This window comes from Rattus norvegicus, chromosome 14 (assembly GCF_036323735.1).
Source record: "Rattus norvegicus strain BN/NHsdMcwi chromosome 14, GRCr8, whole genome shotgun sequence".
NCBI lineage: Eukaryota > Metazoa > Chordata > Mammalia > Rodentia > Muridae > Rattus > Rattus norvegicus.
In genome coordinates, this window is record NC_086032.1 from 38,866,805 (window position 1) to 38,923,134 (window position 56,330).

Sequence of the window (56,330 nt, forward strand, 5' to 3'; positions counted from 1 at the left end):
CTAAGATCAAAAACTCAGGTGACAGCAGATGCTGGCGAGGATGTGGAGAAAGAGGAACACTCCTCCATTGTTGGTGGGATTGCAGACTGGTAAAACCATTCTGGAAATCAGTCTGGAGGTTCCTCAGAAAATTGGACATTGAACTGCCTGAGGATCCAGCTATACCTCTCTTGGGCATATACCCAAAAGATGCCTCAACATATAAAAGCGACACGTGCTCCACTATGTTCATCGCAGCCTTATTTATAATAGCCAGAAAATGGAAAGAACCCAGATGCCCTTCAACAGAGGAATGGATACAAAAAATGTGGTGCATCTACACAATGGAATATTACTCAGCTATCAAGAACAACGAGTTTATGAAATTCGTAGGCAAATGGTTGGAACTGGAAAATATCATCCTGAGTGAGCTAACCCAATCACAGAAAGACATACATGGTATGCACTCATTGATAAGTGGCTATTAGCCCAAATGCTTGAATTACCCTAGATCCCTAGAACAAACGAAACTCAAGACGGATGATCAAAATGTGAATGCTTCACTCCTTCTTTAAATGAGGAAAAAGAATACCCTTGGCAGGGAAGTGAGAGGCAAAGATTAAAACAGAGACTTAAGGAACACCCATTTAGAGCCTGCCCCACATGTGGCCCATACATATACAGCCACCCAATTAGACAAGATGGATGAAGCAAAGAAGTGCAGACCGACAGGAGCCAGATGTAGATCGCTCCTGAGAGACACAGCCAGAATACAGCAAATACAGAGGCGAATGCCAGCAGCAAACCACTGAACTGAGAATAGGTCCCCTATTGAAGGAATCAGAGAAAGAACTGGAAGAGCTTGAAGGGGCTCGAGACCCCAAAAGTACAACAATGCCAAGCAACCAGAGCTTCCAGGGACTAAGCCACTACCTAAAGACTATACATGGACTGACCCTGGACTCTGACCCCATAGGTAGCAATGAATATCCTAGTAAGAGCACCAGTGGAAGGGGAAGCCCTGGGTCCTGCTAAGACTGAACCCCCAGTGAACTAGTCTATGGGGGGAGGGCGGCAATGGGGGGAGGGTTGGGAGGGGAACACCCATAAGGAAGGGGAGGGGGGGAGGGGGATGTCTGCCCGGAAACCGGGAAAGGGAATAACACTCGAAATGTATATAAGAAATACTCAAGTTAATAAAAAAAAAAAAAAGGAAAAAAAAGTATACTACACAGAGGCCTTACCTCTTAGAAAATATTTTTAAATAGATATTGCTAATTGAAAAAAAAATAGTATTGAGGAGAGGAGAGGAGAACATGCTTCTTAACTAATTCTATCAAGTCAATACCACTAAGATGTACAGCAAGCCAAAAGTAGCACAATTAGAACATGTTAATAATTACAACAAAATTACAAAATATTCTCCATAAATAATAAATTCACTTTCATATTTAAAAAGTTCTTAATGAGCAAACAGGACTTATCCCAAGTATACAATTAATCTAAATTACAATTCATAGAACAGAACAAAGGATCATATAGTTAATTAAGTAGACCTAGGAAAAGCACCCAGCAAATGCCAGACTCCTTCATGAGAGGAGCATATGAAAATCTAAGACTTGAGAGTTAGTTCTCAAGCTGATATAGTTATGTGTGGTTCACAACTAACTCCATACTCATCTGCAAAGGGAACCAAGTAAGGTCTGTCCCTCTCACTATTATATAACATGATCATACATTTCTTGGAACAATAAGTAAGGGAGGAAAAATTAAATACAACTCACATTAAGAAGAAAAGTTACACACACACACACACACACACACACACACACATAGACACACACATCGGGGAGGGGTGGGAGCAGATAGGTGGTAGATAAGACAGATAGAAATTCAAAGATGCCGTCCTCCACACTTGAAAATTTCTAAAAAGAATCTATATCCACATGTACATATGCACAATCATACACAACAAACTAATTCAGTTGCAGGATGCACACTCAATTATCTAAAGAATGCATTTGTATACACTTGCAAATAACAATTGAAATATAAGATTAAAGAAACAATTCCATCCCTTATAATAGCATTAAAATAGAGTCTGGAGTAAATTTGACCATGGAGGTTTAGGACTTCTGCACTGAGAACACATAAGATTGCTAAAATTTTAAGAGAAGTCAAGCGAATGTGTGTGTTGTGTTCATGGTTTGAGGATGTGTTAGCTATCTTTTCAATTGCCATGACCAAAATATCTGAGAGAATAAACAAAACAACAAAAGGTTGTTTTTGGTTCATGATATCTTATATCACGACGGTAGGAAAGTGTGACAAGACTGTTCATTTCATTGTAGACAAGAAGAAGGGCGGGAATGAGAAAGGGAAAAGTACTAAGGAACTACCCCAGTGACATACTTCACCCAATGAAATCCAACTTCCTAAGCTTCCAGAACCTTACAAGACAGTTCCAACAGCTAGACAGCTACTTCATATCTAAGCCATAAACACAGGCTACACACTGAGATGACACTGCTGTCTATATTGATCTGCACATTCAAAGCAATTGCTGTAAATTCTATGATTTTTTTTTTCAGAAAGGCTCACAGCTGCTCCTGAAATACATATGGAAATGCAAGTCATCCTAAAGAGTCTAGTCAAAACAATCTTCAGAAAGAACAAACATGGAAGATTTGCATTTCCATATTTTAATCCTCACTAGGAAGCTATCACAAAGAACATATTGTCATTCTGACATAAAGACAAACACACGCAGCTCAATAAAATAGCATTGTGAGTCCGTGCGTCTATGACCAAGAGATTTTCAAGCAGTGTATCAAGACCATTTAATGGAGAAAGAATCACCTTTTCAACACATGTGTGCAATGAACCATATAACAAGAAGCACACAAAAGGATGAAGCCAGTTGTACCCTTGCCCGATATTTTATTTAGCAATTAGCTCAAAGATTTAAATGTAAATAACTAATACTATCACCTTTAGAATGAAAGGTGATAGTATTAGTCCATTCACATGAATTAGCTAATCTCCCAAAGCAGTACATCAAGATCACCAGGAAAAAAAAGATAAATAAATTTTATTCCATCTAATTTTAAAATGCTTTATGCTGCATAGAACAATGCCAAGAAGGTGAAAAGACACATTGTATAGTGATAAACAACATTTACATATTCAGCATCTGATAAAGATCTAGTACTGATAGTGTATTTTTAAGACAAACAAACAACAGCAACAACAACAATAAAACCCACCTACTGGGTGTGGTGCAGTGTGGTGGCTTGAACTTGCAATCTCAGCACTTGGAAAAAAGAAGCATCTGTGTGAGTTTTAAGCCAGCCTGTTCTATAAAGAGGATTCAAATCTTCTAGGAGTACCTAGTAAGACCCTGTCTCAAAAATCAAAACCCTCTAAGAACTCTCCAAATAAAGAATGTACCATAATTTTTAAAGTCATATGAGATTTGAGCAGATAGTTCTTCAAAGCAGATGTAGAAAAATCTAGTAATGACAGAAAAAGATGCTGAAACATCAGGAGTCTTTAGGGAAACTTGAACCAAAACATCCACATGTCATGATCAGTGGCTGAAGGTTTATTCCTACATGCTGAGTGACAAGAATTATCCTAGGAAGACTCTAAAGAATCTATTCAAGGCAGATAGAAAGCCCATTGAACCAAAGTAAAGATTCCACCAAAGTAAACTTGGGGAACAAATGAGTTATATTGGTGTTAGTTACAGTAATATAGGAGAGGGGTAATTTACAGGCGCAGAAATGACTCAAAGGCATCTTTTTCACCAAGGCCACACAGCATGGATGACAGCTCACAAGTGCTGTGTAGCTGGTGCAGTTTGCATAACCTGCAGGCTGCTCAACAGACTGAAGAATGTCCTTTCCAAGTGACTCTGTCGTTCTAAATAGATTCAAGGCAGCTCGACTGTTTCCTGCCTCTTTCAGGCTTCTGATCTTTTCTCAGAGTCTTTTCAGCTCTGCTCCTCTGAAAGTCTTCTTTGCGTTGGGTTGGTCTGAGAGTGACTCTCAGTGGTCTTTAGCTTTCATTCTTGAGAGGGAGGGGTTTGGTGAATTTAGTCAGTTTCAGGAGCTTCCTAAAGCTGTCAGGGACAAGACAAGGCTGCCCACTCTCCCCATATCTATTCAATATAGGACTCAAAGTTCTAGCTAGAACAAGACAACAAAAAGAAATCAAGGGGATACAAACTGGCAAAGAAGAAGTAAATGTTCACTATTTGCAGATGACATGATAATATACATAACCAACACCCAAAATTCTACCAGAGAACTTACAGTTGATAACTTCAGCAAACCAGCTGGATATAAAATTAACTCAAATAAATCAGTAGCCTTCCTTTATACAAATGATAAATGGGCCGAGAAAGAAATTAGGGAAAAAACACCCTTTACAATGTCACAAATAATATAAAAAAATATCTTGCGGTAACTCTAAACAAACAAGTGAAAGATCTGTATGACAAGAACTTCAAGTCTCTCAAGAAAGAAAACGAAGACCTCAGAAAATGGGGAGATCTCCATGCTCATAGATTGGCAGAATTAACATAGTAAAAATGGCCATCATACCAAAAGCAATCTACAGATTCAATGCAATTCCCATCAAAATCCCAAAACAATTCTTCAGAGTTGTTTCTTAAGGAAATCCCTGAAGAATAGAATGTTTCAATCTTAGAACACTGCCACATAAAACTATAAAAGCACTTAAATAAAGTATCTTCCGATTAACTTAACACTTTTGGTGGTGTACCAGACTACACATTTCTGCAATGTAAGTTCTGTGACCTCTAAATACCTTCTACTAAGGTCATGTTGAATGAGTCAATGCATCTCCTCTGAGATCGTTCTCTTTCCTCTGACATCAGCTATAATGGAATAGGATCTCATTCTGTGTGATTTTTGTTGTTAGTGTGTATTCCTATTGGTATCTGAGTTGGTAGCTTTCAATGTCATGATAAATATTGACTGAAACATACTTTAGGCTCTGCCCCAAGAGGCTTGCCCAGATAACTTCAGGCAGTCTATCCTCTACTGAGGAAGATAAAGAATAGCTCATTTTTGTCCTGCCCATCCATAGACAACTGTACTAGACTATCCCTCTGCTCCTGGAATGTTTTCACTCTCTATGAACATAACCTGTTGAAAATGTTCTACCCAACTCCTTTACCTAAAACTCTATCCTTGGAATAGTTCTTCTTTTATGTCATGTTCTCAAGACTTGATTTGGAGAAGACACATTTTTTTTTATTTAAAGTTTATCTCCAAACACAAAGACATGAAAAATGAAGTGTCTTGACCAGGATCACTTTGAGTATTATGATGTCCTATTATGATGCTGGTAGTGACTTATATCTGTATTTCTGTAAGTCTTTGCCGTCACTGATGACAGGGACTGTATCTCCTCTACCCTTGTTGGTACTCAATCAGTATTTACCAACATTAAAGTGCTCTCAGCCAATATCGAATGAACAGATAATGACTCAACTTTCATTGTCACCTCTGTCTCTGTCTCCGCAGAAAGGAGCGACACCGTGGCGTTCTTCTCAAAGCAGTTTATTCAGGAACCTTTCTTTCTGCATGCATGCACCAATCTCTCTTTTCTTCCCTTCCTCCCGAGCACACTCCCTTATATCCTCCCTCAACTCCGCCTCCTCAGTCCAGACTGAGTAGTCTCAGTTCATAGGTCCACGTCACATGGCCTGATCTTGCGTCATGGTGCGCCTGCGCAGCTCTCACAATGGATGTGGCTAGTTTCAGGTGTGTGAGGAAGTCAGGTGCTAGACATGAGACTTAACTGCAGTCCCGGGCGCCATCTTGGGACTGCCGCCACACCCGCTCCCCACATCCTTTGTGACTGTATAGCTCAGAATGGCTCCCTACATTTCATGCCCTTGTCCTTGCCAAAAAGCAAGTTCTCTCTCTAGTATGAAAAAATTTCCCTTAAACAGCAGAAAAGATTATGGTTGGGTTGCAAATTTGAGACATGAGAAACTAGGATATAGCATTTTACAATCAAGACAGAGACATCCACCATCAGTATTTACAGCATGGATGAAATTAGTTTTATGTTATAATGTTCAAAACACTTAAGTAAAAACAGTGAAGAGAAAAATCTGATTAAAAATGCTATTAATATAACAGTAAAATTGCAATAATATACAATAAAAATTTCTTTTGATTAAAACCAATAGTACTAAGAAAAGCTAACAACTGCTTTTTAAAATTAGCTTAAATCAATAATCATAAGAAACATTGTTCCTTCTCAAAGTATTAACTGTTCCATGAGACTTCATAACTACTATCAGAACCTCTTGATTTGCCTGGAGGGTTACCCAGACTGATATTTGACCCAGTTTAGGTTTACAATGAGAGTACCTAACTTCAGAAGTCCGAATAAATAGCAAGCTGTATTTATCTTAATTTTGTAGTGTTTAGGGAAACGGGATCCTGAATCAATTTGTCACTGAGTACAACAGTTTTGTTGTTGTTTTGGTTTTTATTAATTATTTTATTTACTTATATTCCAAATATCAACTTCTTCCCAGCCCCCATCTAAGAGCCTCCCACCACACCTTAGCCTCTAAGAAGATGGTCCCCCACCACCCACTCTCACCTCACCCCTCTAGCATGCCCCTTCTCTGGGGCATCAAGTCTCCCAAGGACCAGCATCCCCTCCCACTGAGACCAGACAAGGCAGTCTGCTTTGGAGCCAGGGCCACAGACCAGCCCACGTATGCTCTTTGGTTTGTGGCTTTGTGTATGGGAGCTCTGTTGGTCTTCCTATGGGGCTGCAATCCCCTTCAACTCCTCAGTCCTTCCCCTAACTCTTCCATAGGTGTCCTCCACCTCAGTCTAATGGTTGGCGGTAAGTGGCTGCTGCTTACTTTTTCCTTTACTAAGAACTGAGACATATATTCAAACACATTCAAAGTTTATGTCGGCTTTCTCTACCCCCTTAGAATTAGTCAGTACAAGCCACACAGTGCTATAATCGCCTACGTTCTACTCTGTGAAAGGGTTCTGGGTTTCAGTTTTTCCTCTCTGCAAACCTAACTTTGATAGGATTCTTAGAATTTCAAGCACTCACTGTGCTTGCAAAATATGAACTAAGTTCTCAGAAAAGAACCCGGCATCTATTTTAAGCCTTCAGAGATGATCATAAGTTACTCTTTGTGGAACGTTTAAATGCCGTAGGCCCAGAGACAAATTATCTTGTGGTGTCCCAACGCCAGTATGACCACTTACTGCCTACCTTGTGTGTATGTGACCTAATAGGGAAATGCTCTTGGAACAAACTTAGAAGCCAGAGACATTATCAAGCAACAACTGAGGTATATAACAGAGATTTCTCATTTTGTTGGAACTTTCAATCTGATGCTTTCAATGTATTTGAAAAGCATAATGAGTTGTGAGTTTGCTTTTGTTCTGTTACTAAAAATACTGCACAAAACTGTTGCTACCTTGGAAGACAGTAGGCTATCTGGAATCTAATAGCTATCCTTGCTTGACCCCAGAATAAATTCTTTCTTATTCCTTTTAAGTCGAAAACTAGTTTATGATGTTGAGATAAGTATTAAATAATCGAGTAGTTCATATTATCATTCATGGGTATTACAATCCTACAAGGAATCTACCACAATTCAACCTCTGGAGAACTTAACGAAAAAGTAGTGACAAGAGAATGACCAAGAACGGTAGACTCCCCAGCACAGCCCTGTGAAAAAGCCATAGTTAGGAGCGTTCCACTCCCCGACCAACTTGGCAATGCGCATGCGCAGCGTCCTCCCGAGTCCTTTCCTGTGTTTGTGTTTGCATCCGGGTTCTCAGGCTTCCTCAATCCTCACCGGCTGGAGTCGCTGGCGGGTTGCTGGGTGTGTTAGGTCCTGCTGTTCCGTCGTTGGATGAGGCTGGAGGTCCGCCGGTGAGTTTAGGGGGACACAGCTCCGAATCGGGGCATTGACGCGGCTCGTTGTCGCAGATTCCCGGGGCCCGACGCGAAGTCTAGCTTGGGCGCTCCTGCCTAGTGCCCCTGAGCCGGGTGTAGGAGATCGGCCTCTGTTGGGCCACCGGAGGTTTCCAGCGCCTGACAGCTCCCTCTCCTCACGCTGCCGCGGCTGCTTAGGGTAGAGCAGTCCTGGCCCAGCGCTGTCTGCCCAGCCCTGGCAGCCCGCAGGTCTGGGGCATCACTCATCAGATCAGGGGAGGGTGCTACAGAAGCTCAGCACACCCCGCGCGCGCGTGGGTTGTTGGACTGCCCCACTAGTAGAAAAGCTGTGAAAGTTCCGTGGTGTAGAAGTTACCACCCCATGGAGAGTTCAGGGACTTGGCTTCAGTCAGTTTCCTGGGGATGCCCTGCCCTAATGAATCAGCACCTGCTATAAGCCCTTAATGGCAATTTTTAATGCTACCTGGTCACGATGCTGAAGTCAGAAAGCATCGACAGTTTCGGTTTCTGATGACTGCAAAACATGGAAAAGGAGGATATTAAACATCTGAATAAATATAGAGAATTTATATTGAGTGAGGGGGATTCACTGAGAAATTTTGGAGGTGAACTCAGCTCTTTAAAGAGACCAAACAACTTGCCTGACGTTTGGTTGCTACCTTGAAACTTTTCTCGTTTTAGCTCAAGTCCAAGAATCCCCTGTGATACCTAACAGGTTCTTGAACAACTTTTGAGATCTGTTGGAGCTAAGGAGAGGGGCCCTGAGTCTTTTTACAAGTATTATTAGTGGTTTCATATGGATAAAACATTTGAAACATGTTTTAAGTCCAGCTCTCTCCAAAACATAACACCAGGGTTGTAACATCTGCAGAATTTGAATGACAGTTTCTACCTTGAAAGTGGGGAATAATCACAGATTTAGAAATTATTAAGTTAATGGAATACTCTATAACACCAGGGTCCAACTCATCAAATTTGTGTCTGTGGAGGCTAGCGTAGTGTTTAACATGGAGTAAATCGTGGCACGTGTGAAAAGCTGAAATACACCGACTTCTATCGCTCTTCCTCACAATTCCTTTTTCTTCTGGTTGTTTGCTGAAGAATCGTATTAGAAGTCCACATCTGGGAGAGCTAGCAGCAGTTGGGGAGATTTTGGTGTAACTCTGAAGTTATTTTTCATGTTAGATTATTGGTAGACCTAAATGGAGACAGAGTTCCCTTGTGAAGCTGAGTTTTAAAAACTCTGTGCCTTCTTTTCTGTAAATGCTGTTCATCTCTTATTGTCTGAGAATTCTAGATTATAGTGACCATACTTTTCGCTGTTTTGGAATTCCAAGTCCTGTTCCTAAAAATATTCTTTAGTTTCTCTGAATGTGTTAATAGATGTTCTGTTCCTGTTTGAAACGGTTTGATTTAGTGTTCTGTGTAAAGTGCCTACTTCCTGAACAGGAATGCTGAAGCTACCATGTCATTGAAGGGTCGCTATTGGTGATTGACATATTTAAGTGTGAAAATAGAAATTTAAATCTTTGACTTGCGGTTATTGCATATAGAACGTACAGATTTTTTGTAATACTTTTTTTTTAAAGTAAAAGAGTAAACACTTCGATGCTAAATTTGCATTTTTGTGAATTCTCTTTCAAGAGGCCAGTACTTTTAGTCAAGTATGATCTTATTAAAATCCTTTCTCTGCATCGTGTGTGTGTGTGTGTGTGTGTGTGTGTGTGTGTGTGTGCATGCGTGCACGCTTATGCATATCTGATAGGTCAATGGTGTGTAAAGAATGATTCTGAAAGTTATTTCTGGTGGGATTTAAACATGTTTGACAGAACAGAAATTTGATTGTTATGGTATTTTTAGCAGCCATTCTGGATTTTGGTAAGTAATTCAAAGGCACTAAACCCTTAGAGTACTTGACTTGTAGTTAAGGAATGTTGCTTCTTTTTGTTCAAGGATGGACGCTTTGATCAGAGACTATATTATATTTGTATACAGTGCAGTGTGATGACTTCATTTGAATTTAAATTCTGTTGTGTCACTTACCCATGTGACCACATGTGAGTCCAGTTTCTCTGAAACCAATTTACAGGATTTTTTTTTTTTTTTTTTGGTTCTTTTTTTCGGAGCTGGGGACCGAACCCAGGGCCTTGTGCTTCCTAGGTAAGCGCTCTACCACTGAGCTAAATCCCCAGCCCCAATTTACAGGATTGTTATGTGGATTGATGTGTGCATCTAAATGACCTAACCCAGAGCCAAAAGCTCAGTGCCTATTTGGCAAAAGAGAATGCTATTACTATTGTTTGATAAGTATGGATTATATTTTTATACGTGCATGCTTTCCTTAAGTATTGCCCTTTTTAAAAATCAACATATTATACACTGGGTTCTGAAAAATGTCTAAAGTCCTCTGTACTGGAATTTTCATAGGTTTCAACCTCTTGGACTAAGAGCTGTATATCACCAATAATGAGGCTTGTAATTCTTGATAACTATGACTTGGCCAGTGAGTGGGCAGCCAAGTACATCTGCAATCGTATCATCAAATTCAAGCCTGGACAGGACAGATACTTTTCACTGGGCTTACCAACAGGTATCAACCATACTTCTTATTTTTATATACTCACATTCTCTACGGTTGTGGAAGAAATAGGGCTTTTCTTAGTAAAGTACTTTCCATTATTTTCTATAGCTCTGAACATATTAGTACATAAAGCCAGAAGTATATGCAGTCTGTCGCACCCTCCACAGGTGGATTCTACTTGTTAAAATTCTGTTTTACCCACAACCACAAAAATTGCAGTTTCACGAAGTATCCTGACTTTAGTGATGACCGTGATGTTTTTGTGCCTTTTCCTAGTCCTCTGGAGTTTCCAGGACACTGCTCTCATTAGTCATGTGATTTCTCACAGCTGAGCTCTTTTATTGCTAACAGGTGATGACTAAATTGCACACTGCTGCTTTTTGACTCCATACTACCTTTATTATGAGCCCTTATCTTCTTAGGCTTTTCATTTTCGTTCTTCTGTTGATAGAAGTATTTTCAAGGGGAAATTGTAAAAGCTCTTGTTGCTTTATCACAGAAATAACTCACACACCAACTACATGCCTTGGCTTTCTTTTCAGAGTTGCCTTTTTAAAATGACCAGTTGGTACCACGTGACCATTGGGTACTTTTATATTGATAGGTTTTGAGAGACCCAGACTCAGAACTGAATTTTAATGGCTGCAGTTAATTCGTTCTACACACCTCGAGCTTTGGATTCCTTACATCCACAAAAGATAAAGTAGCCCTAATTATTGTAGCTTAAATACTGCTTTGAAGCGCAGCTAAAGCTATGTGTGCTTGCCGATCTTTTGAATGCTGTCAATGCTGTGTCACTTTAAGCTCCCATGCATGTTTTATTTAAATAGACTATTTTCTCCTGATCCCCCCACAGATATTCTAAATATATAAAACCTATCTCCACGATTCATTTCACTTGGGTGATTTTTAGGAATTACGTTTTTCTGGATAATCAGGTTGGCTATGTTGTTTCCTCACTCTTTGTCCAGGACAGAAGGTCCTGGTGAGAGTGGCAAGGGGGTATTTCTGTTACCCAAGCAAACTCAAGGAGCACATTCACATCAGCACCCTCGAGTAGGCCTTGATGGCTCCACAAAGCCATGCATCCATTTGTGCACCACGAATGGCTTATTCTCAGGCTGCCTGTGTCGATGATGTTGTCTCAGTTATGACACAGAAGGAATAGTGTAAGTTGGGGACCGAGAGACTCCCAAGTAGTGCATGTTAGCAGCGAGCGCTAGGCATGTTTCGTATGTATTTAAATGTGTAAGTGTACACCTGCCAAGGGCGAGCTGAGAAACCCTTGCTGGCATTTTATACCACACTCTTTGTTGATTGTCTCTGCTGCTTCCGAAACTGGAGCGTACAGTTTGAGGTTAAAAACAACATCCTGTACATAAGTTAGTCTCCCACCAAGCGCGATTTCTGGGTCACTTTAAGTGACTTTTTTTTAATCTGCATATTGTGACCTGCCTGGGACCCTTACTTTCAGCGCTCGCCTGCCCCAGATTGGGCTGCTTGTGGTTCCGAGGTTAGGCCTGACCTCTCTGGCTTACTGCTTTTGCTTTACCACATTGCTGCCCTGTTACACCTCTGTATGTTTCAGAGCTAACACATCCAGTTTCACATCCTTGGCTCCATTGCCATTTGGTATTTAGCAAATTATTCATCATTTCAACCTGGAACCTGCCAGTTTTCCAGGATTTGGGATTTATATAAGGGATTTCCATAGCATGTAGCCACATGCTGGGCACATAGATGTTATCCTTGAACCCTTTTCTCCATCTTTTGCCTACCGTACAGATCGCTTTATGGTCATCAGAATGCCAGCCCTTCATGACTCAAGTGAAACGATTTCTTACATCATTCTTTTGGCAAAAAGATTGTAGTCTCTTTCATCATTCCCGTACTCTAAAATTCTCTGAGGTCTTCTTTCTTTACATCACATTTTTTTTTTACTTCATATCTGTCTTGTGAGTTCTTCTCAACAGAAAAAGCCCTAACAGTCTTCGAGCCACAGAAAGCACCTGTTAAGCACAGCTTGTGTAGTTAAGAGTTGACCATCACAAAGCCAATAATAAAATGAGATTTCTGGAACAGGTTCACTTTTATCATCTGTTTCATTTGTTTCCTTTAACTACACGGATTAAATGACAGAAGTCGAATGTGTTCTTTGTAACTACCTTTGTGGCTACCTCACACTGAAATAAATTCAGATAATCCTAAATCATGTGACTCCTGGCTGTCTATCAGATGCCTGTGCTTCTAGAAATAAAACAGAAGCATTTTATCCATCTGTTTATCCATAACTTATGAGTAACTTATAAGATAACATGCTACATCACGTTGATCATCTCCTTTCTGCATCTCTGAGGTATTGTTTATAGTCACTTGTTACTCTGTCTACTTAAGTGAGGGGGGACAGTCTACTACTCCTCAAGCCCTCAATCCCCTTTGTTGTTTTGGCCAGCAACTTTTTTTTAAACATCTAACAGATGGCTAAATACTGCCTAAGTCTTAACTACTGCACCAGAAAGTATTTATTTCTCTGATGTTTTTGTTTTGTGGTAACGAGTGGGCTAGAAATCTATTCCATCCAGGACTGAAAAAGTCACAGGCTAGTAAAGGTGCCTTTTTTTCTTGTGGTTATAATGAAAACTATAAAACAAATTTAATAAACAAAAGGGGGAGGCCCTCCATAAGATGATAAACTTATCTTTATTGTGTCATATTATGAAGAGAAAACAAAAGCCTGCTTGCTAAATTAATCAAATAATGTTACAGAGCATGTAAAATGAAATAATGACTGCATAAGCGTGACATGTTCCCTCTGAGGATCTCCTAGCAGTAGTCTCTGTTTTAAAGGAGCAATACTTTTCTTTCTCACCTAAGCCTTTTAAGGGAAACTCGTAGGAGATAAATGAGAAACAAGAACCAGAAGCCTGAGCTGCCAAGATTACCTTACCCTAGCTTCTGTCACTACAGAAGTCGCACTAAAACTCAGGATTTTTCAGCAAGTGTTTAATCTAAAAGATTTTAGTTTTATACTTTGCAAAAGCAATTCAAAATACTGAGAACAGTTCAGAATAGCTTTACCGTCCGTGTATGGTGATGGGCTCCCAGCTTTATTAACCAAATTATGGTTTAATGACATTTCACAGCATCTTGGAAAGAAACCACCTCAGCCTATCATGAACATTGTATTTAAGTTGTTTATTTTGAAATGTAGAATGTTACTCATAAAAAATTTAATTATAAATATATTTAAATAGATGTTCAAGTTATTTAAAAATGGTCACTTTATCTTTTTTAGGGAGCACACCTTTAGGATGTTATAAAAAACTAATAGAATACCACAAGAGTGGAAACCTTTCATTTAAATATGTGAAGACTTTTAACATGGATGAATATGTTGGTAAGATACATTGAATATACTATATATTACATGTTGAATATCATGTATCATTAGAATTTTGAGACCCTTTGTGTACTGCTTTGTGGTGAAATTGATAATAGCACAGTATAATGGATACACGACTTGGAAATGTGCACTCATTTTGCTGCTTACCTATGTTGTTACATGGTGCATTCCATTCATAATTCATTCATAGCCATTCTTTCTCTCCTTTCTTTTTTTTTTTCCCTTCTCTCTCCTTATCTTCCCCTTCTGCTGCTTCGCTCCTTTTTCCTTAAAGGATAATTGTAGAGAATTAAGTGATACATACATATGCAAAGGTAGTTCATATAGCTTTTTTATTTTTTAAATTAAGTGTTGTTCATGTTAGCACCCACAAAGTTGTGTAATCTGTTAACTTGCTTAACTGGAAGGATCTATGATTTGCTTAGAAATTCTTTATTGAAGCATAAATATCAGAATATATTTTCAGCATCTGTATAAGTTACAGTCAGATAACTGTTATGATTCAACATACTTTACATACATGTAGGGTGCATATGAGAGGAATGTGGCCAGCAATTAGTTCTCTAAAACTATAGACATTATGGGTGTGGTTTCCACCCATGAAGTCTCACCCTTGTCTGCCTAAGCATGGCTTTAACAAAGTTGTCGTGAATATACACACTAATATGGAAAGTGAAACCCCAAGGGGCCTCATCGCTACACACACAATTACAGGAACTAAGGAATGCTGAAAGCAGGAGAATTTGTTTTCTACAGGGAAGATCATACCAATTAGTTATTCAATACCAGATCAGATGGTCAGTCCTGAATAAATATATGTACAATTAACATTAAATATGGACAAAGCATGTTGTCGTTGTATATTTAGGAATATATGAATGTACACATACATATGTAACAACAATTAAAAACCATTAAGTCATGAATTTAAAAGAGTGAGGCAGGAAACAGGCAGGGTACATGGAAGGAAAGGGAAAGGGAAATGATGTAATTGTATTGTAACGTCAAAAACAAAAAATAAAAGCTAGTCAAAGGATAACAGTTTGCACATGTTTTAGAAGTATGTAGTGACTGAGTGAGTGAATTAGACTCCCAGTGTTCGAATTGCAGACCCTGCACCAGCTGTATGATTTGGGGGGAGTTCTGTGCTTCCTGTGCTCATCTGTTAAATGGGAATGATACTAGTATTTTCATCTGTGTTTACAAATTAATTGTTAGTGTAGACATTTAAAGTGACACATGTATATATGAAGCATGTTTTAAGCCAAACAGTTTAAAATGTAATGTACTTTAAAGAAGTCTTTTGGGGAAAGTTAGAGTTTTTATTATTAACTTCATATTTAGGACTTCCAAGAAACCATCCCGAAAGCTACCATTCTTATATGTGGAATAACTTCTTTAAGCATATCGACATAGATCCTAATAATGCTCACATCCTCGATGGGAACGCTGCTGATTTGCAGGCAGAGTGTGATGCATTTGAGGAGAAAATAAAAGAAGCCGGAGGAATAGATCTTTTTGTTGGAGGTATGTAAGAACACATTGCCATCAATCATTTGTCTGCTAATATTTGAAGATTGTTTTTAAAAAAAGAACAAAAATGTCACCACTGCATAGTGCAAAAGACACCTGTTAGTGACTGTTAATGTCCAGCTGCAGAAATAGAAGGATGCCAATTTTACTTTATTTTCATTTAAAAAGTACACATAAGGTAAAAATAAACTCAAAATTATAACAGTTAACACGCTGCTTACATTATGCCTTGAGAAGTAGGTCCCCATCCCTGTCATCCCTGTTAAACTATTCTGATTACATCTTAAGGTTGAGAGTTTACCCCAGCCTGAAAATACTCTGCCAGGTCATTGTGTTGAGTGTTTGATTATTTTGTTCTCGCATAGGCTACTTAACAGAGCTAAACACATGAGAAATGGGTGGACTTTTATCAGATAACTCAAATTTCGCTAAGATCATTCAAATCAGTCACAAGCAACGTAAGACTTTTTATCACCAACTCTTAGACCAGTTCATTTCTGTGAGTGCCTTAAATTCCAAAGAGAATGAATGTTTGGTTTACCAAATTCCACTTATAAATTAAAATTATATATTTATGTGTATGTTTGTGTGTGTATAAATGTACCAAAAATAGGTGTCTGTCCCTTTGTAACAGTGTGGCTCCCTATTACCAGGATGAAACAGTTGAAGTTTGTCGCCGTCAGAAAAGTATAAATCAAGTACATTGAAGTCAAAACCATTTTTATCTGTCTTTAGTACTTAACCAGCATACTAGTGCTCTAAACTACCTGTCGGTGGTTTGTATCTGATTTATGAGACAGTTTCCCAGAACTGTGTGCACTAGGGTTGTAGTGAAGTGGATTCATGGTTGAAGTGGCTGAGTGTGATTGAGGTGGTTGGATGCTGGTGGCTTTTACAGTGAGACTTACATTGGCATCTCCAGGTTCTGTGTATGCCGGTTCAGTTTACTAAAGTTCAGTGTAACCAGATCCCGTGTAAGACAGGATTAATTTTCACTTTCCCGACATTGAAAGTTGAGTTTTATGGCATGTTTAAAGTGCCTTAGAATGGTTCATGGCATGCAGCTGGCTCATGGCCCCTTCAATGCTCTTCCATGAGCCGCAGAGATTAATGTCATGGTCCATGGATTCCCTGTAGTTCTTCCCGAACTATTTTTACTTTATTTTTATGACCAAGTGTGACTGAACCCTTCTGAGGGAATTCTTATCTATGTGTAGAGAGCCAGTACTATTCATTTTCTTGTGTAGATAGAGTTGTTATTTGTCTGAGCAAGAACATTTATTATTTTTATTTTAAATAGAATGTCATCCATTTTAAATAAACCTTGCTAATATCACCTTAGTAGTCCTATAGAGCACTTTCATACTCAAGATTTGTAAATATGGTTCCATTTTACCTGCCAGTATTAAGGCTCAGATACCAGATGTTTGGAAATGTATAAACAGACTTTTGTAATTTCCATATCAAAATAAAATTCCTAAACTATACCGTTCCTAAACAGTTTATCTTATTTTTTTCCAAGAAATGTTTTTACCAATTTACTGTTATAGTGAAAACATACACTATAGAGATTAATGATTAAAAAGGCTGGTTGAAAAATGTTTTCATTTATAGACATTTATTTTTCCTGTTAATCTGCTGACTTTATGGAAGGGTCTATGCGACAAAGCCCTTGTAGACTCAGTGCAAGAACAGTTAACTTAGTGGCTAAGAGAATGGCTGATCAAGACTCTTGTGCTCTTATTTAGAAAGCATTCTGAGACTACAACTCTCTTATCCAGTCTTTCTGGTAGAAACTCATCATTTCCCATTGCGTTAAGTCGTGTCTCTCTCTCTCCTCTCTTTTTATTCCATGTTTGTTTTTGGTCTGATTCCTCAAGCACCGTGTCTACCTTCCAGGTAAAGGGAAGTACAGTTAGAATCACCCTTTCATTATAATTACACTTCTCACCGACTCTTACTGATGCTTTGCTTTTTAACCACCTTGATCTTAAGCGTCCTGTAGTTATTTCTTCACTACCCCCAAACCAGGAAACATTTTTAAGAAAATTCTTCACATCTTTCATTGGAGGCTGATGACCCAGGGCCTGACGTTTTATTTGTGTCATCCAGAAAGTAATTCTGTGCGTGGGAAGAGGAGTTCGCCTTCCTGTGTGGGTTGATGGTTGTTGCTCATGTACTTGGTCATGAAAGAATCTTATTTGACTCTTTGCATTTCTAGATATAGGTTATTGTCTTTGGAATTTTTAAGATGAGGCTTGGTATCTGGGTCTTACCACTTACCCTTCTTTTGTTCCAGGGTTTGGTTAATAAAAACACTAAGAACTGTGCCAAATGGGATCAAAATATCAGCTTTATTAAAGGTAAAGTTGGAATAGAGACTGTAGGCTGGGCTTGAAGCAGTATTGGTTCTCCCCTGCACTGTGAATTGGCCTAGGACTAGAAGAGTCTAAGAATATAAATTTGCCACTGTCCACCCAGGGAATTAGAATGTGAGTTCCTTTCTCTTGGTAGGAAAGAGAAAAGAGGAAACGAATCCTCTGAGAGCTTTCATTCTTTCTCTGATGATGACAGAAAGGTAAGGTGTATCCTAAGTGTCTAAGGAGGACCCAGCAGTAAGGTAGAGATAAAGAAACTTAAGTGTAATATCTTAAACTTTGATATTTTATTTATATAAAATTTAAAGAAGACTGGGAAAAACTTTCATATTTTAATTGGTGAAGCTTTTGTTGGCAATAACACTATAACTTGTAGAGGGGGTCTAGTAGTGTGTTCACTGAAATGATTCTGGTATAGTTCACAAAACCTAGAGAGGGGATCAAGCACTGAGTGTTTGGAAAGAACCAAAAAACCTTAGCTCACAGAAGCAATGGCACGTTAAGCAGCAGCTGTCATTAGTCGTGTGTTTGTGTTTGCTTTGTTTCTGTTCGTCAGATAAGGATCAGTTCTAGTGAGGACTCCATTGCTTCAGCTTGCAGTGCTTTGCTCTTGCCACTCTCACTCAGAACGATAGGGACATAAGGAATTGCCTTTGAGATCCTCACCCCCTGACCCCTGCAGCCTGTAGTGAGGAGTGGAGCAGAAGAGGTATAGCAGGAAGAAACTGCTGAGCTGACCAAAGAGAAGTAACGTGCATTAATTCATTCAGCTCTTCATTCATTGAATGTCTCTTGTGTGTCATGTTAACTTCTGAGTAGTAGAGACACACAAAAGCCTTACTCAAAGGAAGTTTACAAACTACCCACAAGACCACAAGAACTATAGGACCAAAAGTCATTCATATATATATATATATAATTTCACCAGTGAGCTCTTGAGAGGATGCTGAGACCCTAATGTAGATGTACGGGCCACAGAGTTAGTGGAGCATAAAGCATTATCCGGAATCAATCAGTCTCTATGCCATTTGTGGCAGAAAGCATATGTAGTGGTGCTCCTCTAACAGGACACTTGACCAAGCTCAGGTCAGCCATGTGCTTTCTGTGGCCCATGTCACCAATGAAAACATTAATAAGACTTACAGGATCTCTGATTTGTTTTCTGAAGGTTTTATGTTTCGAGCTCTAACCTTTCTTTTGTGTGCATCTAAAGACAATTACATGGTGCATTTGTATATCCAAGAGTAAAATGATACATTTGAAAACACATTTAAGTATAATTAAAACGTGCTAGATACCGGTCTGTACTCAGGAATGGAAACAATCCTTGAAAATTAAACATATGTAAGTCCTTATTAAAAGTGTACACCCCACAGTAATCACTGCTAGACTGTTGTGCTTTAGAACATTTGATTCATACTATATTTTTCTTAATTCTTCAAAACTAGATTATAGCTTGCTTATTTTACTATGGCCTAAGAAGCTTAATGATATAGCATGTATCAGTGAAATATACCTGTCGTCTCCTTAAAGTAAACAGGTGGAGTATAGATGTAAAAGATATTTTTATTGCTTAGAGAATTGGGTTTTTGGTTGTTTTTTTTTTTTTTTTTTTGAGAATGCTGACAACTATGATACAGGTGTGTAAACTTTTATTTTTAAAGGTTCTTGATTTTTTTAAGGAAATTACCATTGTCTTCAAATAAGGAATATCATGTTCTTTTCTATATTTTAAAAGCCATCATAAAATATAGCAGGTGTGTATAGGTCACTGTGGTTGATACCTGTATGTCATGAAATCATTGCAACCAGTAACATCCACCATTCTCTTCTTGTACCACTAAGGAAATGAAGTGTAACAGAAAAGACCTTGCATAGATCCCTGTAAAGCCAAGTGTAATTTTATGCATTTTATTTGATTTTATTTTAGATGAGAGAGAGAGAGAGAGAGAGAGAGAGAGAGAGAGTATGTGTGTGTGTGTGTGTGTGTATTACAGTGAAAAATCAGAAAGCTTGTAATATAAAACTGGTATCTTAGGTATTTCTAATGCAATTCTATATTATTTTATGAGGAAATAAAACTAAAAGGGAACCATAGTTAATTGCCTCACCTAAACTGGACTGAAGCAAAGCACGGCGAGGATATCAAACCCTGGAGTCAGTAGTCAGGAGCCTATGATTCGAGTGCATCTCAGTGTTTACTAAACTGTGGTCTTTCACATCAGTTTCTTTTTGTGTTCCTGAAGAGGTGGCCATGAGGGAAGTAGCCACAGAGTTACCAAATACTGTCTGTTGTGAAAATGCCCTCGAAGCCTGTAGTGCTGTGTAAATGTGGTGCTCCCCGCTCTTGGTACATACATGTCATTCCATGCTGTGTACTCAGCAGATATGGGATACTGAATGAAATATACAAATATCTTAATATTATGAATTGAGTTCTAAAATAAGGTAAGTGTGTTTATGGTGATTTCTTTACCTTTATAACTATGTTGAAATTTGAGAAAATATGATATACTATATGTTTGAAACCTTGTTTATATCATGTATATATGAGTGTGCATATCTGTTTTTGAAAGGAATAGGTCCAGATGGTCATATCGCTTTCAATGAGCCAGGATCCAGTTTAGTATCAAGAACAAGATTAAAGACTCTAGCAATGGACACCATTTTAGCAAATGCAAAATATTTTGATGGAGATTTATCAAAAGTACCAACCATGGCTCTAACTGTTGGTGTGGGGACAGTGATGGATGCCAGGGAGGTAAGTAATGTTGTTTTGAATATTTTTCTTTGATGTTGAGTAATTATGGTGCTTAATATTTTAGATTCATCTAGTTTTCAATAAAAATGCTTAAAGGACAACATTTAATTAGAGCTGCCTCACTGGTTCTGAGGTTCAGTCCATTATCATCACAGCCGGAAGCATGGCAACATCCAGGCAGGCATGGGACTGTATGAACTGACAGCTCTACTTCTTGTTCAGAGGCAAACTGGAGCAGAATGGCTCTCACGTGGCTAGGAGGAGGGTCTCCAAGCCCACCACCACAGTGACACACCTCCTCCAACAAGGCCACACTTCCTGATAGTGCCACTCCCTGAGCCAAGCATATACAAACCACAACAGTAACTGTGGTTGTGTTGGCATTTGCGAAAGGGGTATAGAGAGAATGTCCTACATAGTTTTGGAGCCCATGGGATTGATTAATAAAAAGTGCTTTTGACTACACTTAGGAGGATTGGCTATATTGGTTTCCCATAGTTCAGTCCCCAAGGCGCACACGCTGGAAGGAGGGAGCCGATGGCTATAGACACACACAAATAAGTAAAAGTCCATTTAACATTCTTTAAAAGAAGCAGTAGTTTCAGTTGCCCTCTGAGGACTTCCTGTGAGATTTTGGCTAATGACCTAAGGGACTTTCATTCCTGCACCAAAGCTCCAAACATAATGAATCATTAGAGAAGCCCTGAATCGGCCTATAATGTGACTGCGTGCATGTGGTACACACCCACACATCTCATTTTGGTTGCTTCTGTAACAAATATTTCATTATTAGGACAGCACTGTGGGTAATAATGTTCGACAAGGAGAATTAATTTAGAAATCATTAAATTTTTGCTTGCCTTATATCAAACAAGTTAATTTTTGCTTTAAGAAGGCAAATGGTTTTGAGGTGATGCATTGAATGTTAATTAAGGTTGTTTCCCAATGAAAATTAATTTGAATTATGATTTTATAAAGATACTTTGATCCATTCATGTTTCATTTCCTATACTGTAGAATACTGAATCATAACATATGCATACATGAATATAAAATTATTTCAAATATTTTAGAGCCATAACCATTCAAATTTTTAATAATTGTAAAGAAAAAATTAAGTAAACTAATCTAAATTCAGAAAGATAAGCAATTCATGTTCTCATATGATCAGGATTTGAGGAAGGAAGACTTTCAGGATCATTAGGGGAGAGTGATAAAGAAGGGGCTGCCTTGTCTGGCCTCAGTGGGAGAGGAAGTGCCTACTCATGCAGAGACCTAAAAGTGCCAGGATGGGGATATCCGGGTTGGTGGGAGGTGGGGGTCGATTAGCTTAGAAGAGAAGGAGACAACAGGGTTTGGGGAAGAATTGTGGGAGGGGGTGACCGGGAGGGGTCAGTGAGCAGGATGTAAAATGAATAGGTTTAAAAAAAAAAGTGGAAATGATCCAGGTGGTGGTGGTGGAGCATGTCTTCAATCCTGGTACTTAGGAGGCAGAAGCAGGATTAACTTTGTGAGTTCAAGGGCAGCCAGCTCTGTTCAAACTAGTTCTAGGACAGCCAAGGCTACACAAAGAAACCTTATCTCAAAAAGAAAAGAAAAAAAGGAAATTATTTAAGTATGTTTATTTATGAAAATGTCATAATGAAAAACCATTATGTTATATTTTTAATGCTGATTAAAAAGAATATAAAAACTACAACACTGTGTAAGCATATGTACATTTTTTTCAGATTTGGAGGAACTGATAGCTGAAAAATTCTAAGGTCCCTTCTGATAACACACCCGCATGTTCTTTGAGTTATTTTACTGGTGCCTAGGAATTTAAAACCACGAACTTGCAGCTTCTGTTCTTTCCAAAAGTAACTCACTCCTGTGCTGCAAGGGCAGTCCTTTGTTTCAGGAGATCTGAAGTTCTTAAATGCAGTCTGAGCTTGGAACAGCATTAAAGATAACCACACCCATTAGGTGATGAAGTTCAGGCTCCTCTAGCTGTTGTTCAGATCTCTACCGCAGTTGTTTTAGAGCACTTGCTGTCCAACACAGGACGTATTGCTTAGCTGGACTGGGGACTTAGGGTGTTAGCCTGTATTATATATTATTCACTGAACGCACATAAGCTCTTTATTTTCCAATCAGGAAGCTCTTCTCTCTTTCCCAGGCAGGTATCTATACATCAGTAGTAAAGTGTTAGCTCTGGTCCGCACTTGTCTGTTACAGAGTGTCCTGCTCACTGTTAACACGGGATGCTCATGATTCTGCAGGTGATGATCCTCATAACAGGTGCACACAAGGCGTTCGCGCTGTACAAAGCCATCGAGGAAGGCGTCAATCACATGTGGACTGTGTCCGCTTTCCAGCAGCATCCCCGGACTATTTTTGTATGTGACGAGGATGCTACTTTAGAGTTAAGAGTTAAAACTGTGAAATACTTTAAAGGTGAGCATTGAATTTTAATGTGATATGAGATACTTCTAGTGAATGATAAAACTTAGTAACTGTGGACTTTTAATCTTTCAGGAGGCCTGCTGAAAACTGGCATTATGCTAACAAAATAACCAGGATTTTCAAGGCCTACAGCTTCTCAGTTAATACTTTTCAGGGTTTTCATGACATTTTTCTTTGAAATCACATGAAGTATTTTTGTTTCATATCACATATACAAGGTTAAATAACTCAGTAATGTCCTTTCTGGATCTTTGGGGTTTGTTGTTTTGTTTCTTTTAGTAACATTTGGGAGTTCTGCCTCATCCTTCCAGCTCTCACCCACTATTGCGGCTAAGCTTCCTGATGTCAGACACCCGTGTCAGTGTGCTAAGGTTGATACTACAGTAGGCATGCTTTAAACAGTGTACAATAAGTGGCAGGTCAGTTTGGTTGCTTAGATGTCTGTGTTGATTTTCCTTTTCCTTTTTCCTGAGTATTTATGAAGTAGCAATGAAAATAACTGTATGGTCAGGGTCACCACAGCATGAAGAACTGTATTAGAGTCACAGCATTAGGAAGGTTGTAGAGGTCTAGACGATCCTCTACAAAAAGTACATGGAAATCCATGACTTGAAAGTACTTTTACCTCTGATGTCCAGTCTTGGGCGTTGTGATGGCTTACGTGCTGACTTACAGCTGGCTGTGGGAGAGCTCAGCCTTCTCATTTTCAGTTGCTTTCTGAAGCCTTCTTAACAGGGAACATGCAATTCCAACATCTTTCTCCCAAGTCCAATACCCAATTATCTGAAGGAACTAAGTACCTTCCCAACAGCTTTTTCTTAGTATTAATGGCCTAGAAATCTTAACTGATTTCTTTGCTTTCCAAACTATTAAAATTTTACTTAGTTCATTGATTCTATCAAAGACAATCTTATAAGATCTTTTTATTTTCTTTTTTAAAAGATACATACTACTTCAGACATGTATCTGGAAAAGAGGCTTTAATATATGATTCACAAGCATACATACCCATTAGAAAATTTCCACTCTAAAGCATACATGCTAATTGTAAAATGGCTATTAAAATCTACTTAAATTTAAAAAACAAGTTTCCATCCCAAATTATTTCAAGCAAATGGCAGTGTTGTTTGGTAAACATTTTCAGTATGCTATGGGTAAGCTTGTAATTAACCAGCTTTGTAGCTGTGCGTTCCAAAGTCAGTCAAGAGGCTGGGGACATAGCTCAATTGAGAAAGAGCCTGCTTTCCAACCGTGAGGAACCAAGTACAATCCCCAGTATCTACATTAGCAGGCAGAACATAGTGATGCATGCCTTCTAACAGAGGGCTGTGAGTCCAGCTTGCTGACCAGCCAGTTACTCACAGTTTATGTCTCTGTAATCAGTGAGAAACTCTAACAGTGAGGAGCAGTGGTAAAGGGAGACCCTTGACATTGACTTTTGAGACTCATACACATATGCACATATTACCATATGCATCCCCCCCCCCCAAAAGATGCATAGGGTGGTATTTTGGAAGATATCCATCTTATCACAACAGTCTGGGTCACTTATTGTCACCAACTAGAGCAACTGCTATAAAATCATAACCTACATTTCTAGACAAATGTATTGACTGGTGATATTCAACTTTGCCAGCCAGCCAGCCACTCCAGTACTCCTCCAAACAAGCACTGAGGCTGCACTGGGACTCCCAGAGGATCTTCTCTGGTCCACATCTACATAGATAATGTATAAATTGTAGTTCTTAGTTCCAGTATACCTTATAATCATATAAGAATGAAATACACTGTCTTATAAACTTTTCTTATGTAAATGTTCAAAATTAACAAAATTACAACTAGAATTATGCTTTGTTTTTTCTTTAAGGTTTAATGCATGTGCACAATAAACTTGTGGACCCACTATGCAGTATGAAAGAAGGGGACTGAAGAAGACTGAGTCTGACCGCTTGGGAAAAAAAAAAGAACTTTTCCATACTGATAAAATTTCTGCTTATGCAATATGACAAAAATGGTAAAATAGGAAGACTCATTACAAAGAAAAAGCCCACGGTGTGTTAAACATTCCACATTTAGAATGTGTCTGTTTTACACTAGGCCCTAGAAGTAATTGGATCCCAAAATTGTTTAGCTGTTCTAAAGTATAGAAGCTCCATGGCTACCTATAAAGAGTCTAGCAGTGAAATGTTTGCATTTTAAGAGATTTCTGCACTCTCAGGTCCTGTTAGTGACGTAATCTCTTTGACTTATTTGAAGACACTCCAAGCCTTTCCAATATCACCCTGCTGTCATTACAGACCTTCACTCTTGGAATGGGTATTTGTTTGTGCATCAGACACATGCTTTTTGCCTGTAGTTGCCTTAGTCATCTTTCTGCAGTAGCATCTGGATATCAGGAGTCCTACTCATTAATCAAGGAACTCTGAGGAGATGACAGTGCCCTAAAGTAGTTTACATCCTTTCAGAAAGTCTGTGTGAGTGCATGCTTCTATGCACCTTCTTCTGTGGTACTTTTTTACAGATATGCTTATTTTTATTTAATGACCTGGGTTAATGCTCTTAATAATTATATCGGCAATTATGAGCTTTATACTTAGCTACAAACGTAAAGAAATCCTTTTGAAAAACATTTTCTGATTATTGTTAAATTTTGTAAATCATCCTTATATATGTCTAAAGAGATATTAAGTATGTACTAAAATAATTACTGTAAACGTTTAAATTGCAATAACTTGCATAATTAAGTTGCAAATAAAAATATTGTTTTCTATCTTTAACTTAAAGTTTACAATAAAACAATTATCTAATTTCCTTTCTAAAATTGAAATCACATTCATGGGGGAGATCGTTAATGGTCCTCATGACACTACATTTGCCTCAAATTCGTTGCCATCACATAGGTAGGAAACTGAAGACAAGGCCTAAGAGGGAAAAGTAAGGGGGCTGGAGAATGGCTCAGCGATAGAGGGTACTTGCAGCTCAAGCGTTCAGTTCCCGGCACTGGCAGGGAAGGTGGCGCACAAACCCATTGTAGTTCAAGTTTCAAGGGTTCCTCTAATGCCCTCTTGTCCCTGAGGGTACCAGGCATACCAATACTTCACACAATAAGACAGATGGCATACACGCAGTCAAACCAATGCCACCAATAATGGTGCATTAATTCCCAGTGATGTCTTAACAGCTGTTTCTTATTCATCAAAGTAAACCAATTACATATAAATTATATGTATATGTATTATAAATATTAAAATGCATATGCATATATGTATTTGGGAGATATCAAACAACTATGGAAGTATAAAGGTGCTGTGTGATAGGGTTTCACATCCCAGAGCACGTACATAGATACTCTGGAACCTCTTTGGAGCAAACAGCCTGCTGAAGAACATCAGATTGGGATATTCTGGGTTATACTAAAATTAAGCTGAGTTTTAAATCTCTCTTAGACTATTCTGCCTCCCTTCTTAATATTAAAACTGGTACACCATTCATTCAGATGGGCACCCCACAAAGTGAAGTTAGCCTTAGTAGTGTTCTTCCTCCCTATCACCCTGTCTCAGTCTTCCCTTAGTAGACGTCTTAGTCACACTAAGATGCTTGGACTTCTCACCGCTTGGACAAAATCCCTGGCAAAAACAATTTGTTCAAGGAGTCCCTATGCCCTTAACATATTTTAGTTAACCAGTCAAATCAGTAGCATCAATCCTGCAGGAATGAGTTTGGCAGTAACATGTTTACTCGAGATTACCCCACCTTTGGCTGTATAGCATCATGGTGAGAAGTTAATGGTCTCTTCTGAAGTATCATTCATTCCTCCTGTGCTCCAAAGGTCTAAAGAGATCTTTTTCATTCTAGCACTGATGCTGTCTCACAGCATTCTCTCCTCCGCACTTCCCTGGCCACTGGAGCATCCTAGTGCTATACTCTTAAAAAGCTTAGAAACCATTGAAGATGTCATGAATCAATGATATAATCTTTGCCTTTGAAGTAAAAACATCTGGATTCTGTCTGTCACCAGGAGATATAAATGGCAACATCTTACCCTCTGCTGTTAGAAAAAAGTATATAAAACTCAGCACACTGGCCAGCCCATACCAAATTTAGTAAGTTGCAATTATTTTTTGGTCATACAACTATACAAATTGGGATTCTAGAACCCAAAGGAATAAACTCAAAATTTATAACTTAAAATTAAACCTTGCAAATGTTTTCTGTTAGCACTATGTTAATTCCAAAGGATTATGGGTTAAAGAATAGTCGAAATCTAAAAAAGCGCAAGGGTTACGCTGAAGATACTGGATATTAGGACATGTGTACCAGGTTTTGCCTTTCCCTTAGCAATAATGGAAGAGCAGAACATTTTAACAACTGCATTGTCTCAGTTTCAAATATATTGCCATTTAAAAACATACTGCAGTAGGAATTTGGTATTTTCTACCTAGCAAATCAGGCTGGGAGAAGTGAGACAACTTATATAAGAGGATAAACTAAGGCTACCTAACTTCTAAGTCCTCACTTTAAAATCCCATCAAAACGTGAAGACACATCAGTAACCTTTTTTGCTACTAGGTATGTACAAGATAGAAGGCAGAAAGTAAAATCCAGAATCAAGACTCTTTCTTGCAGGAATACATTTTTCAGTTTGTTGTGAATGAACATGAAACTATACCACTTATTAGTTGTGTCATTTAGGTTCGTTTAGGTGACAGTTACTAACAGCTGGTGCTAATATCAAATGTATGTCACTTTTCATGAATGTACTCAAGAGTGTCAAAAACAAGATGGGGCCCTATCCCAAACTTAAGCGGTATGTATAACTTAGTTTCAGAAATGCTTGATTAAATGTATAGGCATAAAAAGCCAGAACAAATGTCTGGTAACACAGTCTTTTGAGTCTCTTTCTTAGTAACAATTCCTATATATCAGATACAGTGATTGAGCTAAAAACTGAAACAAGGTGATTTGCAAAGTTAATTGATGTAATTAGGGCTCCTCTTAGTCTCTGGAAGAAAACCCATGCAGAAGTTGAAGATAGTAGCACATGGCTATAAAATCCCAGCAGTGAGAAGGCTAAGGTGGGAGGACTGTCACAAGTCTGAGGTCAACCTAGCCTGTGTAAGGAATCCTGCATGAAATACCACCTATAAACTCCTGTGTGTGAATGCTGGCCCATAGGGAATGGTACTCTTAGGTGGGGTAGCACTATTAGGAAGTGTGTCCTTGTTGATGAACGTGTGTCCCTGTGGAAATGAGCTTTGAGATCGCACATGCTCAAGCTAAGCCTAGTGTGGCTGCCGCTGCCGCCACCTGCAGATTAGAATGTAGACCTCTCAGCTGCTTCTCCACCACCATGCTTACCTGCCTGCCGCCATGCTTCTCACTATGCTCCAGTCCCACAATAGTGGACTAAACCACTGAAACTGTAAGACAGCCCCAAGGAAATGTTTGCCTTTATAAGAGTTACTGAGGTCACAGTGTCTCTTCACAGCAATAAACTAAGACATTGGGCTAGCCATGCTACATGGCAGGATCCTGTCTCAAAACACTGAAAACAAAAAGAAAAAAGAAAAAAGCATGTGAAAAAGTTAAGATTCACTGTGATTAAATGTATAATAGGCCTGCCTTCATGAATATTTAAAATGTATTAAGCTCCTTTACTTTCCAAAGCTCCCTATGCAGGGTGTAGTAATATAATCTCAATCTGAAAGATAGGTGAGGGATTTTGGGGAGATTCCGTGAGTAGAACGTAAGAAAATAAGCAATGTAGCGTACATACATTTAAGATCTTCTCTACCAACACGTCAGCACTTCTCAACCTCAGGTCAAACAACCCTTTCACAGAGGGTGCGTATCTGACATCCTCATTTTAAATATTTACATTATGATTCATGAAAGTAGCAAAATTACAGTTATGAATTACAGCAACAAAAAATAATTTTATGGTTGGGATTACCACAACATGAGGAACTGTACTAAAGGGTGGCCTCTTTAGGAAGGTTGAGAAGCACTGAAGTAGGTCATAGTTGCAGACCCTGAAAGTAATAAGCACTTCAGAGTTTTCAATCTGTTGTCAATGTAAATTACAAGAAACAGAAGTCCTGCTTTTCCTGAGTCATTTATTAGGCTGGGTTTTCAGGACTTTTATAAAAGCATTTTTTGGAATCTCAATGTTGCCAATCTTCCTCAGCTTTTTTTTCCCTTCTGCTTGTCTCTTCAAAAGTTTCATTTTTCTAGTAATATCACCACCATACTGAAAAATAAGAAATCCAAATTGGTTCAAAGGAAATTACAGAATTCCACCAAGAAAACATCAAAACCATAAACATATCATTAGGACCCACAGGCCCCCACTTGACTATCAATGTTTTCATTTAGGATAAGCATATTGTACAGCTGCAGCTTAATACAGACTCTCAGGCAGACCTGTGCCAGAAATTCTGCCAAACACTTAGAAAAGGCCTTTTGTGTTCATACACACAAATAGGCTATCCAAAAATCAATGTAGCAAGGTAGACTTCAATTCCCACTCTCTTCCAACTGTAAGAGAGTCACTATACATCTTTTTCATTATGTATAAAATTAAAATTCTTCTTTTGATGATATTGCATAAGAAAAGAGATAATGACAAGCATTTTTAAATGTAGTTAAAATGACGACTCTAATATGGTTAAATAGAAATTTACCCATTTAAAATGAAACTTGGAGATGAAATGCATGGTACATGAAGACTAAAATAGAAACCAAATTATAACACCTTTGATCTTAAACTCATTAAATATAGTAAAGTAGAAAGATACATACACATTTTGCCAAAACATTTTTCCTATAGGCTTTCACACTGTAAAAGAAGAAATACAGTTTAAAAGCATAATTTCTATACACAGCTTTACTTTTGATAAAATATTTAGTGACAGTGTTTAGATAAAATTGCCTATGTAAGTAGTTCAAATGTTTGTGTATTTATTTCCATATACTTAGTGTAAGAGACACACACACACACACACACAAAATCTCATTTTACTGTCATATCCTTTAGTGAGAAAGGTCATTGTTTGTGGTATGCATAAGTAGGAATATGAGCATTCATGACTTTAATAAAACACACTGCATTATTTCCAGCTCAACCTAGACATACTTTGAATAGCACTATTTGAACTAATTAAATCATCATATTCTGACCTAACTGCAAATAGATAGTGACTACTAAAGGACTTACTACTAAACCTAGGATTTTATAAAACCATTCTCAAGCAAACTACTGTTAATAGATCCAACCATCAATTTTACTACAACTGACACTTCCAGATCACTAACTTTGAAAGGTATCTCTTCTTAAGAGATTCTTTTAATAATTGTTTTTACATCCACTTTGTTTTTCTTAATGTGCTTGCAATATAATTTATATAAAAATGACCATATGCTAACTGTTCTACTTTTTAGGATGTTCCCTAGTATTCTGCCTAATTCTGAATTTTCTTGGACACTGGGTAACTGAGACAAAGTAGTGTTCAAAATGAAATCATTCCTATAATGGGCGTGTGTGTGTGTGCGTGTGTGTGTGCGTGTATAAGGTATGTATGGTGTGTGTGTGTGTGTGTGTGTGTATATATATATAAATGTGTGTGTATAAGGTATGTATGGTGTGTGTGTGTGTGTGTGTGTGTGTGTAAATGTGTGTGTGTATAAGGTATGTATGATGTATATATATGTAACTGGTAGGTAACTAGTGCTGATGCATCAGGCTGAGGTTCAGCTATAACTGAATAGCAAGTCGCAGTCTGTTATAACTGAGGAGACAGAATGAATATCCAGGGTCATAAGATTCCTAACAGACCGACAAGCAAGGGGAAGTGCTACCAGAGACTATTCTTGTTGCTGCAGGAGCCTGATTTTATCGACAATGCTAGCTTTCTGCAAAAATTACCATACTTCCCATACCGGCTATAAACCACATGAGGGACCTAATCTGGAAAACAAAACCTAACGTGGTATTTATAATGCTTCAGAGAAAACATTTTATTACTACTTTTAGGTTCTGTTCCTATCAGAGTCTATCTGAATTATTATAACAATTCAGACATTATAATCCATTGAATGGAACCTTAACCTAGAAATTCACTAGAAATAAATTCCTTAAACTTTCATAAATTATACAATTGTAAGTATCATCACTTAATGTAGTAATCCAAAGTAATAAGACATTTATCATCTCGTGATCTATGTGAATAAAGCATACACCATGATTAATTAAAAGTTTAGTCTGGTTTTCAGGTATATTTCTAAATCCAGCCTCAAAGGAAAATGAGTTTGAACTCACGTTTCTCTTGCAATTACTTTGCTTCCAATAGCTGCTTGAACTGCGATCTCAAATAGCTGTCTGGGAAGAGAATCCTTTAGACGTTCACATATGCTTTTGCCAACAGTGTATGCTTTCTCTCTGAGAAAGAAAAATATAAGCTATCCTAAATATAAAGATTTAAATTATCTTCATAGTCCACTGCAGTAATTAACAGTAAGGGGAATTTTAAGAGGTTCAAATAGAACTCAACACTTTGTACTTAATTGGCATTTTCTGTAATTATGTATTAATCTATACTATAACCTAAAATTGCATAAATATAGCATAATATCAGTCTGCCAGTTTGTGAACACATATACTTGACGTTTTCATTATCATAAATGATTTTCATAGCTATGAAAATCTTTTTATCAGTATAAACCTAAATGATTATAAAATTAAAGAACACTCTCTTGTGTTTTAACACAATAAAGGGAAATTATTTCTACAATACTACTCCTTTGGCTATGATAATTCTGTACTTACTACAGGTGTTTTTGATCTCCATAATTTCCTCACCTTGCATATCCGGAAGACAGAGACTTCAAAGAGTCATAAAAGTCTACCACGATTTTATTTAAAGGGAAGAGATATTTAAGCATAACTCTGTTTTCATCAACAAAAGTCACATTTTTTTCTGATGTAAAAACAGAAGGAAAAACGAATAGACAAAAATATATTTTAATTATCTTTCCACGTTTTACAAAGCAGGCACTAAGTGAGGACCCATCAACTACAGAAATACACCCAAGCGACTGTGTTCACAGCAGGCGATCTCTTACCCTTCTTACCTATGGACCACAGTCACCAGCTCCTCCACGATATTGCCATTCAGCAGAATATCCATTTTTATTAGATCTGCAGTCTGGTAACCGGCATCTTCATAGTCAAAACTAACAAGGACAATGGAACATGGACAAGCATGATACTGTCAAATACACTCAACAGACTCCTTTCTCCCTACAACCTCCATTACCTGCTCTCTCCTGAAGAAATGGGGTAAAATGATTACCACACATAACGTTTCACTTACTGGATATATACGTCCATAGTAAAGAACCAAGGCATCAACCTTCATTTTGAAATTAGGGCAAGTACAGGGACTATAAATCCATAAAGAAGGAAAAGGAAGTGGCTGACGTAAACTAGGAAAATCAATCACCCAAACCAAATGTCAGCTCCTTTGTAGTGTTGCCAGCTGGTGCTCCTCAGCTAGCACTGTCTGAGGTTTCTACTGCCAATGACAGCACATGTAGACAGTGTGCTAGATAATGCACTGGCAATGCCATTAAGAAAGGGCACCTGGTGTCCTACACAGATCTGTAGTTTGAACATTAGTTTTTGTCAGAACCTAAAGACATGTAACACACGTGAACCTAGTACACACAGAGTAGTTAAAGCTTTATCAACCAGAGACAAGCACTCATGTTAGCTGCTATCACGAGAATGGTCAAAGCAACCGTGCTAGTCAGATGTTTAACTCATAAAGCCATTGTAGCCAGAAGACAGTATAAAAGGCTTTTTTTTTTTTGGAGCTGAGGACTGAACCCAGGGCCTTGAGCTTGCTAGGCAACCGCTCTACGACTGAGCTAAATCCCCAACCTATAAAAGGCTTTTTGCTACTCACACTCAACTCTTGTATTTTTATTTGGCTAGGTTTCATGTACTCCCTTAAGATACACAGATTTTGATTAGATGGACCACATATTCCTGGGAGGACCCATTCTTGACCACAACATTGTTAAGTGCTGTAGATATTCAGCATTCTTCATACTCAATATTTATATCCAGTTTTCAATTATAAGTATATGCTCTGTGAATCAATTAACATACATAGATATTTAAGTGTTATTCAGTCACAGATATTTTTTGAAATTCTATACAACTCTTAAGCCATGGGGGCTATAAATAACCTCTTACTGATGAGGGTACTTCCCTTTCAGAGTAACAGTCTGACAAATAATAAGCCCTTTTCCTCCTAGAAGGAAATGTCAGTGCTGTGTAATATCTCTAACACTCCAAGCTTCCTAACCTTATGATCCTCAACTGTCTTCAAGAGCTGCAATTAGTAAAAGAGCAGAAGAGTAAGACCTTACAGTCATCCATTTTCAAACCTTTGAGATGCTTGTGATCACCAGAATTTCCTCACCTTGCATATCCGGAAGACAGAGACTTCAAAGAGTCATAAAAGTCTACCACGATTTCATTCAAAGGGAAGAGATATTTCAGCATAACTCTGTTTTCATCAATAAAAGTCATATTTTTCTGAATTGCTCTTCGTGCCTAAAGAAAGATAAGTTTGATGATAATCCACGCAAATATTGATGTGAATAAACTACAGACGTTAATGTCCAAAATGTAATTCTCATAAATAAAAGTCAACAGAATGGAAGAGTATTATTTGATGGTCTACCAAAAATTTATGAGCAAGAGTTTTTAATATGGGAAGAAACAACACTACTTTGCATTTCACTTATATTCCTTTTAAACTAAAGCTTGCAATCTCTATTCTTAAAAATCACCATGCTCACCTTTGAGTGCACAAATAGACTAAATCATAACAAAAGTCCCTTCAGGATAAGTCTGTAACTTTTTGTCATTCCTTTAACTAAAGTATTCAGCGGATAATGATAAACTTAGAACCAGTGTATAAAATGAAATTTCTCAGCAGAAGGACTCCTATGAAATACAAGCTGATAAGCATTGTTCCAGTACCCACTGTTGTTCCTACCTGACAAAGCTCCATTATTTTTCCAGTGTATTCAGTTGGTGTAATGACAGTGCCCAAAACAACAGGTTCCAAATATTCTGTTACTTTGGACTTATCAGGGAATTGTGCAGGGTTGATGATAGTGATTTCCTTTTCTTTATACTCCTAAAAGTGAGGAAAGGGCAGAGTATTTAAGAACAAACACTAACACAGTTACGTTTCTTAAAGTTTAGCTTTTCACATAAGTACAATTTTAGAACATACTGAATTTACTGCAAATAACAAAGGAGCAGCAGTAAGGACAAACACACCTGAAGATTAGACTAGTGCCCAATACAGCTTTTCTTCTAAGAAACAACAACAACAAAGTCTTCTAATCACCACCTTTTAATTTTGTTAGAATGATAATATATTACAGCATTTTGGCTACTAAAATTTATAAAACATACCATGAACCATCTAAAAAAGCATGAAAATACTACGTTTTAACATGGGTACTATAACTAGTGTATAAAATCAGTTTATTTATGCTCAGGGTAGCAGTGGTCTGGATGAACTGTAAACTGCCACTTATGTGGAACACAGTACGGCTTCTATCACTACCTTAAAATCATCCTGTGAGAATGAATGTCTGACTTTTGATAACATCAATTATTTTTGACCAACATTATCGTTCAAATTGTGCTGAATTATAATGGTCCTCTCATTACTAGTTCTTTTTACTGTCATTACCAGACTAATTTTGATAATGAAGAGACTGAGCTAAGAAACATGAAACATGAACTCGTTTTAGATAAAAATTTTTGTTACCTTTACTCAAAAATAAATCACTCTTAATAGTGATTTACTTACAACTAAATAAAACATTTTTATTTAGTATATACATGTACATACCTTTATTAAACTTTGTTTTAGGCTGATACAAAACAGAAATAGTGAGGTACCTTTATTAATTTGGCAGAGGAAAGAACAGCCTTGTATGGAACAGTGGGGGTTGTCAAAATAACAGAAGCATTATACTCTTGCTCTAGTCGCTGGTTAAATACCTCCATATGTAAAAGTCCAAGAAATCCCAACCTAGAGACAACGGGGAAAAAAACCCACCAAAACTCCTTTAAATCTCTATGTTTTATTGGGCTGTTTGCTGTTGTGAACACAGTGCTACTTGAGGTAAAGGGTGGAATCAAGAATCATTCCAGCAATTTGCATTTCTTGTATAAACTTATAAAATAAGACCCAATTCTTCAGTGAATCTGTTTTAAATTACCCACAAACATTGGTGCACTTGAGACATAAGCAGACAGTAAGAGATCTATTTATTTTACTCATAGAAATGGATCTTTAGGGCCCGTGAAAGTGGCTGAGTGGGTATTGTGCTCACTGTATAAGCATAAAGACCCCAAATCTAGATCTCCAAGACCTAGAGGAAAAGAACAGGAGCTGCGGGATGCAATTGTGACCCCTGGGTGGGAGGAGACACAAGGTACCAGGGTAATCTCCAGAGTCAGTGACAGATACTGTCTTAAAAAATAAAGTGGAGACAAAGGTTGCTCTCAGGCCCATGAGCATGCACACATGGTGTGCACACCCAAACATACATGCATACATATACACAAAAATATATTTGTAGAGACAGGTGAATCTCTGTAAGTTTGAGGCCAGCCTGGTCTACCACAGCTAGTTCTAGGATGGCCAGGGCAATATAGTAAGATCCTGTCTCAAACCCTCCACCCCAACCCCAAAATATTAAAAAAAATTTTTAGTCTGATCTTCAGAAATGTTCATGAACAACACATCCAATCAGAACGTATCTTCTGTGACTCTGATGCAATGTCCTTACCTCCAGCCAGCACCCAGGGCCAGACTACTGTCCCGATGCACTGTCACACTGGAGTCATTTAAGGTCAGTTTTTCTATAGCACTCTTGAGGTTATTATATTCGGATTGGTCTATAGGGTACACTCCTGGGGATACAGACATAATAGAAATACTGTCACATTCAAAAGTAACCATCTGGCATTCATATCCTTTTTCTGTAATTGGTTGCAAGCTTATCTTAGAATCCATTAGCATTAATGATGTACAATTGTGATATGCTACAGTGATTCTATGCTTTCAGAGAAATACAAAAAGAAGAAAAACATGTAAACCACAAAGGGAATCAAGTTTACTAATAATTAGGCAAAGCATGTTTATTTTAAAAAGCAAAAGTACACACTCTAAGTACTACTTACAGTGCCACTCTAAGTAGAAACATCAGTAGGTGGGGAATAGCACCAGAAATGAACAGGACTCTGGAGTTAGTTTCTGGACTAATTACTACAGGAAATGTGGCTCTGGGTTCAGAAATGTACTGCTTAGAACTACGGGAACTACTGCTAATCACACCGACTGTCTTTACCTCCTGCTTAAGTTTACACTTTACAAACCTCCTGAAATCAAATGACTGAGTCTATCTAAGCACAGCAACCATAAAGTTATGGCCTCTGCTGAGAGGGCACTGTGAGGAGAAAGCAGGGGTCAGACAAGCTGGGTGGGTTAGAGTAAGCAGAGGCACCTCAGTCAGTCCTCTCTATATGTGCAATGCTCAAAGGAACGGATGGTCTGATGTTACACAGTACAGGCTACACAGTGGTCTACTTCATCCACAGGAACAGAGGGTAACTAAGAGGAGGGAACTCATTAATTCCACTGAGAACTGTAATCAAAACAGCCTAAATTAGAGAAAAAATTTCAAATATGATCGACTAACTTCTCAGAAAAATAAGAAAATTCATGTTACTAGGATCTCCTAATTAGTCACTTAATTCTTAAGGGATCCCAAATGATCGCATATAAAATGTCACCATGATATATAGAAATACCACATACAAATATACAAGCAAATGAAATAGCATATACATACATATATTATACATGTATATGTATAATATATATTACAAACAGATCTACAAACATATATATTATCTTCTATTATATTTGTTTTCATCACAAAACAGAATTTTAATTAAAAATATTTTGGCCCCTTGTCTTCAATTTTTGAGCTCCTCACCTGCAAATACCATTGGTTTCGCTGATTTAAACCCAGGCAAGGGCTCCACTGGATGATTATGTAAATATAATGTGTCTCCTATTTGTGCTTCAGTGACATCTTTCATCCCAGCAATCAGAAAGCCCACCTGTCCTGCATATCTAAATAAAATTAGTATATGCAAATATTTACTGCTTTTCTGTTGTTATGTGCAAATTCCCTAGGAAATTCCCAAACAAGTAAGGGTCACATACCCATCTTCAACCTCTAAAGTTCAGCAGAAAACAGCAGCATGTCTTATCCATTGCCCAGTGTCTAGAGACCTAAACCTGTCTGTGACTGTGCCTGCCTTCTGTAAACTACACATGCCCCTATATACACTGTAAAACTGTACTACTGGAGAAAATTTCAGGAGACTGTCATGTCTAGTATTATGTGATGTAGGCTCATTAAGAAGGGGAAAATGATAAATGTTCAACCAAACAGAAAAATCTAAGTATGTAACAAGTCTATTACACACCTGACTTCCACATGAAAAGGTCAGATTCATAGTAACAGACACAGTTGCATGTAGGTTGCAAGGAACGCCTTCAATAAAGATGCAGTAATTAATGTTGAATACCTGTATTACTACATATTTGTTTGTATATAACATATATATGTATATGTACATACATATGTATGTATATATGTATGGACTTAATTTAGAAAGACTCCACCAACATTAAAATGAACTGACTCTAGCATGCAGTGATTCGCATGAGGCTTTATAGACACAGCATGTCACTGTGCGATATGATCCATGTACTCAGAATATTCAACGCCTTCACTTTCACCTGAGAAGCATAAACTAAGGGCCTGATGTCATGTCTTCTCAGTATCAGTAGCCACTCAGCAGCTGTCTCATAACTAACTCAAATATGGTTTCAATATTTAAATTAAATATTAATTAAAATACATTTTAATTAATCTAGGCTTAGGTTTAATCCTAAATTCCACAGTGAAGAAAAGAATGGTCTCTTTTACAGTTTATAGTATCTTATATTGCAAAATTTAGTTTAATGAGATTAAAAGTAAAAGAAAAAAATCCACTGGATAATAGTTGAGGAGCCCTAATTAGTACTTAACTGTTCTATCAAATACATTTAAAAGACAAGCCTATACTAGATCACTAAGTTATTTCTACTAATTAATAAAACCTATCATCTATATATTCATAAACTACCTACTGTTCACACACATGATCCTTTTAAGTATCTGAATGTATATTTGCATAGAGCATCAGTTTTCTTAATTCTACATTATGATTATTCTGAACACACTGAGAGAAACATACATAAATTTATTACATATCTTATAATAAATTACTTACAATTTATGAGTTGGTTGTTCATTAGGATTCAAAATGCCTACTTGATTGACTTCATATGTTTTTTTAGTGTGTGCAGACACAATTTTATCTCCCTTGGAAAGCATTCCATCAAACAGTGCTATGCTGGCTACCACACCTCTGTACTGGTCAAAGGTGGAGTCAAATACCAAAGCTTTCAGCGGGTTTGCACGATGTACTTTTGGACTATTATAAAAGATAAAATTAGGTATATATAAGAAAATGCCTATTTTCAACCTAAGAAGTATGTTTAACTTATTTTAATTTCACAAAAGAAATCACTCAAAAGCCAAAGCAAAATTTTCTATAAACTGTATTAAATTCAGCCATCAGTTCTACAGTTTGAAGTTTATGGCTGTGTACTCATCAAGAAGCAAACAAATGCTGATGTGCTCCCTCCTACACCGCGGCTACCGACGGCAGCACCACCACTGTTGCCTTTTCCTGCCTCACTATACTGACCTTGACCTCATTACATTACTAAACACAAAACTTCATCCCAACCCACTGCACGATTACATGCCATATTCACCAGTTAAAATTGACAGATCGATTGATGGCTTATTAATCTAAACTAGTACATTATAAATGTCTACAAATCATTAAACTCTAAATCTGCTTTAAACTAGTAAATATGAGTGAACAGTGAAGAATGCTTACGGAGGTATTCGTTCAATGACTGCCTGGAGCACACTGTCAACGTTTGTCCCGAGTTTCGCAGAAATCTGAAAGTGTGTAGAAATCAAAGCATTGAGATGTAAGGCTACTCTCATCCTTCCTGGGGGCTCCTTATTTATAATCACAAGGAAGGATCCTCTTATTCTTTGGTATGAACACAGAAAAAGATTAGGGATTTCTTCCCGTCATTAGGTGTTCGAAGCAATATGGTTCCAGGATTGAAGTATAAGAATATTCTTCGTGTAGTGTGTTCAAAAAGCAATGGAATAAAAATTGAAACAACAGTTTTTGTGAGTAAAATACCTTTCAATTGAATGCATCACTCTAGCCAAATACCTATCAAGTCCGAAAATAACTGCTCTTCAAAGACAAAATTTCTACACAGACAAAATAACTTATGAAAAGTGATGCTAAGGGCTGGAGAGATGGGCCAGAGGTTGAGAGCACTTGCTTCCTCTTAGAACACACCAGGGTTCCGGTCCAGCATCCACATCATACCTCCTGAACCTCCATTTATATGGGATCCAACTCCTACATCTGCCCTTCTTGGGCAACTATATATGGCGCAGTTTTGGTGCTGGTACACACATGTACACATAGATAAAATTAAGTAAATAGACCCTTAAAAAATTAATTCTAAAATGAGTTTCAAAGGCTTTGTTCTAGTCCTGACACAGGCTAAATCTATAAGTAATGCAGCTACGTGTCTATCCTCACACTGTAAGGGGGGTTTTCTCACCTGATCTAATGAAATAATAAACAGCACTCTAAAACTAAAAAGGTGTTAGGAGTGCAAGGGACTCAGTCAGGTCAATCACCTGACATTTCCCAAAGAGCAATCAATAGTTGTGCTGGCTAGTTTTATGTCAACTTGACACAGAGCAGTCGTCTGAGAGACGGTAACCTCAGCTGAGAAAATGCCTCCAAAAGATCAGGCTGTAGACAAGAATGTACAGCATTTTCTTAATTAGTGTTTGATGGGAAAGGACCCTGCCCATTGTAGGTGGTACTATGCCTGAGCTGGTGGTCCCAGGCTCTATAAGAAAGCTGACTGACTGCCCCACATGTGGTCCATGCATATACAGCCACCCAATTAGACAAGATGGATGAAGCAAAGAAGTGCAGGCTGACAGGAGCCGGATGTAGATCTCTCCTGAGAGACACAGCCAGAATACAGCAAATACATAGGTGAATGCTAGCAGCAAACCACTGAACTGAGAATAGGACCCCCGTTGAAGGAATCAGAGAAAGAACTGGAAGAGCTTGAAGGGGCTCGAGACCCCATATGAACAACAATGCCAAGCAACCAGAGCTTCCAGGGACTAAGCCACTACCTAAAGACTATACATGGACTGACCCTGGACTCTGACCTCATAGGTAGCAATGAATATCCTAGTAAGATCACCAGTGGAAGGGAAAGCCCTTGGTTCTGCCAAGACTGAACCCCCAGTAAATGTAATTGTTGGGGGGAGGGCGGTAATGGGGGGAGGATGGGGAGGGGAACACACATATAGAAGGGAAGGGGGAGGGGTTAGGGGGATGTTGGCTCGGAAACCAGGAAAGGGAATAACACTCGAAATGTAAATAAGAAATACTTAAGTTAATAAAAAAAATTAATAAAAAAAAAAAAAAAAGAAAGCAGGCTGAACCAGCCATTGGGGCAAGCCAGCATATAGCACCCCTCCATGGCCTCTGCTCCAGCTCCTGCCTATAGGTTCCTCCCCTGACTTCCTTCAGTGATGGCTTAATGAAGTAGAAGCGAAATAAACCATGTCCTCCCCAAGTTGCTCTGGCCATGGCATTTCATCACAGCAATAGGACAACCAAGAAGTATTTACCTTAATACATTCCTCACTAGGGATATCGAACACTTTTTCAATCTGCTTCCCAACCCTTTCAGGATCAGCATTCTTCAGATCTATCTTTAAACAAAATTACTTAGTGAGCAAAGCAAGAATAAAATTAGTCCACAGTAATACTCTGAGATCAATAGTCTTCTGTGATTTAACCTAACTGACCTGCCCATGACTTTTTCAAAAATATGTAAAATAATCTATATATCATCAACATGATTTTAACAAGCACGACAACTAAAGAAAATTCAAGCAACTAAGTCAAAAAAAAAAAAATGTAGGCAGGACAGAGTATATCAAGACCATGAGATCAGATTTTGAAAAGAAGGTCAGATATAAAGCTATTTAGCCTTATTTTTCACTTGTCAGTGATATCAAGAAATGCAACTTAATGCGGTTTGAAATTTTAAATTAAGATCTTAACTTTACACTACAGGCAGACTTATGTGTCCCGTTTCATAGACTGCACTGATTCTTAGCTCTAAGCCCCTCTTCTCAGGACAGTGTAACTGGCACCTCTTTCTTACAGAATGGCCTTTTCTTGGCCCATGCACTTCAGACAAACCTTTTCAAGTCTATGCAGGGAATATGTGACCTGCAGTTCCATCACATGAACTTCAGAGGCACATCCCACTGATAGTCTGAAAGAATGGTAACTAGCTATACTTCACAGTGAAACACTGGATAGCTTTAGAAGGTACAGTAAGTAATAGCACTGCTGCCCCGTTTGGATTACCTTGTTTATAACTGGAATTACTGACAACTGTGCTTCAAAGGCAAGAAAGAAGTTTGCCACAGTTTGAGCTTGAATACCCTGGAAATATCAAGACAAGAGAGACCAAGTGACTGTCTTGACACTAAATGTACCACAAAATTACTAATTCAACATATTCCATATATATTCACCGAACTGATATTTTAGATCATGATACAATATGCCATCTGCCGGCCAGAGCCAGGTCCAGCAACGCCTGTAAGACCTAGGCCTTACTATTTGTGCTTGCTGAGTGGTGAGCAGTTCTGTCCCCAGCCCCAGCTACAACACAGGCAATGAGGCCTATGAGTCATGGACTACAACCTCCAAAATTGTGAGCCAAAATAAACTCTACAGGCATTTCACAGATTTCTATATGGTTATAGAAATCTGACTCATACCACTTCCTACTTTTCTGTGTCATTTACATTTTAGAGTTCAAAACCAACATTACTACTGGTAAAGAAACAGCCAAGCTAAACAGAGAGAGTCAGCACCTCAATATAAATTTGATCTAGAGTAATACAATAAATCTGTTATTCAAATGTAAAAGTTGTATTTTTAAAGTGCACTTTAAGAATTTTATGAAACAACCAACTGGGCATGTCAGATCATATATAATGCAGGATCTTACCTCATTTGCATCAACCACCAGTAAAACACCTTGGCACGCAGAAAGGGACCTAGACACTTCATAACTAAAATCAACGTGGCCCTACAAAAGCAAATGTGGGTACTTTTAAGTATTAGCTATATATTTTAAAGGAACAGATGTTATAGCTAGTCTCTGATATGACAAAAAATATAAAACGTGGTTCTTCTATAAACATTGGAAACAAGTTTTACTGGCATAAAAACAAAACAAGAAAAAAATCTAAGACAGTTGTGCAGAATTTAGCCCCCAAATGAGATAATTTTGATTGAAGTAATAACAAGATTAAGTAGCATCTTCGAGGAGATGATATGAAACTTACTGGTGTATCGATGAGATTTAGAAGGTACTGCTTTCCTCCAAAGCTGTAAAACAGAGACGCTGTCTGCGCCTTCACAGTGATTCCTCTTTCTCGCTCCACTTGTAATTTATCAAGAACCTGCTTGTTTTTCTGTGTCTTATCAATTGTTCCTAGAAATAGAAGCACTTACTAATTTCTCTGGGCTTTAAAACAAAATCCATGAATCATACAATTAACAGAAAACATTGAAGATGAAATACCAAAAGGTCAGATATCATCGCAAAGATAAATTCCCAGTTACTCTAGGTAATCACGAGCATATGATATACAATAAAAATTACCTGTTAGTTCCAGGAGCCTGTCAGCTAAAGTACTTTTGCCATGATCCACATGTGCAATGATACTGAAATTCCTAATATCTTCAACGGGAAATCTAGACATGTCAGGTTTCTCCTAAGAAGGGAAGGGAATATCACAGTTAAGTTTCCATAAAACAAATCACAAATTCAAAGAAAATTCTTTCAATCTATGGACAACTTCATTTATTGCAGTGTTTTACGCTCCCCGCTCCCTAATAAAGATGTATGATTCCACCTAACTACAAAGAACAAATTACAAAAGACTTAAAAATATATATCAATTCCATAAACAAAGCTAAATATGAATAAAAACTCCTTACTTAATACTTCCTCACATATGGAGCTAAGTGCGCATTACTTTCATGAATGGAGAATGAAAGTCATACATAGCTAACTCCTCAGGAATCCGAGAATGCCTTATCAAGCGAAATCTCTTAGACACATCACGTACTGCTGGAAACTGGTGTCCAAGTTAAATTCAGGGTTGTGTGTGTGTGCTCTCTAGGCATTTCCACCACAGTTGATATTTCAGTTGATGAAACTGTAATGATTGTAACATTTGTTTTAGCTTTCTTCTATGTGTTACTCGGTATAAAGCAGATAAAGGTATAGGGGAATTAGTCAATCAAAACTGTAAAAGCTACATTGTAGTCTTCCTTCCGCATTTATGTCAAAGCGATGCAGAATTGCGCGACTTTCAAAAGCCTTGAGTTGTGACGAGTACAAACAAATCCATTTTTCTAACGACAAGTCCCTTGCCTGGGACTAAAACGCTCCACGCCTTTGCATCCCCTCAATCTTCAAAAATTGATAACTATCTCAACGCAGCATTGAAGCTGCAAAATCGGATGCAAGTCAAGCGAGTTGCCCAAGAAACTAAAACTTAAGAAAATCGATGCTACAAAGAAGCAGCTTCTCGGAGGGTTTTAGAAGTAACATCTGCTCGTGACCTACACCAGCCCTAAGCAGGCATGAAACTGATGGAGGTGAAGCACAGCCCACCCCACTCCCGCTCGCAGCTCGCCCACGGTGCACGTGCGGAAGCCCTGCACCTTCCTGGGGTGAGCCTGTCACCTTGAGCTCGGCCGCGCTGAAGAGCCTGCAGGCGACCCCTGGCTCCAAGACACCCGCGTGCCGGGGACAGGGAGGCAGCAAGCGCGCAGCCCCAGCGGCCCACGGCGCGAGAGCCCGCCCCGCGAGCGCCCACATGCCTGGGCGGCTCAGGGTCGGGACCGCCAGGGAGACCACATAGTAAGGTCTGAGCTCAGGCCTGAGCCCACAGCCAGAACCAGGCCTGTCGCAAACCAAACGCGCTGCCAGTCGGTCGCTCCGCTTATGACGTCAGCGCGTCTACGCCAAGGTCGAAAGGTTAGCGGTGGGAGAGCCGCGGGAATCGCGGGATAGCACTGCCTCCGCAGTGCTTGTCTTGTAGTGAGCTCCTTGGGAAGGTCTCGGTTTAGGCGAATCCCGTCACTCCCTGCGCTACGAGGCGAGAGATGCCCTTGGCCTGCTCCCAGAATGCAGCGATGGGCTCCGGATGTGGAGTCCCAAAAGTTTAAGTTTGAAGTCCTGTTTCTGTCTTCTGCCAGATGGGAAAACAGTTCGAAGCCCCTCCATTCTGGGGCCCTCAGAGCCTGGTGACTTCTTTTAAGAGTCTTTCAGGAAAAACTGTAGTTCGTAGCCAGTATGAAATATAAATTTATTAATAAAAATATGATTTTATTAATAAATTAGTATAATTAATAAAAACAAAACACGTCAGAGGACAAGGATGTTGTCTTCTGTGTCTATACAAAAGAAATTCTCACCTTAAAATAGGAAAGAGAATTTATTCTGGAACCACATTTAGATTAACCCATAATTCTATGTTTCAATGAATTTTTTTGAAGTAACAGAACAAAAAAGTCATAGGTAAAAGCCTTTTCAAGTACATTGATAAAACATTGTTATAGCACAGAAGTCTCAGCTATATGCTGTGGAAGCTGAGAGAGCATTCTTAGCCTCTGTGATTGGCCGAACTAGACTTAACTTAATACTTTTCAATAGGTTTTAATCTGTGTGTTAGGATACTAAATCTACCTTTATCTGCTAATCACAGGATAAATACCTCTCTGCCCTTCAACTGAGTATCCTGTAGTAGTTTTTCTACCACTTTTCCTCAAATAGTCAAATTTACTATCCCTTCTAGAAAGCCAAACGAGGTCTCCTAAACATGGTCTAAAAATTCGATGTAGCTGTAACATTTTTACCTTCTACAGTTCCTCAAAAACCTTCTTCAAAATACTAACATGCAGCTGCCAATCTCTAGATTCTGCTTATCCCTGACATTTATTTGCATGCCTCTCACAGGACTCACCTAACCAACATTGTGGTAGTCGAGGACCCTGTTTCAGGTACCACTTACTGTAAACTGCACAGCTTTGGGATTGTCCTCACTGGGGCAGTGGGCAATGAAGAAACAACAGGCAATAGTACAGAGAAGCTAGGACTGAGTGGGCTGTGTGTTCTCGTGACACACCAGTAGCCTGGAAACTAAGAAGGCTTACATACAGCTGAAGGAGAAAGTAGGTTAGCTAATCTTGACAGAGGTGTCTCTGAAGTGCAGCAGTCTGCGTTGTAGTCACTCAGGAGGAAGAAGTTTAGTTGATAAGCCTTTTGCACACACTGTCAACAACCTTGTGGGACCTAGGGGAAGACCTTGGCATTCCCATGGGTCTGAGGCATTGACAGTCATGAGATGACCATGTTCATGTTAACAATACATATTCATTAAGGACTTCGTCTGCCTCCCACAGCATCTCCCTACCTCCCCAGGGAATGATTTTTGCCCAAGGTGACCTGGGTTCTCCTACATCAATTAACAATCAAGACAAACTCCTCAGACACACCCACAGGCCAATCTGATCTGCCTTACTACTCAAATGAGACTCTTCTCAGGTGACACTAGGCTTTGTCAAGTTAATAGTAAAAATCTAACTGCCAGAGGAGAACCCCTTCTGGGGAGCTCATAGTTTAGGTTCTCTTATGTCTTAGTTAGGGTTCCCATTGCTGTGAAGAGACACAATGACTAAGGCAACTCTTAGAAAGCAAATATTTAATTTGGTCTAGCTTACAGTTTCAGAGGTTCAGACCATTACCATCATGGGAGAAAGCATGGCAGAGTCTAGACAGGCACAGTGCTGAAGGAGCTGAGAGCTCTACATCTTGTCTGGAAGGCAAGCAAAGGAAGACTGTCTTGCAAGCAGTTAGGAGGAGGGTCTCAAAGCCCACCCCCACAGAAACACATTTCCTCCAATAAGGCTACACCTTCCAACAATGCCACTCCCTATGGGCCAAGCATATTCAAACAACTGCATTTTTTAAAGAATTTTTTGTTTCAAATTTGGAGATTTTGGTGAGTAGAGTGTTACCCCTCAGGTTGTCATTCCTTTGTCCTCCTGGAGAGAGTAAGATTTTTCACTTTGATGTTACTAATCTTAACAAGTACAGTTACTTTGTCCACATAAAATGGCTTGGCCACTTTCCTCATCAAGCTACATTTTTCATACATGTTTAGTTTATCATAATCATACTAAGCACAGTAAATAATACCATTTGTGCTGGACAGCTTTATGTTTACTTGACACAAGTTAGTTTGTGGCACCTTAGTTGAGAAAATGCCCCCGTAAGATCTTGCTGTAGGCATCCTGTAGGGAATTTTCTAAATGATTGATGAGGGAAGACCCATACCATTGTGGGTAATGCCACACCTGGGCTAGTGGTCTTCAGTTCTATAAGAAAACAGGCTGAGCAAACCAGTAAGCAGCACTCCTCCCTGGCCTCTGTATCTGCTCCTGCTTCCAGGTACCTGCCCTATTGGAGTTCCTGCCATGTCTTACCTCAATGATGAACTACAGTGTGCAAGTGTAACCAAATAAACCCTATCCTTCCCCTTCTTGCTTTTACTGGTAGTCCTTTATCATAGCAATAGCAACCCTAACTAGGACACCATGCAGCAGTTGGACATTACGCTGTCTTGAAATTTCTTCACCCATCCAATGTAATCCATTATATTTAGATTCAGCTTCAAGTCCAAGAGTCCTTGTACTGTTCTGAAACTTTGTGAACACAATCTTTCTTGTCTTTCTTTCTGTCAAGATTCTAGCTTTCCACACCCCCATTACAATGATCTGATTCCAGGCCTTCTCTAGGTTTTGGCCCAAATCATTTCTCCTGAAAACAAGTTCTAAAAGCATAAGAGCCGTGACAACAGCAACCTATCTTTTGGTACCAAATTTTTGTATTAGTTATTTTTATTACTGTGGCTTTAAGGGGATACATCAAGAACACAAGACAAGGTCTTGAGAGATAGCTCAATGGTTTAGAGCACTGACTGCTCTTCCAGAATACCAAAGTTGAATTCACAGCACCCACATGGCAGCTCACTACGGTCTGTAGTTCAGCTACATGTGATTTGACACCCTCACACAGACATAATGCAGGGCAAACACTAATGAATATAAAATAAATAAATCATTTAAAACAGGTTTTGTCCAAAGCCATGAAATACAGGATGAATCCTGATATCCAACTGTCTTCCTCTTTTTATGCCTTTAATTTTATTCTGGGACCCCATTCCAAAAGATAAAGGTACTGTCTTCTAGTCTCATTCAAATTGTTTCGTAAACACACACACACACAGGGGTATGGAAAGAGGGAAGGAGGGAGACAGACACAAAGATAGAGACAGTGAGATACAGAGAGGAACAGACAGACACATAGCACACACACACACACACACACACACACACACACACACAGAGAGAGAGAGAGAGAGACAGAGAGAGAGAGTCAGAGACAGAGACAGAGACAAAGAGACAAAGGTAGACAGACAGACACAAAGACACATACAGAGATGAGCACAGAGAGAGAAATGCAGACAAACAGACACCTTGGACCTCCAGATAGAGTTGCATTCCCAGGTACTGGACATTCATACTTCAACTTATGAGGTAGGAGGACAGAATTCAGTCTGTAATGAATAGAATGATGATGAAATCCTAATACCTTCATTAAATCTAAATTCTGTATCAAGATTATTGGCATTATGGGACATTTTTCAGCTCTAGTAATGCTTATAGAGTATCTATTGATGTTGAAACAATTTAACATTGCTACTCTGCAGCTAAACTGTAACCATCAAGTGTTGATAACATAAACTACTAGTAGCCTGATTTTAACTCTTCTATGAGTAGTTCCAAACTTTTTTCCAATATTTGAACAGAAATTGAGGGTTTAAGAGAACTTTTATGTCATAAACTAGACAGTGCTTTGAAAAGAGGAATGGAAAACTACTGCTAACCTTTGGCCTTCAATATGCACACACCAGTCTGCATACCCTTGTACACACACACACACACACACACACAGAGAGAGAGAGAGAGAGAGAGAGAGAGAGAGAGAGAGAAAGAGAGAGAGAATAAAATAATAAGTGGTTTAATGAATAATACTTGTTCTTGGGGTGGCCCAAAATCAGAGGCCAGGAAATATCTATAAAGAATGTGCCAAACGATCCTGAGGTGAGGTCAGCCGGGAATACAGAGAAGGAAGTACTGTCTCAGGGTATCAGCACATTGAATTTACTACAAAGTTTGCACTATACAGGGGTATATCTTCCAACAACAGTGACAGACGATTGTTCAACTAAAGTATTTTCCAAAGAGGTATTAAGGTCTGGAGTTCACATGAAGTGAGTTTGGGATTGGTGATCAGGATGTAAAGTGAATAAATAAATAAATAAATAAGGAAAAAGAAATTTGGCTCAAGGTAGTAATTAATCAGTTTCTATTAGAGATCTGGAAAACAGTTTAATGTCTGGTGCTGTTCCACAACAAAGAAGCAGCTGGTGTGATCAAAGGGTGATCAATATACCTGTGTCTCCTGGTCAGTCTCAAAATCTGTGAGTGGATCTGGAAAACTCTACAGGGTGGGCTCTATAATTCGTTCTTGGTGCCTACCTCCACATTTTAGTTTAATCCTGTGTTGATAGCTATAAAAATGAACATTGGGATGTGTTGAAACATGTATTTCCTCTAATTCAAGAAGAAAACACCAATTTTCATAGCTAATGCATAATGCCTTTTGTGATGAGAAGTTGAACTTCCTAGAAATTTTTGAGAATAAACCTCATGGCTCTTATACAGTATTAAATAAGGATTTCTATTGTGGTGACAAAACACCATGACTATGAACAACCTGGAGATGAAAAGGTCTAGTTCGCTTCCACATCAAAGTCTGTCAGTGAAGGAAGTCAGGCCAGGAACTCAAGGCAGGAATATGGTGGCAGAAAGTAATACAGAAGCCATGGAGGGGCACTGCTTTCTGACTTGCTCTCGACTTGCTCAGCCTGATTTTTTATAGCACCCAGGACCACAAGTCCAGGAGTGATACTGCCCACATTGAGTTGGGCTCTCCCATATCAATTATGAATCAAGTTAATGGGCCATAAGCTTTCCCACAGAGTAATCTGGTGAGGATGGTTTCTCCTTCTTCCCAGTGACTAGCATATGTTGAGTTGACATAGAACTGACCAGCACACACTGTGTGTCTCAGCAAGAAATTCTCTGTAAGAAAGCCAGGTTTATAGGAAACGAAGAGGGTTGGATATGGTGCATCAACTGTACTCATTACAAGAATTGCAAGATTCAAATAATCTAAAACAAACAAACAAAAAACAAAAGAGAAGAGGAAAAAGAGGAGAAAAAAAAACCTTAAGTGCACATATGCCAAGGAAAATTGATCTTTCTCTTAAAGGATTTTATTTTCTAGCCATTTTATTTATCTTTAAAATTATCACTTTAAATGTAGGAGCTGCAGCCTCGGTGCAGAGCCATTGCCTAGCCTGTCAGAGTAAGTTTGGTGTCCTAAGTGCTGTAATGTGCTCTTGCTTTGAGATTTCAAAGGAAGAGAAATAACCTCAGGGCTTAGGTGTTAATACTTCGCTTTTTACTTCTTTCACTTACTCTATCCTTTCCTATGCATAATTATTTATATAACACCCGCTAATTTTTCTCTTCTGATTCCTCGGATTTGTTGTTCAACACTAAACATTAGTATTCATTTGTTTGAGGCCATGTTACCTCAGATACAGTTTCTTCCCAATGTGTTTATTTCTCTGTGACAGTTGTAAAAAAATGTTATTTATTTTTGTTCCTAAGAAATGGAATTGTCACACCTTGAGTAAAGAACATGCGAAATAAACAATGATTTTAAAGTGGCTCTAGGAGCATGAGAAAAAATAATTTTCAAAAAAAATGCATAGGTATCTTTCCGACTTTATGCTCTGACACTCTGGACCATGCAGCAATTTTAAGTCTCTTTTTTTACAATTATACATCAGTAGTTTTAGAAGGCGTATTTTAAAGTCATGTAGTCCAAAATTATCATTGTTCTGATGAGAAAACCATGACACAAAGAGGCTAAGTTAACTCGTAAGGTCACACAGGAGCAGTGAGGACAGGTCAGAATACTGCAGAAGGAAAATGTGAGCTGACATGTTTGCAGCAACCTCTGGGACAAACCACTGTTTGTCAGCAAACCACTGTTTGTCTCCACTTGAGGAAGGGGAGAGCCAGAGGAGCCTCTGTGTTGCGAAGTAACCAATAGTTGAGTGACTGGTATCTTTCCTGTCTTTCTCCTGAGAACAGATGATATGGAGAGAAAGCACGTGATGTTAATACATCTCCTCAAGAAAAAGCATAATGCCTACCAATTTGGTTTGCAAGGCAAACTATCTTGATTTTCCAGAAGCTGAGAGCTTTATAACTTTGACATGATATTTGTGAGGGTGCATTTTTGTACATTTAACTATTAAAATTAAGTTGATTGATAAATTCAAGTAACAGTATTTAAACATGACATTTCCTGCCATCATATTACTCATGTGTTGCTTCGGAACAAAATACACTCATTTACTAGATTCTATGTTTCTTGAAAAACCAGAGATTAGCTGAATTCTCCTGCTCATAGGCATTATTTTGAGGGCCTTTGGGAACAACAATTTGTAGGGCAGTATCCCACCCACTTGTCTATTGAGAAATTAAAAAAAATGTTTCTACCTCCCACTGGTTCATTGGCATCTAAGAAAGAAGTATCACTTAGAATTTTCAAAGAAGTCAATGCTTTCTCTGTGTAATGTCTGTCGGTGGGGTCTCTGTTTTCATTTGCTACAAGAGGAAGGGTTTCTGATGAGCAAGCTACTAAGTTTAGAAGTCCTTTATAACAACAAAAAAAATATAAATTACCATGAAGTTTCATATGTCTGCATGTTGGGTTCTGAATATGCAGAATTCCTCTACAAGGTACTTAACCGAGTATGATATGAATGCATAATTGTCAGGTATAAAATGAGATGTTGCAGACACAGATGCTGCTTACAGTCTCGTCAGCTCCTGATACTTCACATAAAAGATGCTAAAGAATTACAAATGCCACATCAGCACAACATCATAATTCATGCTGCTGTCTTTGTCTTCTCCTCCTCCCTTTCCTCCTTGTCATATTGAGTCTGATTGGCACAGCCCATATGCAGGGCTATAGGGCAATCCACTGAAATAGGGGCAACGTACCACAGGCAACATTCCTGAATAAAACTGATTTTTCCTTCCAAAAGGACAAAGTGAGTATTATCTAAATGTTTTGTGCACATATATGAATTAACAAAGACTACTAAAACACATGAAAAATGACATTTGAAAAAATGGTATCATTAAAATAAAAAGGTAAACAATGTTTTTTAAATTTAAATATTGAGGGATTTTTATTCATCTGTAATAAAATAAGATCAGAGAAAAAAAGAATTATAGAAAGTATTTTTCGTGTCGATTTTTGCTGCAGCTAGCAACCACAGAAGGTTCATTTCTGGTGTTAGTAAATCATTGTAACAGTAAAAGGATGCTTTTAGTTTGCTTGTATGGGATATATTACTCCATATCCTTATCCTGCTTATGGTCAATACTTCATATTGTTGAATAATTACAATATAAAAAGCCTATAGAATTATAACCAAAGGTTATAGCTTCAAGCAGGCAGATAGAAGTAGAAACAAAGGGAACTGGTATGAGATGTAGCTTAGAATCAGAGATAATAGAGCTTACTGAGAAAGTGGATGATTTTTTTTTCATTTCTGTGAATGGTTATGTTTTAGTATCATTTCTTGAGAGGGAGATGACAATGCAGACGGGAAAGAAATGAAATCATTTTGGGTTTCCATGTGCTTGAAATTGTGTATCAGATAGATTGGAGCTGAGGAGAAAGGTCCAGGTTCTGAAAATTGTCTCTATATACGTAGATACACCCATGAGAATGAGTGAGTTAAAAGAAAGAAAGAAGGAAGGAGGGAAAAGAAAGGAGTTAAAGAAATGGATTGTGAAGGGGAAAGGAAGCGATTGGGAAGAAACCATGATGTTCTCTTTTAATCAGAAGAGATCTTTGGTCAGATTCACTTTGGTCATTGAGAACTTAGAAACGATTATTTAAATAGATTAGCTAGATTGATCAGTGATGACTCTGTGACTGTCCTTTTGATCGATCTAAACTCTGTCCTTTAAGATAAACTAAAGCAATCAGATGATTTGTTAATGGAGGAAAGCATTTAAGTCCATTTTCTGCATGTAAAACATTACATTTATAAGAGTAGCTTTAAAGGACTCTAGCATCTGTATTAATGATCCGTTAATGTACTTCTCAGGAAATTGAAGTCATTTGGTCTTCAATGTTTCATGGCTTACAGTACACTTGAGGCTTAGATTAATTTCATTTTTATATACCCTTTTTGGTTGATGTATTTTTGGAATCCATTTAATCAAACCAGACTTTCATGAAGGAAATTGAATTTAAAAATGTATAGTCACAAAAGTTTCAAATTTATCTAGATGGAATGAAATTTTAAAAAAGCCTTGATAAACTTTTCAGTGAATTTACTTATCAGGAAAAATGTTCCTTGATTTTCTGCAGTTAAGAGAAAAGATCCATGTTCTTTCGAAAGGAACCTTGATGCCAGTTACCCTGATTTAATCAGTGCACATTATATGGGTATATTTGTCAGACTAGACCCAGTTAATGAATAAAAATGATATATTTCAATAAAAATAAAACAAGAGAATAAAATACTAAAAGGAAGAAAAGAAATTGCGATCTAATTGTTGCTCCTGTGCATAAATTTAATGTTTTTTCATAGTTATATCACCAAGAAAGAAAAGGTCTCCAAATTTTAGAAATCATCTTCAAATATCGAATAGAAGCAGAAGTCTATCTTATGACCAAATAAATGACATATGATTGTAGGTTTGGATTTTTTAAACCTACTTTTAATATGGGTTCTCATGTTTCAACCCACCTTCTAGCCCCCCATCCAAAGGTAGGGGAGAAAAGTTGGTAAATAGGGCAAGGGGATATGGACCTGTCTAAAAGTAGTTCTTTGGGGGCGATTCCAATCTCTGTCAGGATACCAGCAGTCCAGTTCAGTACGGTCAGTATACCAAACAGGAATCAGCATCTATGGCATGATCCAGCAGAAACTTCCAGGCCTCTGCAGAATTGACACAAGTCAGCGAGAGCAACCAGAACCAGCAGGACTGTTTTGGGAGGTCCTCAGCTGTGTCTCTCTCAATGACGTGAAGACCAGCAAAGATGTGAGACTAGCGAAGCATTGCACAGCTAAGCTGTGCAAGGGCTGTCAGTGTCTGTTGGGTCCTATTTATACTCTTTCCAAACATCACATGTCCTCTCATGGATCTCACCTCAGCTAAACACCAGGGGAACCTGCACTTTATGACATATCCACAAACTTTCACTTCATATGCTTACGGTATTTCCAGTATGAAATTATCATTTAGTATATTATACTTTCTCACTCCTCTCGACTTTCATTGGTCTTCCCACATTTTCCTCATCTGAATCCCCTCATTGATGCTCATGCTCCGGCTAGGACCCCTCGATTCATCCTTCAGCTGCCATGATTTTATAGTATCTTATGCTCTGTCACTGCGATGGCCTCCACTAAACTAGTGTCTCCTTCCCATTCCTGCGTAAAATGGATCACATCTTTCTATTTCCTAAAACCTTGAATAGCTCTCATTTCAATTACAGCAATTATAGATTGCTTGTCAAGACCTACAACCCCCTTTTATTCTGGTCTACATCTCAGAATCATCTTCTTAAACCTCCCCCTAGTTCAAAGGTACTACTGATTTTATGTTTAAACCCAAAATGGCCAAACTCCTTGTTGCCTTATAGCCCTTGATGGAAATACTCTCCACACAGCCTCCTGTGGGGCTTCTTTCTCTTCAATCAGTTCCGCACTTAGATAAGCCTTTTCATAAATCATCACTAAGATTCCCTTCCCTCATTACTCTTTTACATAGTTAATTTCTAACATTATCTTAAATGATCATTGGGCTAGCTAGTTTTATGTCAATGTGATACAAGCTAAAGTCATCTAGGAAGAGGGAACCTTAGATAAGAAAAAACCTTCATAACATTAGGCTGCAACCAAGTCTACAGGGCACATCCTTAATTAGTGATTGACAGGGGAGGGCATAGCCCATTGTTGGTGGAGCCACCCCAGGGCTGGTGGTCCTGGGTTCTATAAGAAAGCAGGCTGAGCAGGTCATGGGGAGCAAGCCAAAAAGCAATGTTCTTCCATGGCCTCTGCATCAGGTCCTGCATCCAGATCCCTGCACTATTTGAGCTTATGCGCTAATTTCCTTTGATAATGAACAGTGCTGTGGAAGTCCAAGCCAAATAAATGCTTTTCTCTTCAAGTTGCATTGGTCATGGTGTTTTGTTGCAGCAGTAGAAACCCTAAGTCAACCATGAAAGCTTTGAACTCTGCTACACTTTGACTCTTCTACTGAATATCTGATGTCTCTGAGCAAATTATTCATTTTTATTTCTTTTTCTATAATATGACACAGTAAAAAAATCTCATGAAAGCGCAATAAAAATTAAATTACCTATACCTAAAGTTTGTAGATAATGCTGAGTAATTCACTGTTAGTTGCAGATGCTGTACTAAAATATATGACTTTTAATTCAGCATTGCACATCCATTTCTGTAGTGATGCATCAAAGCTGGAGTCTGCCCAGGAATACTCCTTTATTCCATTTATTGCAGAGGTAGAGGCCAGTGGATCTCTGTTAGCCCAAGGCTAATCTGGTCTACATAGCTCTAGACCATCCAAGACCCCTACCTCCAAGTAAGAAGAGCAGACTCTGTCCTCGATAAATGTGTGAATGTATGCTATTTTACCAGTGCCATAGAACTACAAGAACAAACACATTTTCTGAACCAGGATTAGGATATCTGCAGTCCTAGCAAGGAAACATGGCAGAAAGCAAACCATAAGAAAATTGGTTACCAACAATATCTGGTCCAGGAAGAAGGGAGAGTACTAGCTAGAACAGTTTATCTGTCTAGAGCCAGAGTGAAGTTTCCCAGTAGAGATTTGGAAATATACTACAGGTGGCTAATCATGTACCTTTCTAGGGGAAGGGTGAGTTAGAAGCCTCAACTGGCTGGAATTGAAAAAGGTACAGAATAGTTCTATATATGAAAACACTAGATCAGGAGGATAGGATGGCACATGGTTAAAAAGCACTTGCTCTGTAAGCACAAGGACCTGAGTTTGGATACCTCATACCTATTTAGGAAGTCAGCTACTTCAGCACACCTGTAGTCCCAGTGCTAAGAGATGGAGACAGCAGGATCCTGGGGGCTTGTTTCCCAGCGAGACTAGACAATCAGTTAGCCAGGTTTAGTACAACTCTGTCTCAAGAAACAACCTGGAGAATGATGGAAGACACCTATAGTCAACTACTGGCCATCTGCGAAGCTTCAAATGCCCCCTCCCCCACCCCCAACACATACCAAAACAAACATACAAAAACTAGATAAGAGTAATATATCTTTTTTTCTTTTTTCTTTTTTCTTTTTTTCTTTTTCTTTTTCTTTTTTCTTTTTTTTTTTTTTTTTGGAGCTGGGGAGCGAACCCAGGGCCTTGCACTTGCTAGGCAAGCGCTCTACCACTGAGCTAAATCCCCAACCCCAAGAGTAATATATCTTAATCTGAGCAGCAGACATTAGAAGCAAGTAAAGTCAAGGCCAAACTATAATTCACCTTCCTAAAAATGTTCAGATCTGGGTAAAGTGGTACCATCTCCT

At 38.4% G+C, this 56,330-nt stretch overlaps 2 protein-coding genes across 8 annotated transcripts; one reads left to right on the forward strand and one right to left on the reverse strand.

Annotated features, from left to right (window-relative positions):
* Positions 1 to 7,806: 7,806 nt before the first annotated feature.
* On the forward strand, positions 7,807 to 25,884 carry Gnpda2 (glucosamine-6-phosphate deaminase 2). Of its 5 annotated transcripts, none has more exons than XM_006251036.5 (7): positions 7,807 to 7,938; positions 10,390 to 10,552; positions 13,839 to 13,940; positions 15,291 to 15,473; positions 20,440 to 20,618; positions 22,880 to 23,054; positions 24,931 to 25,884. In XM_006251036.5, exons 2-7 carry the CDS (start codon positions 10,429 to 10,431, stop codon positions 24,990 to 24,992), a joined length of 825 nt encoding a protein of 274 aa, XP_006251098.1. In that variant the 5' UTR covers positions 7,807 to 7,938; positions 10,390 to 10,428; the 3' UTR covers positions 24,993 to 25,884.
* Guf1 (GTP binding elongation factor GUF1) lies at positions 25,101 to 44,479 on the reverse strand. 3 transcript variants are annotated; one of them, NM_001107215.1, is given in 17 exon segments: positions 25,101 to 29,313; positions 29,865 to 29,901; positions 31,381 to 31,500; positions 32,193 to 32,294; positions 33,551 to 33,684; positions 34,133 to 34,276; positions 35,056 to 35,188; positions 35,952 to 36,075; positions 37,164 to 37,303; positions 38,515 to 38,718; positions 39,193 to 39,257; positions 41,049 to 41,132; positions 41,800 to 41,877; positions 42,452 to 42,532; positions 42,792 to 42,940; positions 43,112 to 43,223; positions 44,204 to 44,479. In NM_001107215.1, coding segments are annotated over 17 exon segments (1,980 nt in total). In that variant the 5' UTR covers positions 44,339 to 44,479; the 3' UTR covers positions 25,101 to 29,175.
* Positions 44,480 to 56,330: the final 11,851 nt, after the last annotated feature.

Coding starts and splice junctions, on each gene's coding strand:
- Gnpda2 (XM_006251036.5), top strand. CDS start 10,429: ATGAGGCTTGTAATTCTTGATAACTATGACTTGGCCAGTGAGTGGGCA. Junction 13,941..15,290: donor TAACATGGATGAATATGTTG/GTAAGATACATT, acceptor CTTCATATTTAG/GACTTCCAAGAAACCATCCC. Junction 15,474..20,439: donor AATAGATCTTTTTGTTGGAG/GTATGTAAGAAC, acceptor TGAAAGGAATAG/GTCCAGATGGTCATATCGCT.
- Guf1 (XM_017599186.3), bottom strand. CDS start 44,338: ATGTGGGCGCTCGCGGGGCGGGCTCTCGCGCCGTGGGCCGCTGGGGCT. Junction 38,719..39,192: donor GTCATTGAACGAATACCTCC/GTAAGCATTCTT, acceptor CTTTTATAATAG/TCCAAAAGTACATCGTGCAA. Junction 29,902..31,380: donor AAAGTAATTGCAAGAGAAAC/GTGAGTTCAAAC, acceptor CTTCTTTTACAG/TGTGAAAGCCTATAGGAAAA.